Here is a 72,089-nt window from a genome sequence, read left to right as displayed (position 1 = left end):
CGGCGTTCCGGAACCTCTTGAAAATGGTCACATGGCCGGTGGCCCCGCCCCCTGATCTCCAGACAGAGGGGAGTTTAGATTGCTCTCCGTGCCGCTCCAGCGGCACAGAGGGCAATCTAAACTCCCCTCTGTCTGGAGATCAGGGGGCGGGGCCACCAGCCATGTGACCATTTTCACAGAGTGCGATTTAGACTTTTAAAAACTCCCCCCCTTGTTCCAGCTGACCCAAAGTGATGTCATTGGCCCTGGGAGCATGCATGCACTTTGTGCGCACATGTGGTACCAGGGGCACCACCTCCCGCCAAGAGTTGCCCCCTGTGCTGGCAACCCACTAAGTTCCACCACCTCTTTTCCCAGAAAAGAGCCCTGCCAATGGCATTACTCCAGTTTTGGGGAAGCCCAAAAGTGACATCATGCTTCTCTAGGAATTCCTGGAAACTATAGTTTTACCTTTGCGTTTTCAGCACTTCCTACAGATGCATGAGGTTACTTCCGGGTTTTTCTCCATGCCCCCTGACTCCTGCTGCTTGCCAGCAGTCCTACTACGCCAACAAACTAATCCCAGGATCAGAATTGCTCCCATCAATTATGATAAGTTCATTCGGCAAACTCTTTTGCAGTGAAGTTTGTCACATCACTAGTGTTTACTAGCGAAAGGTATGAGGTATTTACTTTCTCACTGATTACTACTGAGAGTTGAGGAAGTGCAACAGACAGATGAGGGGAAGGGGAACCAGGCGCCCATCCCAGCTCCCCTCATGAGTAAGAAGCCTGCAATGGGACCTCCTCCCTACAGAGGTCTCTTACCTACATGCACGTGCATTGTGGTGTTCCTGCATAAAGCTGCAGAGCTGGCCTGGCTCATACTCAGGTGTCACTCCACTCCTCCCCTCCCCTCACTTGTAGCAGTGCCTAGTGGCATCTTTGGAAGATAAAGCACATAGCAGTGGGAGGCAGACTTCCTGACCTCAACAAACAGTGAGGCTACTCCACCAGGCAGAAAATGTGCCAGCCAAGTTGCACATGTATAAATATCAGCACAGAAGTTCTTTAATGCAATCCGAAAGGATGGAATAATCCTGGGCCGTTTCCAGACGGCTTACCTGCCTCCGGAACGTCGCGCCATCTTGCGGGGAAAACGCGAAATATCGCGTTTTCTCGTGCGAGTTTTGTGCGATGTCGCGCAAAACTCGCGTGAGAAAATGCGATATTTCGCGTTTTCCCCGCAAGATGGCGCAACGTTCTGGAGGCAGGTAAGCCATCTGGAAACGGCTCTGGTCACAAGTGAGTGGAAGAGACTGCATGCATACCCTTATGGGCACATAGGGCTGCCGTAGACGTTTCCGTGCAATGTAAAGATGTTGGAGGCAGAGCTCATGCATATCCTGTGCATGTGCTTCTGGACATCCACACAGGGCTTCTGTTGTCCTCCAAAGGAAACTGATATTAAGACCAAAATAGTAAAGAGTCCAATAGCACCTTAAATACTAACCATGCATCGTGAGATGCATCTGACGAAGAGAGCTGTGGCTCTCGAAAGCTGACAATGCATCTGATGAAGAGAGCTGTGGTTCTCAAAAGCTGACAATGCATCTGACGAAGAGAGCTGTGGTTCTCGAAAGCTTATGCAACAATAAAGTTGGTTAATCTAACATGGCTCACTCCTCTGGATCTATGACGTTAAGACTGCCAGCACTTGTGGAAGAGAACAAAACCATGTGTTATCGGATAACCATTTCCTAAGGCTAAGTGAAAGTACAGTCTGTTTATTCAGTCTGCCTGTGCGCCGATTCGGTACTTCTACTCCTCCCCAACTCGCTTGTCTAAATATGTTGTCCTTATCAGATTTTCTTAAAGCCCTGTGTTATTGAATATGATTCATTCTTCAGATGGCTGCATCGCTCTAAGTGCATGATCCTTCCTAAGCCACGTGGCACAAAAAGCACGAATATTGACTTCCTGTATATCCTGTATCTTCCATCTGGCCCTGACTTTATCTCGGCAATCGGTGCCGGTTTCCATAAACACTTGAAGTGATTGCTTTGTAACAAGGACACCTTTGGCTTTTAGATTGGGGGCGGGGAAGGAGTGTCTGTGCCCTCTCTCTGGCTTGGCCTTCTGAGCCTCCTGAACGGTTGCGTAACAAGGATGCTGCGATCCCTGCGCCCTGCCCATCACCTGGACAGGCTCACAAAAGGGGCATTAAATAGACGGCACTGTAGAGACGGTTTCCTCTAAGGTGATAGATCTGGAGGAGTTAGCCGTGTTAGTCTGTAGTTAAAGCAAAAAAAAAAGGGTACAGAAAAGAAGGGGAGAAAAGGGGACAAGCAGATGTGAAACTGTGTACTACAAGGATTATTAAAATACAAAATACCAGAGTCATGACCTTTATAGATATTAAAATAGCTGTTGAATATTTTTCCAGAATAAGCATCACATGCAAAGTTCAAATCTATTTCTACTTGTTATTCTAGTAATAATAAAGAGAGGGGGGAAAATTGTTAACACGAACACTGCTTATGACTTAATATAACTAATTATCCCAACCTTTGAGAGCCTTAAAATAAAGCACTATTAAGAGTTCCAACCTATTTCTACTCCATATTTTCATTACCTTTTACTTATACTTTACGTAACTGCAACAATGTTTTGCTTTATTAAATATTTAAATATTTTGCTTTAATAAAAAAAAATCACGGTCTGACAAATCCGACTTCTATCCACCTGTCTTTTTAATTTTTATAATATCTAGCCCGATGAAGAGCTCTAGTGAGCTCAAAAGCTTGCACAGTGTTTGTGTACATTCAGTTGGCCCTGATAAAAGGTAATACACAGATTTTGTTCTTGTTTTTGGATTTTGCACAGGCTAATATGGCAGCACAACTTCTTCCAACAAATCAAAGATAAGGAATGATTAGAAACCACCTTGTTGAGAAAGCTGTCTGTCTTTTTTTAACTTCATGGAAATGTTTTACAATCTGGATATTGATTTATTCGGGACATTTTCAATTGTGTGGATATCAACCATGTATTTTTAATACTGTAGTTGTTTTACATTTTAATGATAAAATAAAATAAATAAACAGAATGGTTACCTTTTCTGAGCCGTGGAATAGGGTAGGCTGCAAGTCTAATGAAACAGATATTATGAACCAAAGTCAAATGTATTTGAAAGAATATTAAACATTTCTATGGTCACTTTGAACAATTTTATTTAAATTAATGCTCAAAGAAATGCCCACTTCCTAAATATTTATGAATCTTATTATACTTCCTGAATTATACAGCTCATGAAAATTTGATTGAGTTTTCTTAAAGAATTATAGATCAAGATGGTGTTCATGGAAATCCAGCCATTATTTTCATGCAGTAGAAACTTGCATTGATTAACTCAGTTGTATCTGGATTTCAGATAATGTTTGTATTTAGAATTGAATTCCAATAGAAAACAGGAAGAAAGCTAAATTTAAGAAAGACAGCGGGAGGGCTGTGCTTTCTCGGCGAGAGCAAATTTCCTTCAGCAATCCCTGTGATCCTGCCTACTAAAGAGTACCTCAGCCTCTGCTTGCATTCAATCATCTGTAGACCTTGTGCATGAATAAACAAATAAACTAATCATATATGCCACTGCAAGCTTCTTGGAGGAAGTGCGTGTGTGTGTTATGTGCCTTCAAGTTGCTTCCAACTTATGGCAACCCTGTGAAGTAATAGCTTCCAAAATGTCCAGTCAAGCCCCATCATTGACAGCTAGGGTTATCAGTTCCCCGCTGGCAGGGCCGGCGCGTCCATTGAGGCCGGGCCAGCCGCCGCCTTGAGTGCTAAAGTGCCGGAGGGGACACCAGGGGCAGGGGTGCGTGCCACAGAGCACACAGCTGCTTCCGCCACCAGCACACAGCTGCAGGCCAGGCATGGCAGACGGCTGGGGTGGAGAATGGAACAACTGAGCCAGAAAGCTGGGAGGACACATGCACGCTGCCCCAGCTGCTGCGCCCGGCCAGGAGTGCATGCTGTCAGCGGCAGCATGGGGCAACTGAGCGGGCAGCCTCTCAGCCCTGCCGCTCAGTTGCCCTGTGTGGCAGCAGCTGCCACCGTCGGCACACAGCTGTGGGCCAGGCCTGGCAGGCGGCCAGGGTGGTGCGCGGAGCAACTGAGCTGGAGGGCTGGGAGGACACACGTGCACCGTTCCCAGCGGCATACCCTGTCTGTGACGTCATCACACCGTCTGGGTGCACGCGCAGGGGAACAACAGCCCTGAAGCTGCCTCAGGCACCGGAAACCCTGGCACCGGCCCTGCCTGCTGGGAGCAGGGGATGCCCCGCTCCCAGCCCCATTCACCTTGCTGGTGAGGGGGAAAGCCTAGGAAATGGACTTGGGAGCTCCAGAGCATGCGTGGAAGTGCACATTAGAGCTGTTCATTGTTGTGCTGAGAATGACATCATTCGCAGTGCAACAAGGAAGGGAAATGGCCCTGTGCAGGGCTGATTTGATGAAAATCAGCCCCTTGGGGGTCAACTCAATTTTTCATCAAACCAGCCCTCCATGAGGGCCTTCCCTTCCTTGTTGCACCGGTCACTCCTGGAGCAACAAGGAAAAGCCCCAGAGCACGTGCTCGTGAGAGAGGCCGGTTACCTCCCCATGACCTCCTTGTCCCCTAGGTTGGGCTTCAGGGGACCTCTTGCACACTGAAGGTCGTGGCTTCCTTTATTGAGACCATCCATCTCTCATTGGGTCTTCATCTGTTCCTACTGCCTTCAACTTTTCATAGCATTATCATCTTTTCCAGAGAATCTTGTCTTCTCCTGATGTGACCAAAATGTACTAAATGAGTAATTCTGGGTTTGAGCCTGCTGATTCGTGCTGCTAATGGCAGGGTTGCCAGCCCGCCCCCCCCCCCCAGCAACTGGTGAGGGGGGAAGACCGCTGAGGGTAGTGGGGAGACTTACCGGCTGCTCTATGAGTTCCCTGGACACATAATAATGTCTCTTCAGGAAGTTACATCATCACATTGATGGATCACTGGAACTGCTCTTGTTTTTGGTCAAAGATTCTGTGGTTCTTGCCTCCAAACCCTGGCTTCACCATGACGTGCTGACATCACTTCTGAGTAAAAGAGAAGTGATTTCAGTGCATCTGCCAGTGATGTCATTACATCACTGGTAAGATCATATGCAGGCTGGTGACGAGTCACCTGTTTCCCCTGTTATTTCCCCCCTGCCGGGGAAGGCCCCTTGCTCCAGAGGAAAGGGCCTGTTAGCAGACTGGATCTCCAATAGATCTCTGAAGGCCTCCAAGTGCAATGTGCATGTGTGTGTGTAAAACACGAACAATTCCTATAGTTGTTCTGCCGTAAGCTAATTTATATTGAGACCTGGCATGGCATGGGTTTGAATCCCAACTTCTAGCACGGAAGGTCATTGGGTGGCCTTGGGCCCATCACAAACTCTCAGTCCAGCCTGTCTCGTGGGGTTTTGTTGTGGGAAAGTGGAAGAGGGGAGGACGATATTCTAAGCTGCTTTGAGTCCAAGCTGGGGATGTAAATAAATAAATGCAAACGCATACTAGCAAGGAAGTTCAGGCTGAGACTTGAGGAGGGAGGTTGGAAGTCATTGATATACCTGTTGAACACAATAAAAGTTGATTGTAGAGTCAACACAGGTGAACTCTGAGCAGGTGAGGAAGCTGACCACTAGACACTTTCTGGGAAGGAAGGTGCAAATTTTGCTAGCTGCCATATGTCTTCTTCCCAAGGATCCACTTCCCTTTTTCTGTGTCGCAGTTCAGGATGGAAATGGCTCTTTTAGTTCCAGCTCTCTGGGTTTCCCAGTGACGCCAGAGCACAACCTGTTCAGCCACCCTAAAGGCTCCGTCAATGATTCACTGGTACCTCTTGTACTGATGCAGGTGACTCAATTCAACTGTAATTGCTTTGGGATCTTTCTTGGAAAATTAAAAAAACAAATCAGAGGTCCAGCCTCCACAGTGCATGCTTGAGGATCAAAGAGGAAAAAGGAGGGGAAGGAAAGCCTAATTAAAAGTTGCAGCTCAAATTCAGCTGACGTGCAGAATCGCTGCCAGGGTCCCTCAGCCAGGTGGGAACTTGGAGTTTTCTGCAGTTACCAAAGAGGCAGGAATCAGCTGGTGCAGTTTCTCCCATTCCTGCATCTCTTTGTTTAGGCAGCTGTTCTTTTCTAAGGGCCAAACTTAGGGTTGCCAGTTCCCTGCTAGGGACAGGGAATCCCCTGCTCCCACCCCCACCCCCTGCCCCCACTTACCTGGCCAGCGGGGGGGACGCACCTCCCAGGTGTGCTCCTGGGTTGTGCAGTGCACTCCTGTGCACAGCAGCGGCCCGACCCGGGCCTGCATCAGGCCTGGATTGGGCCCCTGTGGAGTACGGGAGCGCTCCCAGGGTGGTCTGTGCCCTGCGTGATGATGTCGCTTCCTGGAAGTGACGTCATCACACAGCTCAGGACCAGGAGCATAACCACAAATAGCAGGTAGGTGCCAGGACTCCCACCTCCCGCTCAGGTGGTGGGGGGACCTGGCAACCCTAGCCAAACCACACAAGGAGTGGGAGTTAAGTGTTTGGAACGCCCAGCATTTTTTAAAAAGTAGTGATCGGGAATGGGATGCTTTTGATCAGGTACAGATTGGTACCTGTATATTGACTTCAATAGAGCAAATAGCAGAGTCCTGGAACTAGGATTGCCAACTTCCAGGTGAGGCCTGAACTTCTTCTGGGATTACTACTGATCTCCAGCAATTAGTTTCCCTGGAGAAAATGGCAGCCTTGGTGGACAAACTTGAAGGAACACTATAGATTCTAGGTGACTCCCCAGATTTTCTCGTCCACAGGCACTGCCCCCAAATCTCCCAGAATTTATCAGACCAGAGTTGGCAAGTCTACCCAGGGCTGTTTCAAGTTAGGAAAATGACGTGGTTTAACCCCTCTTCTGCTGTGCCAAACTACCTCATGGGGTTGTGGTGATAAAATGGAAGATGAGAGAACGGTGTATGCTGCCCTGAGCTGCTCTCTCCAAAGCAACAAATAAATCTATACAACTGTAACCTGAGAGCCAGACTCCATGCATAAGGAAGACAACAGCTTTCGCTTGGTGTCAGAGCTGGCCCATCTATTGGGCAGACCTAGGCTATTGCATAGGGTGCAAGAGAGCAGGGCACCAGGGGCATTAAAAGAGGCTTGCCAGTGACAAGTGGCAGCCTCAAATAGAGCCTCCGTCCACATTACTGCTGGTTGCACAGTGTGATCAATGGTGCACTGGCTACCAGGGCCTGCTTGATTTGCAACACCCCCCCCCCCAAAGGAGGGAGATGAAGGAGAAAGGGAGAGCAGGTGGGCCAGGCTCTGCACCCACCTGACTCACAGGGTGGCTGCAGCCCCTTCCTTATCTGGGTCTAAGCACATTGGGGGTCAGTAGTCCCGAACGCCTGGCTGCAGTGGGGGAGGGCTAGATCTCCAAAATCCCTTGGGCCGACCTGCTTAGTGTGATCTCCAGAGACTCCCTCTCTATGAGCAAAGAAAGCTGAAGTGGCTCAGTTGGTTACATGTTGCCTTTCCCTGTGATCAAGAGAGCCAAATTGCCAAAAGTGAAGAGCAACCGGAGGCACCTTCAAATCTCTCCCTGTTTGGTGTTCTCCCTCAAGCAGTTAATGTTTCCAAATGGTTACCAGTGGGAAAAGCAAGGAAAATTAGCTGCAAGCAAGAAATCTCTCTACACAAGTAGGATCAAGTGAAAGATCTTACACTTGTTCTCCCATTGTGGAAACACATGCACTGCTAGAGAGACACTTGACTATAAGACCACGTAGAAAGTAAGGGCCAAACTGCACGAGACGTCCTACACGTGTTGGGTTCTCACAAGTTTACCTGGGTAGTGTAGTTGGCAGCAGGATGGGAGGGAAAGAGTCAGTCAGAGGGGCCTGAAGCTGCCAGGCGGCTAGCAGTGGCAGAAAGAGCTGCCGCCACCAAACTCAACCAGGAATATAGGATAGCATTATTACCTCCATATTGCAAATGGAGGGCAGGAGTTAAACTAGGAAAGAATGGATTGCTTAAGACCATTTACAGAGTTCATAGAAGAGGTGAGATACAGACCAAGGACATTCTCGTTCTTCATTCAAACTCTTAGCCACTATTCTACACAATGTTCTTAAATAGCCACAAGTAAGGCAATCTCTAGCCAGGAGTAATGCTCTTATAAAGACTATTGTATTCTATAGAAACAACTTTTATCAAATATAAAGTGACCAAGTGTTAAAGTGCTTATTGCAGGAAATATAACAACTGAATTCATACAGTGAATATCTCCAGAGTATCATATACAAAATACATTATACACATCACATTGCACTCCCAACAATTCAAGTCCACAAATATCCGAAGAGTCACTCCGGGAGGAAAAATCCAACAGGTAAGTCTCTTAATGCTACAAGTATTCTTATAGTTTCTTCATGGTTTCTTTTTCTTTTTGCAGATGCTCTGATGGACGATGACCGAAGGATCCCAAGCCCAAACTGGGGCTGGCTTTTAGATAACGCAGATTTCGTCCAAAAGGACTTCTTCAGGGGCAGGGATATAGTCCACTGCATCCATTACCACATCTTTTACAGTTCCTTCACATAACCCGGAAAGCGGCGCTCGTCTTTTTCATTTATAGAGTTCATAGAAGAGGTGAGATACAGACGGAGGACTTCCTCATTCTTCATTCAGACTCTTAACCACTATGCTACACAATGTTCTTAGGCAGCTTGAAGAAATTTGTTCTGAGATTGTTGTCTTCCCAGACTCCTCTTGCCTGTTAAGCCAAGGCGGAGAACCTCCTGCTCTAAGAGTCATCTATCGGCTGTATTTTGTTTTTACATATGAATTAGGAGATGTTGTCGCGAATTGGGTTACATAGGAGGAAACTATGGTTTGGACTCCCCGCCTCTGGACAACAAACGAGCTGCATTTAAAGACACCTGAATCTAGATGTCACAAGAAACCAGGAAAATTACGGTGTAAGGGAGATAGAGATGGAGGGAAGGAGCAGGCGAGCCCAAAGATTTGCAGCTTGTTTGTGCAGTGGTTGTGTAGTTTGGTGTCGTGGTTAAGAGCGGTTGGACTCTAATCTGGAGAACTAGGGTTTGATTCCCCACTCCTCCACCTGAAGCCAGCTAAGTGGCCTTGGGTCAGTCACAGCTTCTAGCTCTCTCAGCCCCACCCACCTCACAGGGTGATTGTTGTGGGGATAATAATGACATGCTTTATGAACTGCACTGAGTTTATAAGTTGTCCTTAGGGGCAGTATATAAATCAAATGTTATTATAATAATATTGTCAGCTGGAACACAGTGGAATGGAGTTCCAGAACCTCTTGAAAATGGTCACATGGCTGGAGGCCCCGCCCCCTGATCGCCAGACAGAGCGTAGTTTAGATCGGCCTCTGTGCTGCCAAGCGGCCATCTCAACTCCCCTCTGTCTGGAGATCAGGGGGCGGGGCCACCAGCCATGTGACCATTTTCCCCGAGGGCAACCCGCTGAGTTCCACCACTTCTTTTCCCAGAAAAAAAGCTCTGAATATTATTATAAACTGTGGTTTGTAACACTTCAATGCAGCTCAGTTCACGAAATGGAACCCGGTGCATAAGATTCAGCTAGAAATGGGAAGAGGGGGAGAGCCTGTTTGTGGCTGGCTTACCTGCAGGCAGCTTCTCGTCAGAAATTACCAATAATTACTAGCTCTCACCCACCACCCATTTTCCCTTTCTGTCTTTTTAAAGTGGCAGACAAAAGCAAACAATTTTCCCCTCTATCTGATCTCTTCAATACAAATGGGATTTTGAGAGACTAATTTTTTCTGCTTCTTCCCTCATTATAATCTCGTTATTGAGAGTTGTTTTTTCAAGACATTAAAGAGCTCTGAGGAGAGTTTTTCTATGACAGCAGCTTTCTAACAGGGATCTTGGCTCCATTTATTACAATTTCATTTGAACTGGTCAGACGGGCTCTTCTTTTGTGCAAAGGCATATATTATCTATCTATAGCTATAGCTAATGTCTTTTACAAATTATTGAAACCATTTAAATACTCAGATAAGTTAGCCATCAAGGGTTTTTTTTGTCTGATATTAAATGTAAGTTCTGGTTGCAAAAGTATCATGGATTCAGTGGTATCTCATCCAAGCAGAATAAATAACCAATTTTCTTTTCTGCACATGGTGGTACGTTTTGATTATCCCTACTTAACTGGAGAATTTATTTATTCATTTTCTACCTTTCAATCAAGTCTTTCTCCCCAATGGGGACAGAAAGTGGCTTACATTGTTCTCCTCTTCTCCATTTTTCTTTACAACAACCCTTCGAGGTTGGGGAGGCTGACAGGGTGTGACCGGCCCAAGGTCACCCAGCAAGCTTCCATGGCAGAGAAGGATACAAATTCAGGACTGTAGGTTCTAGCCCTACACTCTAACCACAACAACACACTGGTTATCAACACACACCTTGTTGAAGCAGTCAAAGCGAAATGTATCTGAAATTCCATTGAATTGCAACCACAATTTTGGATCTTAGACCTCGATGCTACCGATTTCCCACCTCCAGCTGACGTTTCCTTGCAGCACTCCAGTGGTCAGCAAGAGGAAAAATAAAACACAGTTGGTGATGGTGTGATGTCCCCTCTGGGAAAAACCTAGAAGTGATGTTATACTCCTTTAGGAATAAAAGGGGGGGGGGAATCTATGGAAAATCATAGAGGTTTTGGTGATTCCTAGAGAGGATCTATGTCACTTCCAGGTTAAAAACGGTAAGTGATGTCATGACATCCTAGGAGTCTCTATGGTTTTACCATACAGATACTCAGGGCTTTTTTTGTGGGGAAAGAGGTGGTGGAACGGAGTTCCAGAACCTCTTGAAAATGGTCACATGGCTGGTGGCCCTGCCCCCTGATCTCCAGACAGAGGGGAGTTTAGATTGCCCTCCGCACCAGCGAAGTGCGGAGGGCAATCTAAACTCTCCTTTGTCTGGAGATCAGGGGGCGGGGCCACCAGCCATGTGACCATTTTCAAGAGGTTCCCGAACTCCGTTCCACCGTGTTCCTGCTGAAAAAAAGCCCTGCAGATACTGCAGTCTCTATGGTTTTACCATACAGATGATTCTTAGAGATACATGATGCTACAGCATTGCTGATGGTAGCTCCCATGTCCCTGTCCCTGGTCTTCTACTGGTTGCCAGGTCAGGCCTGGCAACTGTAGAGGGAAGGAAGATCAAAAGGTATTATTTCCATAGAGTCCACCCTCTGAAGCTGTCATTTCCTCCAGAGGACCTGATCTCTGTAGCCTGGAGATCAGTTATGATTCAGGGAGATCTCCAGGCCCCTCTGAGAGGCTGGCAACCCTCAGTTATAGCCGGTTCCTGTGGGCTTCTTGGTTATAGCTCCTCCGTGGTAGAATTACTTGCCAGAGGAAGTTAGAAAAGTCTCCATGTTTCTGTTGACTATGCAAGAGAACTTTTTAGGAGGGCCCTTTCGTATATTCGCTTGCAGTTTTTCATCAGTTATAGATGTTTTATTATTACTCATTAATTTGGATATCCTGGAATTTTCTCAAGCTGGCAACCTTAAAGGCTATAAATGTTTTAAGTAAGTAAATAAAAAATGGAGCAATTTCAGTGGAGTAAATCTAGATTAAAACAGAGACTATTATGGATAGAAACTGATTTGGGCTTGATTTGCTTGATCAAGATGCAAATAGAAACAGGGATTTTTGAGTCAGAATGCTAGGATTGCCGTATTTCATTGGTCTGATAATTTAGAATCCTTAACAAGAAAAAAATTAACCATGCAGTACAGAAAACATTAACTAGATTACCTTGGAGTTTAAAGATCTTAAGTGCCTGGAAATGTTCCAGGATCCTGTTCGGCAGGCTCTTAAAATACATGCGACTTGTCGTTTTAGACCTTTTGCTATGATAGGTAAAATGAAAAACAAAGAGGAAAATTGCTTCGGTCACATGGAATTACATCAGAAAGGTAATTTGGCTCTCTGTCTGGGTTTTCTTTCACTCCTTCCTCAAGTGCTGTTCTGGGGGAAAAAACTGTTCCTCTTTTGGAGCTGAAATCCTAAGTACACTTACTTAGGAGTGAGCCCCCATTGATCTTAGTGAGACTGAATTCAGGGTAAATATACTTTGGAAGGATGGCTACTATTTCTATAGGAATTTTTTAAAAAACAAAATAGGATGAAAAATTTCTTGTTACATGCAGGGGTCATTTCGTAGAAAAAGAGCTGGAGGAACTCATTAGCACTACTCATTAGCATAACTCATTAGCATATGCCACGCCTCTTGCCAGCACTGCAAGTGTGTCATGAGTATGACTGATTTGCATATGCCACACCCCCTGACATCACCTATTCTGACTGTTTTGGACCCAATCCTGGCCATTCAGGGCTGAAATTGGGCCCAAAATGGCAAAAAGGGGCTTAAAACGGCTGAAAAGGGGCCCAAAATGGTCAGGATCGGGCCACTGATGAGCAGGAGAGTGATCCACCACCCATCAGAGGCCCGATCTGGGCCATTTCGGCCCCAATCCAGGCAGAAATGGGCCCAAAATGGCCGAGAGTCAGGTGGGCGGGGCCACCAGACATGTGGCCTCTTTGGGGAACTGCCGGAACTGCGTTCCTGTGTGATACCCCTTGAAATGTATGTAATGGCATTTTAATACATTTAAACTCTTGAGGGTAGTTTGGAGTGTGGTGTCACCGGTATGTGATAAATAATGTGTGATAAATAAAGTGAAATATAATCCAGACAAGATCCACTGCCCATTGGGGGTTTAATGGATTCGAATTGTATTCAAACTAATTGGGGGAGGGGTTGGTTGGGAAATTTTTGGAGATTTTGGAGTGCAGCCTGGGGAGGGTGGTTTTTCAAGAGAGGAGGTATAATGTTTTGCCATGTAAATATTTGTCTGTGTTTTATTTCAGCTAATTAATGTAGGTATTTAAATGTATGTTTACTGTGGTTTATAATTCAGGCCTCTGGGAGTAGATAGAAGGGGGCAGGATGGGTGAGTGAAATGTGCCATGATTGGAGAGTAGCTGTACCCGAGAGGGCAGAGTGAACTGCAGTTTAACTAGAGTATTTCTGAGGAAAGAGTTCAGTGCATTGTTCTAGCATTGATCAGAGTTATTTTGAGGAAAGAGGGAGAAGGAATGAAGTGCTGTAATCTGACAGAAGTCTCTGTGTTCTTTTCTTTGTGGAGAGCCTATGGGCAACGGGGTTGGGGGTGGGGAATAAGTCTTTCTGACTGCATCCATTTAGAAACATTTGAAGATCTGTACCTATTTTGAGACCATTATGATTATGAAGTACTCTGAAACCATTACATCTATGTGCTTATAAATAAGCTCTGTTTCTGCTTAAGTAAAACATCTGTTTTTTCTAGAAGAAAGAATCTCCTTTTACCTCCCAGCCATCCCTACGCACTGACCATTCTGTTAATCTACTGAATATTAACTAAGAACTAAGCCACATGAGACAAATTACATGAGGATGCTCAAGTGAAGGGAGATGCAATGTTAGCAGGGAAGCATAGTTTGAATTTCACCACTCTCTATGGAGCCGACTAGATTGCTCCTCAGAGGGTTTTTTAATTTCACCTCTCTACACAGCTGGCAAAGATCACTCTTCAGAGGGTTTGTTAATAATTGACAGAGCCTTTGGAGAGGAAAAGAGGAAATTTCAGCAATTCCAACATAAGCCCCACCCATACACTGAGGCCTTCTAGGATCTGTGACAGTATTGCTGGGTGACATACAACAGGGACTTCTTGGTGGTAACACCATTTATGGAACTCCTCTTGTGATGACAATTATCTGTCTTCATTCCTATCTTCCTTCAAGACCTTGGCTAACACTTCTTTTTTTGCAGGGATTCTGATTTTAAGTAATCTGGAGTTGGGTTATATTAGGTTTTGCTGGTTTGGGATTTTTTTTTATTTTGGATTTTTGTTTGTGGCTATGTCCTATCCATTCAGCTTGTTTTGGTTTCTTTTGTCCTCTCTAGCAGGTTTCTAGAACTAAAACAGATGCATGCAGGTAGCCACAACCATGATTTAGAAGCCATGAAGGAAAAGGGGATTTCACCCTCCTTACTAACCCCTACTTAGTTTCTAACTTGAAACTAGGTTCACTGCACTGTTATCGCTGTTTTAAAGGAAGAAGAAAGGTCTTTACGGGACACATTTTTTTCCTTTAAGATGTTAAAAATGCAATTAGTCCAGCTTTGGTTAGTGAAGACAAATGGGGCTTGAAGGGTTAAATCCTTCAAAATTATGGCTGTGAGAATGCACAATTTTCTTTTGACAGACGGAACACCATAATTTTCCTCAAGACTGTGCATGCTCTTTCTTTGTTTTTAACTACATATTTGATTGTGTGTTACATTTTAAATTTTACTTGTTGGTCTTGATTCCACTGTAAGCCACTTTTCAAAGTATCTCCTCTCCCCACTTCTTTTTGTTCTGCAACAGTGTGATAGCGCAAGAGTGCAACAGCACAATAGTGAACTAACATACAAAAGCAAACCCTTTCAGTAATAAAAAGTGGTATGTATGTTATTGTGTACCAAAAATGGGATGAGGGGAGGGGGAGGTGTTACAGAAGAGTTTTTTAAAGCTAGTTTTTTTAAAAAAAAAGTTGAACAAGAATGCTTTTCTACTATTGTATGTGGCCCCAATTCAGATCTGGATTATGGAATGAGAAAAGAAGGGAAGTAATATGTGAGGCATCTACAGCTGCTATCTATAGTTTGGGAAATTCCTGGCAATCTGGGGGTGGAGCCTGCGGAGGGCAGTTCTGGCAAGGGGAGGGGCTTCAGCAGGGCATGATGCCATACAGTCCACCCTCCAATGCAGCCATTTTAGTGGAACAACTGACCTCTGTCTTCTGGAGATCAATTGTAATTCTGGGAAATCGCTAGGCTCCACCCGGAAGTCGGCAACCCAGATTCATCACATGCCATATGTGATGCTGGGAGATCTGTGAACAGATATATTTTTTAAACACACAGCATATTTTTAAAAACATTGATAGCAAGTAACCAAAAAACAACCAATTCAGGCTGCGCTGGAGGGAGGTCAAAGGATGTAATCCTTCCTCCCATGTAGAAGCAACACAAATTTTTTTAGAAATACCCCTTCTCCCCATCAATACAGAGGGCTCATGTAATTCAGTAATTGTATTTTCTAACAGAACAAAACAAATCCAGGCAATTCTAAAACCACCATCTTCGGTTCATAAATTTTTGATCTTTCTTTTGTCCTGTGCAAAGTAGGTTAAAACCTGTCTTTTTGTTTGTGATTTTTGGGACCTGAATCTGCTTGGCTCCTTATTTATAGATTGGTTTTGCTTTGGTCCTCTCTTTGCATCATAATAGTTTTATAATATTTTATAAGGTTTTATATTTGTTTGACAAAGCATGCTGCTTTGAAATTTCTGTTTGAAGAAAGTATTGAAATTTCATAAATGGAAAAAAAAAATATGGTGATATTTATCTTAGTTCTGGCTCATCTTGCGTCCGGTTTTGGCATTGGTAATCATAGTTAAAACTGGCACAGAGTCACCCTGGAATCAATTGGCTCTGGCTCTCTGCTCTCCCCCCCCCCCTTTGACATTTCCTCATGGCTGCTCCTGCAAAGTTCATTCCTCCAGCTCACGTTATAGCAGTGGGCTGTGTGCCACCCACACCTGGCAAAGAATCTAGTCCAGCCGGTCTGAGTTAGCCATGTGATGTAGAGTAAACTCTGGTTACAAGCTTATTGCCAGGTCAATATTTGCAAGCGCTCTAGGGAGGGAAGTTTTCTTTTTTTCTGATTTTGAGCAGCTGACGTAAAACTTCCTAAACTTCCTTAAAATCCACGTAAAAGCTGATGGGTGTGTTTCACCTGCCTCTTCTTCCACCGATGTTTCCAGTTTCAAGGGGAGCCGAATATGAAGGACAGACTGGAGGAGCTGAGGAACCGAGTTAACGAAGATGGGGACTCATTTGATCTGGATGAGACGTTCTCCTTTGATAACCCTGTTTTCAAAGAGGAAGAGAGCAATCCCATGATCAAAGTCTTCGAGGAGATCACCAGCCTCTCCGTGGCTTTGGATAAGCTGGAGGAATTATCCGAGAACATTGACAAGAAGCAGCAGCAGGTGCTCTGCTGTACCACCGAGGAAAGCATTTGCACAGAGAAAAAGGAGCTGAGCCAGATAAAAAACTCTTTCACCAAGGAGGCCAAAATCATCCAGCCCAAACTCAACAGCATCCAGGAGACCCTAGCCAAGGGCGGTGAACAGCGGTTGGCCATCAGCCGCATCCGTCACAACCAGCTCTCAGTCCTCATTGGCCGCTATCGCGACATCATCACGGGCCATTATGCTAAGGAGACCCAATATGTGGAGAAGCTGAAGGAGCAGATCAGGAGACAAACCGAGCTGGCAGGCTTGAGTCTGCGGGAAGAGGACATCAAGCAACTAGTGGAGAGCCCGATGGCGCCACGCATTGTCGGACAAGACCTCGATGTGCTCAAAGCCAAGCAACATCTGGCCATGGCTCAAGTGCGCCACCAACAGCTGCTTGACTTGGAAGCTCAGATTACCGAGCTTTATTCTCTTTTCCTACACATGGAGGTCTTGGTGGCGGAACAGCAGGAGACCATGAACAGCATTGAGTACAACGTCTTGCACACCCTCGACTACATCTCTCAGTCGAACGAGGAGGTCAAAAAAGCCCTCAAATATGAGCGGCAATCCCGGTTTTCTGCTGCATTGTCTGCGCTGCTGGGCGTCTGTGCCTGTTGCACTTGCTTATCATGCATGGCAACTCCAAGTGTGGTGCGGTGAGCAGAAGATGGGGACTTGGGCATTTGTTCAAGGGGAAACATCTATGACTGAGAACACTTTTGACTGTTTGATGAGCAGGAAAATATGGATTGGTCCAGGAGAGACATTTTGGGATGGATGGCTTTGCATATGTGTACTCCGTGTTGGAGAATGAACTTAAAACAAACAAACAACTTTGTATCTTCACCCTTGGGTTTCTACCAGCTCTCTTAACAATGATTCTGTGACAGTAATGACATGTTTGTTTCTTCAGTGGCATCTTTAGGATTAACCAGCAAAAGAAGTTTTTAAAAGACAATGGTGCTAAAGGACAAACTTGCTCGGAGGCCAAGATTTGTAATGAAGACTTTATTATCCCGGAAGTGTCTCAGATGGCCAACAACTACCCAGCTCTGAGGGAAAGACATTCTGCACAGGCTCTGAGACATTGTCTTTTCTATTTTGTCTTTGCATGTTCTAGACTTAGCACTGAAAACCCGAGAACTAGAGAAACCCGACACTCTGATACATCCTGGTAAAACTCTGGGGATTACTGTAAGGGAGTACCTGGCAATTGGGATCAAATTCTAACCTATGTTTTTGAAGTTCTGCTTTCTTTTTGTTACTGTTGACCTTTGTGGTTTGTCCTTGGCTATATTCCATTCCAAGAAACCAAGGTCCTTTTTTTCCAGTTGAGGATGAGGTCACGGGACCATTTTAAAATGATTGTTTGCTCAGTGCTAGCTTTTATTTCCTGGATGTATTAATACAAGATAGATAGTGGCTACGATGGCTCGGCTGCATTCTGTGCATCCAGGATTTCAAATGGGTCCCGATCTGATTAAAACCCGCAATACGAGTTATGGGTATTGTTTACATAAATGTTTTGTACCAAACCAAAAATTCTGTGTCCTGTTACAAATCAATCTTGGCTTCCACATTGCGTTTGCCTTTTTAGAATGCTTCCGTGGGAGACAAGAGGCAACGTCAGGGGTCCTGATCCGCAGATCCCTGCTGGCATAGCATTGAGTTTCATGCTCGTCACTTCTTGCAAGGGTCACCTCATTAATTACATTTTCTTGCTGTCAGTAGCCCTCTTTGGGTGTTACAGCCTCATGAACAAGGAGCCCACCACCAACTACATGTGGGTTCCCAGTTTATATGGATGTAACATCAAAAGAGTCCTTGTGCTAATTGTCTGCTGGTGGGACTGTAAGAAAACAGGATTGCTTGGAATTAGCATTTCTTTTCTGGGTGCAAGGGAGCAAACTTGACTTGGATGCTCTTATAATGGTCTTATTAAGGTCTCAGAGTCCTGAACAAGTCCGTGTTATCATTATCCCCACAACAGAGCCGGGGAGCTACGGTTGAGAGGAGTGGCTTACCCAAGGCCACTTGCAGAGCTCATGGCAGTAGTGGGATTCAAACCAGCAGAGTGCTGATTCGCAACCCAGCCACTTAACCACTGTGCTACAATATGACCTACTCGATCATACTGTTGTCAAGAATCCTTCTAGTTGGTCTGGTCGTAGTTTGTTCCTTTGGAGGCCATTATGTGGATTCATTTAGGGGCACCATTTCAGCAGGCTAAGGGAGTGTGACCCCACTATGGGGTAGGATGTCCAACTCTGGGTTGGAAAATTCCTGGAAATCTGGAGATGGAGCCTGGGGAAAGCAGGGACCATTTATTTATGTCATTTATAGTCCGCCTTTCTCACTGAAACCCAAGGCAAATTACACAGTGTGAGATTAGTACAGTCAATATCAAGGATATCAAGGATATTACCATAATTAATGCCATAGGGTAAATAAATACAAGTTTACAAAGTCATAGCATTAGCAAGAATCCATTACAGAGTCAAAGAGATGCTGAAACAGAACATAAGCAATTCTTGAGCTGATGTTAGACAACATGAAGCACAGGTAGCTCTTAAGTACATGTAATTAAAGCAACAGATAGTACGTAAGGCAACATAGTGGTGACATCTACGGTCCCTAACTCATTAGCGAAGCATCTGGGACTCTCTGCCTACAATACAGTTGTCTGATCTGAGTAAAAAACCATTTTGAATAATTCAGTTTTGCATCGTTTGCGGAAAGCCAGGAGAGTGGGGGCTTTCCTGACTTCCTCAGGCAGGCTGTTCCACAGGGTAAGGGCCATCACCGAGAAAACCCGTGCACAGGCTGCTGTTGATTTCGCCCATGTGCAGCGTGGCACCTGCACGAGACCCTGTTCAGATAAGCGAAGTTGCTGTGGAGGAACATAGGGAGGCAGTCCTGTAGGTATGCTGGACCAAGGCCATGATGATATAATGCCATAGGGCCTGCTCTTCAAAGCATCAATTATCTTCAGGGGAACTGATCTCTGTATACTGTTTAAGGAGCCAACTAGTAGTTAAACCAGTGTGTGCAGTAGTTTCTGTGTTGCATTAGGCTCTGGGAGAACCAAGTTTGAATCCTTGCTCTGCCATGGAAATTTGCTAGATGACTTTGGGCCAATGACACCTCTCAGCCTAACCTACCTCACAGGGTTGTTGAGAGGATAAAATGGAGGAGAGAATTATGTAAGCCACACTGCGGCTTACATAATTGGGGAGAAAGCTGGGGTAGAAATGAAGTAAATAAATACATTTCTGAAATACAACTGCTTAGCAGGCATTGTGCCAGTGCAGCACTCCAGCACCGCCAGATTGATCCCAGACACTAGCACTGCTATGCTATGGCCACCCGTTGGCAGGCTGCTGATGTAAATCCCTGAGTTGGCATGGCTCTGGGCAGGCCAGGGAGTGTATCTCGAGTTCACTGCTTCCCTAAGCTACCCCAGCCCAGGAATGCCTCCCAACAGCAATGGACAGTTATGAGAGCCAGTTTGGTGTAGTGGGAACCAGGTTTGATTCCCCACTCCTCCACTTGAAGCCAGCTGGGTGACCTTGGGTCAGTCAAAGCTTCTTGGAGCTCTCTCAGCCCCACCCACCTCACAGGGTGTTCGTTATTGTGGGGATAATAATAACACACGTTGTAAACCACTCTGAGTGGGCGTTCAGTTGCCCTGAAGGGCTGTATATAAATCAAATGTTGTTGTTGTTGTTGTTATGGCAGAAAAACCCATGATGTAGACGATAGGCACCCATGCAGCTGAAATGGTCAAGCACCCCCCACCCCCCATAGGCACAGCCTTGCCCAAAAGCCCGGGACAAGCACAAGATGCCACTATAGCTGCAACCAATTACCCCCCCCCATCAGTGGCCAACCCCCTCCCTTGCACCCAATCGCAGTCACTTCCAGCCCTACATAAAACCCAGCCAGGGCACCCCCTGGTTTAGTTGACAGGGTGCACAGCATGGGACTCTTTCTCCGAGATCTCTGCCATGCCCACTTGGACCTGGAAGTCCACCTCACTCAGATGCATGCTGTGCTAAGGATGGCTCAGCTTGTCTCCCCATGGCCCCTGGGAGCAGCTTTCAAAGACACAGGTGCCATACTGGGCATGGGTAGCTGGCAACCTAATTAATCAGGCCTCTTAATGATTTGCAGTTCAGTGAAGCCTGGGGTGTGCTACAGCTCTGTCGCTGTGTGTTCATTTGTGACTGGATGAGATTTGCTCCATGCCCCTCTCAGCCCCACCTCCTCGCCCATTTGTGATTTCCGCCAGGGCAGCCCCTTCTCACATTCAGCTCTGACTCAAGGATGCCCATGCTGGCACGGTTTTGGTTGGTTTTTCTGGTGCCTCTGGACTTCTGTTTTGTTCAGTTGCCACACATATCAGGGGTCCAGTAGCACCTTGGAGGCTGATCCCCCACTTAGCTCCCCCCCCCCATTCTGCTGGCTGCCAGGTGCAGGGAATGGGCTGGTGGGTGGTCAGTGGGATGTGTGGCTGCTCTGGGAAGGGAGGGGTCCCTGGGTCCCATGCTCTCCCATAGCACTCCTGGCGTCTGATAAGCCATGCAGCTTGTTGATGCAGCGCCTGGGAATCCACAGTGGATGCAAGGGGGGTGCTTCCATGGGTGCAGCTGGGGTGGGGGGTGGTGTTCTGGAGCATAATCAAGGCCAAAATAATGAGTCTTCATAGCGGCCCATCAGCTGGGCCATTCCATTCCCCTCCTTTAGCAGTTTGCAGGGGCAAAATGCCACCTCTGGGGGTTTTGCCTGTCTCTTGCTTCTGCACGAAGACTGGACTAGGAGTCCTGGCCACAGTATCCCAGTGCCTTCCCACTAAGCCATGGCTGTCCATACAATATTAGCTGCCTGGCCCCATGAGGCTGGTGGTGACTCTAGGGACTCATTGGGTTATCCAGTGCCTGCTGGCATGCCCCCTTTGACCCTTCTGTCTTGGCCCAGTGGTTAGGTTTGTGGTCTTTGGTGTGGGGGGCTGTGAGTTTGAGGCCACCCTCTGTCTTTTTTAAATTTTTACTTTTCTGGGGAGGAGGCCATGTGGATTAGAGCAGGGGTGGTTGAGGCTGGTCAGCACTTTTGCTGCCCATTAGGCCCTTGCCCGTGAAGGACCTCTTGTCTGCTGCATAGGTGTCTGTCCCCTATGGGCAGGAAGGTGGTTGGGTGACATGCCTCTGTTGGGGTTTTGCTGTTGCTGGGTCAGGTGTTGTTTGAAATTGCATCAAAGGCCAGATCAATGGCTGGTGATTGGCTGCAGCTGTGTGTGCCGCTCTTGTGTGCCACTGTGTGCATTGTCTTTGGCTGCCACTGTCTGATTGGTGGATGATGCCAGGGTTGCTACAGACTCTGATGCACATGCTATGCTGCCTGTGCCCTTCAGAGGGCTGTATTTTGCTGTTTTCCTCCATTGAATGTCCAGAAGGAATGTATAAGCGCTAGAGATGGGCATAAACCAAAATATGAACCAAAGTTCGACACGAACTGGGCTGGTTCGTGATTCGCGAACTGGCAGTTTGACAGAGTCCATTTCTGACGAACCACCACGAACTTTAGATTGGTTCATTTGGTTCATTTTTTGGTTCGTCACTGCAGACATCATGGTGCCAATCAATCAGTTTCCTAGACAATAGAGGGTGGGCTTTTTGCAGACCTTCTGCTGACCCAGAAGTGACCATCCGCTGACCCGGAAGTGACGATTTGCTGACCCAGAAGTGATGTGTTCACAAACCAAACAAACCGGTTTGTGAACCAGGGCAGGTCCATGAAAGTTCGTGGTTTGTGAAACACGATGAACCACAAACCACCCGGTTCGTTTTTTTCCCGGTTCGTGCCCATCTCTAATCAACACCATTGCAATTGCACTGGTAGTCTGTAGATCGGTTTTAATTCTAGGAAATTGATAGGCCTCACTGAAGGTTGGCAACTCTATTTGGGAATGTGTGGGTTTTGAATTCCTCCTCTCTGCTGTTTAGACCTGGAAATCTCTTCTTCAATTTTTCTTCAAAAGGTTGGCTGGGGAGAATCGTATTGTGAAGCGACCTTATGTGGAAAACATCTAACAATGAGAAATACTTGACTGTGGAATGAGTGAATCAGTCCACGTTATCAAATAGTGAACATTCCTCCACGCTGCAGGTCTGAGCATTTTGAGGACACAGCAGTTGTGCAATGAGTTAACAGAGGCCCCAGGTAACATTTCAGATTCCCCTTTTTGGAATTTCAGCATGATGAAGTGGTTTGTGTGGAAGATTCATGTTCAAAATCCCACTCTAGCTTGAAGCTCATGAGGTGTCTTTGGGCCAGTCATTCTCTCTTAGTCTAACCTCCCTCACAGGGCTGTTTGAGGATCAAATGTAGAAGAGAAAATCATGCACACCACCGAGGGTTGCCAGTGTCTTGGTGGGGTCTAGAGCTCTCCCAGAGTTACTATTATTCTCCAGACTACATGGATCAGTTCTCTGGAAGAAAATGGCTGCTTTGGAGGGTGGACTTTATGGCATTATAACCTGCTGAGGCCCCACCCCAGACTCCACTCCAAAATCTCTAGGAATTTCCTAAGCTGGAGCTGGCAATCCTAACACCACCTTGAGCCACTTGATAGAGAGCAGGATAAAAATGCCTTCAATAGATAAGATTTTTGAATGTGCCTATATGGGAAAATCTCCCTGCAAGTAGAAAACTAGTACAGCAGGGAACAAGATAGGCCAAAACCTTCCCTCACCATGTGATAATTTTTTTCTCATTTGTAGGAAGATTTTTTAACAGGGGAGCATTAATGTCAACTCTAATTTTACATGGTACAGCCCATTCTGTGACCTCCGGATTCTATCATTTGGCTGCTTTTTAAAGCCTAATTGAAATGCCATGTAAGCAGACAGACTTGTGTAAATGACATTACCCATGTGCATCATTTCATGTTCATTGTTCTCTTTTGTGTGCAATATTAACACAACAGCACAATGCTAGAATCGAAGGCATGCTCATGTGTGTTGCAGGTACAGCAGCTCTGGGCCCAGTTTAATGGGACAACAAGTACAAGCCATTTCACATGATTGTGTTCTTCTTGCTCCCCAATATCACGTTTCCATCAGGTCTTTGACTGATACTTTCTATTGCCATTTTTTTCTATTGTCATTTTGATTTATTTTGCTCATTTGTCATTTTCAGTAACTTTTGTCACATGCATGCTGCCTTGAATATTATAGACAATAAAAAGGCAGAATCCAATAAAAAAGTAACTGTAACTACTGCAGGCTTTGAACAACATGCAGTGACAGAATAGTGGTGCATGTAAATCCAACTGTGACCCAATCACATTTAAAGTAGAAGAGGGTCAATTTTAAGAGCAAAAGGGGGTATGGCGGTAGGTGAGAGGCACTGTGGTGCAGCAGTTATTGGCAGTGTGCATTGAAAAAGTTTTTCTTTCCATTTCAGATCTAGGGTTTCTGAAGGAACTAAGTACTGTTATTAGTTTTTTTCAGATGGGGCCATCTGGCTCAGATCAAATCCATTTGGTTTCTCACGTTGTCATGAATTTCAGCCCCGTTCTTTGCATTGGGGGCTTCCAGGCCCTTTGGGCAGCTGTTTTTGCACTTAACAGCACCAAAATGGCACAGAACAGAATCCTCCCTCTAAACCATCAGCCCACCAAGTTTTTCCTCAGTTACACTCACACAATCATCGACCCTGAAGAAGGCAAGTGTTGGCAGATGCACACTATGGTGGGAAACTAGCTGGGAAAGGGGTAGTGGGGATGGGGTGGCAGCATTAAAAACAATCCTGGTTTATGTTGACTTTTTTTCTTTTTCTATAGTGCCAGTAAATGATTACCTTTGCATCATGCTGTTTTCTGTTGGTGCCATGTTTCCTTGTGCTTTGCAGTATTGTTCCCATGATGAAGGGGAGATCTTACATTAATTGCCACCAGGGCTCATTTCGAGGGGGAACGCACAGGAATGTAGTTCCGGCAGTTCCCCAAAGAGGTCAGGTGGCCCTGCCCACCTGACTCTCGGCCATTTTGGGCCTATTTCAGCCTGTATTGGGCCTCTGACAGGTGGTGGATCACTCTCCCACTCATGAGTAGCCTGACCATGACCATTTTGGGCCACTTTTCAGCCATTTTCAGCCCCTTTTTGCCATTTTGGGTCCAATTTTGGCCCTGAATGGCCAGGATTGGATCCAAAACAGGCAGAACAGGTGATATCAGTTAGTGTGGCATATGCAGATCAGTTATACTAATGACACACTTCCAGCAATGGCAAGAGGCATGGCATATGCTATTGAGTTATGCTAATGAGTTCCTCCAGCTCTTTTTCTGCGAAATGACCCCTGATTGCCACCAATCTCCATTGCCCAAGTGCAGACAAGAAACGTAATCCTGCCTCTTGCCTAGAAAGACCTGTGTTTTTTCCATAAGTTTTCCTTTTGCTGTGGGCAGGCAGGATTGTTTTAGAAAGGGCAGAGTAGTCGAATGGCTTGCAGGATGGGGAAAGGAAGCAATCCTAGACAGGTCTACTAAGATGGGAGTCCCATGTCATTCAATACTGCTTACTCACAGGGAAGTGTTTTTAGAATAGCATCCTGTGATTGAACAATCCTCCTTCCAAATGTTTCCAAAGCCGATAGGCAGGGTAGGGTCTCCTTTTGCAAGGACCCAACTGGCAGGGAGACTATGCCATTGCCCGGGTGGTGACAGAAAAAAAAAAGAGGGACTCTTGCTCATTGCACACATCCCCCCTTCCTGCCAACAGAGTTCATTAATAGCATAAGGGCTCTTTCCCCTTGGGATCCAACCGGCGAATGCCGTTAAGCAAAACAAGATGCTGCCCTCACAGCAAGGTAAGACCCAAACTGAAACAAAAGACACAAACATTTAGTGGGAGAGTGTGGTTATAATTTCGTTTCCTGGATTTGGTTCACTGTTCTTGAAGCTGCTTTAATGAAATAAAACAGTGATTTTCAGATGTATTTCTATCTTGTTTGTTTTGTTTTGCACAACCCTAGTGATTGGTGTGTCAGACTTCGGTTTGAATCCATAACAAAAAGAAGGTCAAGGGGCACCTTAAAGACTAACATTTCCAGCATGAGCCTTTGAGAGTCAGAGCTCACTTGATGCTAGAATAAATGTTGTTAGTCTTTAAGGTACTACTGGACTTCTGGTTTGCAACAACAACAACAACAACATTCAATTTATATACTACCCTTCAGGACAATTTAACGCCCACTCAGAAGATTTTACAGTGTGTTATTAGCCTCACGACCATCACCCTGTGAGGTGGGTGGGATTGAGAGAGCTCTGAGAAGCTGTGACTGACCCAAGGTACCCAGCTGGCTTCAAGCAGAGGAGTGGCTAATCAAACCCTGTTCTCCAGATTAAAGTTCTGCTGCTTTTATCCACTACACCAAACTGGCTCTCAGCTACTGTTCTGGAATTCAAATCCACGCTGAGGTCTAAAGCTTATTTGCTGTCTTTGAGACAGTCAGCACCTTTCAACTTAACCTGCCAGGAGGGTATAGGGAACTGGCAACCCTAGTTGCTAGGTCCCGGATGCAGAGCTGTCAGCTCCAAGTTGTGAAATTCCTCGAGATTTGGGGGAGTGGAGCCTGGAGAGGGCACCACTTCCCGCCAAGAGTTGCCCCCTGTGCTGGCAACCCACTGAGTTCCACCACCTCTTTTCCCAGAAAAAAAGCCCTGTATAGAAATAAGCAAATTTTGCAACTTTGCAAGAAATAATATGGAGGTTGGGGTGGGGGGAACTGGCAAAAGGAAGCACATAGAGTAATCTAAAAATGTCTTAAATGTATCCTGAGCTTTTAAAGTGTGGTATGATACCATCTGGTCCTGACCTGGAGACCCCAGGATAGCCCAATCGCATCAGATCAAAAAGGCTATTGAGGGTTGCCCTTGGTCAGCACTTGGATGGGTGATGAGGAAGGAAGATCAGGGTTGCTATGCAGGGGCAGGCAATGGAAAATCACCTCTGTTAGGCCCTTGCCTTGAAAACTGCAGCAGAGCTTGCAATAAGTTGGCTGCAATGACAGCATCTCTCTCTCTCTCTCTCTCTCTCTCTCTCTCTCTCTCTCTCTCTCTCTCTCTCTCTCACACACACACACACACACACACACACACACACACGATACCATCTGCATGGACTTGGAAGCCTGGCAAATACACTTGACATGTCAGTATGCATGTGTGAATGCATCTTCTTCATCATACACATACACCACTGACATGAATATGGCAGTATGGCCCTTTTTTTGAATATAGTTTTCTTGGCTTTTATGCAATGAAATCATACTGGAGTGAAAAGTAAATTTTTCCATTCTTTTTTGCTCCCTTACTAGGTGTGACTCATTGTAAATGCCGCCCGTAAGGACCTTGTCAGGAAGAGAATAGTGTCCATGGAGTTGAAATATTCCATGCTTCCCCCTCCCCACTGCAAAAGTACTTTTATGTATAAATTAACTTGTTTACAAATTGGACACACACAAGTAAGTGCATTGGAGGGAGCCATATCGAAAAGTCAAAAGTCCCAGGAATTTACAACTGGCTTGGTAGTAGGGCTGCCAGACCCCCAGTGGGGGTGGATTGGGCCCGTTTTGGGCTGCTGCGAAGTGCATGAGCGTTCCTGCACTCTGCAGCAGCCCCCAATGGTGCAATCCAGGGCTGTGTGATGACGTCACTTCACAGAAGTCACTTCACAGAAGTGACGTCATCACTCTTGCAGGAGCGTGTGCGCACCCCCCCCCCCAGGTAAGAGCCAGGCCCCAATCTCCCGCTGGGAGATTGAGGGGGCCTGGCAACCCTACTTGGTAGCCTGGAGTATGTTTTATTAAGGCAGCCCTTTTAGTTGAAGAAATGCACCTGGAGATGTAGTTTTCTGTAGTTATAAAATCTTTCCTTGACATTTAGAGGAGCACATTGTGCCTCAGTAATGTAATCAATGGACTGAGCCACCTTTTAGAGAAAGAAATTTGCCTAACCTACTTAACCATGGCAGAATGGAGGCGATCAGTCTTCTTTGCTGGATCCTTTAGGAAAGTTCTGCCCTGAAATGGGCCAGCAAAGTCTATGTGGAGATGTGGCCAAGGCTTTTTGTCACTTGCAGGAACTCAGATGTTGCTCTTCCTCTAGCCTTGGACAAACAGTAGGCACCCCTTGAACACTGATTCCCAAGGGTGTGAGCCTGTTTCTCCCAGCTGACATTTATAACCCTCTTTTGTGACCCACAAGGGCAGGGCTTTTTTTCAGCTGGAACATGGTGGAATGGAGTTCCGGCACCTCTTGAAAATGGTCGCATGGCCGGTGGCCCCCGCCCCCTGATCTCGAGACAGAGGGGAGTTTAGATTGCCCTCCGCGCCCTGGGCACGGAGGAGGGCAATCTAAACTCCCCTCTGTCTGGAGATCAGGGGGCGGGGCCACTGGCCATGTGACCATTTTTGCCAAGGGCAATTAAACTTTAAAAAACTCCCCCCTTGTTCCAGCTGACCCAAAGTGATGTCATTGTGTGGTCCTGGGATCTCATTGTGCAGACCAGGGGCGCCACCTCCCGCCAGGAGTTGCCCTGTGCTGGCAACCCACTGAGTTCCACCACATCTTTTCCCAGAAAAAAAGCCCTGCACAAGGGTATTGTCCTCCTGACAGATCCATAGTGAACATCTACATTAATAATTTGCAAGAATCTGAGTAATCTGTCCATTGTAGTCACGGAGGCTGCAATGATCTCTGTCGTTTGGGAGAAAGGTCTTGGGATAGCTGTAAAAGAGTGTTGCAACTTGCTGTCTGTGATGGAGACTCTGTCCTCAGAGACGACTTCCATTTCACACATGTGACCTTTTATCTCTACAGCTGCAATAAATTCTGTGCATTGATCCTCCCCAGTATGAAGTTCTTGAATGGAGTTCGGTGTTTGTACCTCTTGCCTGGGAAAACCTCCAATTTATGGGCAGTTTGAGGCAGCATACTTCCCCCCGGTCTATTTCTCGGGCATCACATGACGTCGTTTCAATAGCTAATGCTTGTTGCTGGACAACAAATGCAACAAATGTCAGATTCTGTTCAGAGAGGAGGCACCACTAGATTGCCTCATCCTTAACTCCACAGAGGAGCCGATCCCCTAGCAAGTGTAACCCCCAAGAGCTAATTGGTTTCGCCCAGTAGGGCAGAGTCAGTATCTACAGCCAAGCAGCTGAGGAAGAGGATGGTTTCTGGGGAGCTTGATAACAATTAATGTGCTCTTATTGCCTTGAATAAGGTAATCAGAAACACGTGTATGTGAACAATAGTGACTAAAAGCGGTGTATGCAAGTTACATTTAGTTTGGTATTATTACTGGAATCATATTTTTATTTCAGGACTGTAATTCCCAAGAAGAGGACAGAAGCCTGGGTTCCAGTTGCTTTATAATTGGGAGAATTGTGGCAAAAGACTGTAGCACGTGATAGGATCCAAATAGTTGAACTTGCTTACCTTGAGTGGTTTCAAAGACAACCAGTTACTTTACTGAACATCGTTGGCTGCAAGTTTCTTTCTTTCTTTCTTTCTTTCTTTCTTTCTTTCTTTCTTTCTTTCTTTCTTTCTTTCTTTCTTTCTTTCTTTCTTTCTTTCTTTCTTTCTTTCTTTCTTTCTTTCTTTCTGTTACAGCTATGTTTGGTTAGAAAAAATAGTTGTATTGTTCTAATTGTTGAAAGGTTGGTATAAAGAAATTTTCTTAACTTACATTTCTGTTGAAAGGTTGCTTCCTAATTAGCTTCATAGAACCCATACGAAAGAGGTTACACAAGCCATTCCGGAGATCTTTAGATTCACAGTTTTCAGCTAAGTGACAGAGCCCTTCAACATAGTCTGCTATACCTTCACTGGCTTACTGATCATGCTTAGAAAATGAAATCTTTGTAGGGTAACAGATGGCGATTCCTAGGCAAAAATGTGTTTTCTGCAGAGCTACCGGTTCATCAAAGGTTTTAGTATTTGGTGTAGCAGGTGCTTGTAGAGAGCAGAAAATAGCAAAAGTTTTTGCTCCACAGTCTACAGAATTACATGTTTTTGTTCTGCCCCTTCAGTTTTATTAACTTGATATAGTAAGATGGTCTTTCTACAAAAGAGTCCCAAGAAGCTGGTTGACTTCGGGTTACCAGGCAGTCCCTGGCAACTGGTTGGAGAGTTGCGGGTGGGAATACATGGGGCCACAATGATCCATCACATCCAGTATAAATCATAGAGTTTCCAGCAATTCCTAGAGCTACTTTATGTCACTTCCAGATTTTTACCAGAAGTGATATATCAGATTTATTAATCGATATTAATTAATGAATCTATCCACCAATCATAATTCGTCTGCTGAATGGCGGGCAGGAGTGCCTGGGCAAAGTTCATATCCTGCCTCTTAGGTGGAATCAAGATCACTTCTTTCACTCTCAGGCCCCCAGCAGTTGGGTGCTTTGGAAACTTGGCTCAGCTGGATGTACAGGGAGGAGGGAGAGAGCGGTGACGTGGGCTGAGAAACTTGATCCAGAGTTTGGTTTGTTGATAGGCTTATCAGGTGGGTGGGTTGTGTGGATGGGCTGCTGCATTGCGAAGGTGCTGCAAGCCTTCTTTTTAAAATAACATCCAAGCATTCTCTGATGCAGGTCTCGGCCCTGCCAGTTGTCATCCGATGTGTGAAAAAGTAGCTCCCTACCAATAACTTTAACCAGATCAGAAGGCTCATTTTCATAAGCTCCACTCCACAGTCAGTAGGAGAAGCTGGGTATTTCCCCCCCACGCTTTCAAACGCTCGGATGTCATTAGCCTTTGTTGCATTATCTCCTCCGTCCAGCCTGCCTTGATGACTCATTCCGTACAGAATAGCAAAACTTTAATAATACAACTGGGTGGGAGGGGATGCAGCATCCAGCTGTCCTTTGGAATTGCCTTGAGGGTTTAAAAGGAAATGTAAGAAACCAAGTTATCCCAAAAGAAGCTATTATCTCCACTGTCCTTAATCTGATACCAACAGGAAAAGATGCTAGGCTGCACAGCAGAGTGGTGGCTTTCATTGAGAACTTAAAAGAGATGGAAGAACTTGTTCCTAAAGTGAATGAATGACAGTTCCTTCATTTATTTGATGAAACAAGGTTTCTGTAGCTCCTTGCTCCGGCAAGAAAACCTCCTTTGTGAAGCTGTCTAGCCCAGGCTGGGAATAGGGGGTTTGGGGTTTTTCATTGATTCTGACACCATACTGCTTCAGTTTATCCCTTGATTTCCACAGGTTTTTTTCCTATTCTTTTTCTGGAAGTTAATGTTGAGTCGATTGAGTGCATAATGTTTCCTTTGGATTTGTTTGTCCCACCCATTCCCATGTACCTCCAACCCACTTTTTGATGATCGGACATTCTTCATCATTGAGTCAGTCCTCCCCATGCTTCCCCCCCCAATTTTGTTTTTGATCTTAAAAAAATCAATTTCATATCACCATTCCAACCTTCCATTGTAATAATAGGTGCAGCTTTCATTTTTAAAAATAGTAAGTCCCTGGCCCCTTCCACTGTGAAGATATGCCTTTCCCCCTATATCTCCACAAGGAAAAGAGCTAGACACTCTTTTTTTAAAAAAAATGAAAATTGAGAATTCAGAGAACCTGTTACACTTATTATTACCGCAGTAAGTTATATAGTGATATGAATTAGATGATTTTTAAAACAAAATTGCAAAAGCCATGGTAACCCAGTGGTGGGTGGGTGTGGCCACTTCTGGTCCCAGAAAAAGCACATCACCACTGCTACACCTGGCTCCATCCCAGTAGAGGCCAGTTTGCCCCACTGGTGCTGGCCTCTACCTCCTGGCTCTATAACTAACAGTGTGTTCATTTGCGATCTTTTTTTCCCTTACACTCAGCCTTTATAGCTTCTAGGAGCTCTCTCAGCCCCACCCATCTCACAGAGTGATTGTCATGAGGATAATAATAACGTATTTTGTAAACCGCTCTGAGTGGGCATTAAGTTGTCCTGAAGGGCGGTATATAAATCGAATGTTGTTATTATTATTAATAGTCTCAGTATGATGGCTACCACTTGCAAGGTGGGTAAAGGTAAAGCACTGAGTCATTACTGACCCACGGGGGGACTTCGCATCACGACGTTTTCTTGGCAGACTTTTTACGGGGTGGTTTGCCGTTGCCTTCCCCAGTCATCTACACTTTACCCCCAGGAAACTACTCATTTTACTGACCTTGGAAGGATGGAAGGCTGAGTCAACCTTGAGCCAGTTACCTGAACCGGGCTTCCACCAGGATCGAACTCAGGTTGTGAGCAGAGCTTGGGCTGTAGTACTGCAGCTTACCACTCTGCGCCACGGGGCTCTTGGTGGGCAGTTCTAAATAATATGGTCATAGTAGTCATAGGATGCTTGCTGCCAATCCTCTGTGAACAGTATTAAGATCTCAGCTGGTTCTCAGTAGCAGGGGGCAGGGTGTTGCATACATTTTTCTCCATGATTATGGTAATATCAGTGGTCCTCAGCTGTTGCCTACAGATTGATGTTAGCTCATTCAATACCCTTGGGAATCAAGTTGTTTTTTAAGTGTAAGTAACATAAATGTCACAGAGCCCTGTGGCGTAGAGTGGTAAGCTGCAGTACTGCAGCCCAAGCTCTACTCAGTCACAACCTGAGTTCGATCCCGGCAGAAGCTGGGTTCAGGTAGCTGGCTCAAGGTTGACTCAGCCTTCCATCCTTCCGAGGTTGGTAAAATGAGTACCCAGTTTCCTGGGGGTAAAGTGTAGATGACTGGGGAAGGCAATGGCAAACCACCCCTTAACAAAAGTCTGCCAAGAAAATGTCATGATGTGACGTCCCCCCATGGGTCAGTAATGACTTGGTGCTTGCACAGGGGACTACCTTTACCTTTAATATGCATGTCAGTGTTCTTGGACATTCTCTGCTGGCCTTATTAGAACAGGCGATGTAGATCTCCCCCACTAAAGTTTTCTCTAAAGGATACTGAACAGTCATTAGCCCCTTTCAGTCACTGTTGTTTGGAGGTATCTAACTATGCAGACCAGCAGTGTCCGCTGCCTAGGTACGTCCACCCTTTTCTCTGAATAGATCAACACACACATTTTCTGCTACAGAACAGCAACACAATGTATACTAAAGGTGAAAATAAATGCAATGCCCTATGTAAATTGGAGGAAATGCAGATCAGGTATGCTGCTGGTACATGTGGTTGGATACCCCTTGGGTATATTGAATAAAAGGCCTCTTTATGGTCCAGAATGTACCACAGAATAAGGCGATGGATCCATTTGGCTGTGAATGGGACTGAGATGGCTTTACAGAAATGAGGCAGTGGCAGAAGAGCCTGACTGGCACATGAGCTGGCCCTCTTCTTGCCCTTTGGGATGTCTAGGGGTAACCAGTGGCAGTCCAAGTCTCTGCTTGGCATGTGCCACCCGTGTGGTGCTCCCTCAACCCTCAGAGGGGCTTTAGCTCCTTCTCTCTTGTGCTGCCACACAAGGCAAGGAAGTGGGGAGAGCCAAGACCCCACTCCTCTGGATGGCTTGCCACTCTGAGCCCTGCCTCGTGCCCAGTCTCCCACGACCTGGTTACTGCAGGGACTGTTTACTGCAATTGTACACCAATCGGGGATCAGCCAGTTGCCAACAGACCACCCCCTTCCTGTGGCACCTGTTTTAGATAGTGTGGTTGAGCAGTGGGCATCTGTGTGGTACAGAGAACAGCTACCAGCATTTAAGAATGTTTAAAAAGCGTTTTTTAAAAGAAAAGACAAAAAAGTTCACACTCACCCTTTTAAGCACAGCACCAAAGCTAGCAACGGAGCTCAAAAAGAAATGGGTAGAAACGCAATTCCTCTAACCCTCCCTTTGTACATGCCTAACTTAGATCTTCTGTTTCGGCAGGCTCACTGTTTTTGAAAGTTCCAGCTTATCCAGGAGCGAGCAAGAGCATGAACATCACCCCCATTCTGCAGTCACTCCATTCGCTGCCAATCATCTACCATGCTCAGTTCAAGGTATTGGTTATCGCATACAAAGCTCTTCATGGCCTTGGCCCTGGCCCAGCATACCTACGGGACCGCCTCCCTCCCTATGTTCCTCCATGGCAGCTTTGCTCATCTGAACAGGGTCTCCCGTAGATGCCACCGTGTACTTGGGTGAAATTAACAGCAGTCCACACACGAGTGTCAGTCCTTGGCAAGTAAATCCCCAAGTTCTCCACAGCAATCACACAGGTGGTTTGGTTGAAGTAACTTTCATTAGAGATCTATCAGGTTCAAGGTGCTCAGACAGTGGAATTGGCAGAAGTAACGTGTTGAGGGAAAGCATGGTTAGTTATAGGTTAAAGTCCCGCCCCAGGTTACTAACCTGTTGAGATTCTGGCACAAACACCAGAGACAAAAAGTATCAGAGTTTAGACTACGAAAGGCACCAATAGCAAGTTGGGGATGAAACCATCTCTGTTCTCAGGGAAGATACAATTCAGACTAGCTGCATCTGGCCTCAAGGCCGTTGGCTGCAGAAGTTAAAGTGTTTGACTTCAAAGGGGAGATAACACACTGAACTTCCAAATAACAGGCACTGAAAGGCACTCAGAACTCTCCATAGGGTCAGAGGATTAATAGGTTGCACATAACATACCCATGGCATGTACTGCAGGCAGGCATACATGACAAGCTTTCTCGGCGGTGGCCCCTACCCTGTGGAACGGCCTGCCTGAGGAGGTCAAGAGAGCCCCCACTCTCCTAGCTTTCCGCAAACGATGCAAAACCAAATTATTCCAAAAGGCTTTTTTATTGTAGGGAGGGGCTTTCAAATGTTTCACTAATGAGTTAAGGACCATAGACTTCACCACTGTGTTGCTTTACGTACTACCTGTTGTCTTAAATATGTGTTCCTATGAGCTACTTGTGCTTCACGGCGTCTAATGTCAGTCCCAGAATTGCTTATGTTCTGTTTCAGCATTTCTTCAACTCTGTATTGGATTCTTACTAATGCTCTGTCTTTGTAAACTTATTTACCTTATGGCATTGTTTATGGAAATATCCTTGAAGCTGACTGTACTAATCTCACACTGTAATCCACCTTGAGTCTCAGTGAGAAAGGTGGACTATAAAGGACATACATACATACATAAATATTGATACTGTGATATAAGAATGCATAAAAAAATTTAAAAGGGTGGTGGTGGTACTATGATGTCACCAATGATGGCATCGGTGACCACAACACCCTTGTTTGCAAATCCTGATTATTTTAGGGACACAGAAAAGAAAACAAACCCACAACCGTAAAAATGCAGAGGGAGGACAGGAGGTGGGTGGAGAACTGTGGCAGTTTGAAAATTACTGAAACACAATATGAGAAGAGGGAAGTGACTATACCGAGGGGGGGAGAGTAGACTGAATAATTCTAAGCAAATACCATATTGGATTATTATATAGAGTATTAGTAGTGCTATTATTATAAGAAATGTAAGGATAAAAGCTAAACTAAATATCTTTCTGACGTAAATAATAGTTGCAAAAGGGTGAATGGATACATATTAGCAGGTGAAATGTGGAAATAATAGATTGACTTATGTAAAACGAATATATGAATGGATTACTCTAGTTAAATAGCTCTATAACGGAGAAATTAGATAATTATATTGGATATGATATGTAAAAGGAAGTAAGGAGCAACATATATAGAATATAAGTCAAATTGATTGATTTATTATGAATATCTGCAAAGTTTATAGAAGTACTAGAAAATATGTATAAGGTGGGGCAAATTGCTTGTCCCATATTGAAGAGAGTAGAAAGAGTAAAATAGAGTATAGGTGATCAGAATGAATATTATTGAAAGGAATCAGAAATAGCACAAATATGATAGATAAGCTTAGAAGAATTTGAAAGTACATTATAATAAATATAGTAAAATTCATATGAGTAAAGGGAAAATAGATGAGGGGTTGGAAAATTGTTGGAAGTCAACAAAAGGGGGGGAATGGGAGGGGGTTAGAATTGGAAATTTAAAGGAATGTGAGTGTAAATGATATGATATGATATATTTCTAATCCAATAAAAAATTTTACAAAAAAAAAAAAATGCAGAGGGAGGACAGACGTGTGGAGGAACCATACCCAAACCGATTCCAGTGCTTGTTGATTGACTGCTAAGAAAATCAGGAGTAAGTCAAGGGTGGAGTGGCTATGTTTTAACTGATTCGTTTTGTTTCTTGGGGACCCTGAGCTGTGGGGGAGGGAAGGAAACTCAAGTTCTTAGTGCTTATAGCGGCAGGGTTGTTAGATCCCCAGCACCCCACACCCCTGGTCATGTCACAATGGTTAGTGGTATTAACAACTGTGCTTCCACACCCTACTAAGAACTGTATCACTTGGTTAACAGTGAATGTGTACCACAAGCAACCAACCAACCAACAAAAAACAAAATGAAATTAACGAGATGCTTAGTGTAAAATGAAGTTGAGTTCTTATTGCCAGTTTATTGCGTCTTGTCTCCAAGGCTGTTTTCACACTGCTTACCAGTCATGGAACTTCGCACCAAGCTCCCGGAACGACAGCATCTTCCTGGTGCGATTTTGCGCGAGAACTGCAGTTCTTGCGTGAAACCATACCAGGAAGACGCTGTCGTTCCGGGAGCTTGGTGCGAAGTTCCATGACTGGTAAGCAGTGTGAAAATGGCTCAGTTTATATGTGCAGTGGTTACCTTATGCATATCAACAACATACATTGTATTTGCTGTATAAATTGTTCATGGAACCATGCACACACATTAGAAACAAACAAGTGGAAAAATCAAAGAGAAAAAGCAGAGAACAGAATCCATTGGCAACAATGTAAACAACCCGAAAGAAATAAAAAGCATTTAATAAATTCTATCAAGAGACACAACAACCTTTGCTGTTTTGAGAGGGTCGGGGGCAAGTTAGCCCATGACCCAGTAGTTTCCAGGGCTTGGCAGCAAAACAGGCTTTATTCTACGCAACCAGCTCCTTTCAAATTAATTCTGTAGGAAGCCTACGGTTCTACAACAGAATAATAATTAAAAAATGTGAAGGGTATTACTGCCAATGTGCTTTCAGGGCAATGTGGAAAATCAATTTAATCTGTTCAACAGACTGTGTTATTGGATTAGTACTTCTTTTGCATTGGAGGGGGTGTGTCCATTGCCTTTTGCTGTTCTTTATATTCAGAATGCAACTGGTTGCTAGAATGCATCTGTGGACACTTTTCATTCAGAGCCATAGAGCAGGATAGAGGGCGGCAGGAGCCCACTGAAGATATTGCAGGATCCCTCCCTAGTTTTTCAACCTTCACTTCAAAAACCTTGGCCCTAACAAGGGCTTTTTTTCAGCTGGAACGCAGTGGAACGGAGTTCCGGAACCTCTTGAAAATGGTCACATGGCTGGTGGCCCCGCCCCCTGATCTCCAGACAGAGGGGGGTTTAGATTGTCCTCTGTGCCACTGGAGTTGGAGCGGCGCGGAGGGCAATCTCAACTCCCCTCTGTCGGGAGATCAGGGGGCGGGGCCACCAGCCATGTGACCATTTTCAAGGGGTTCCGGAACTCCGTTCCACTGTGTTCCAGCTGAAAAAAAGCCCTGACCCTAACCCAGTGATCTTCAACATGGAGCCTGTGGGTATCATGGTACCCATTTGGGGGCTTCCTGGTACCCACTTCCTTCTCCCCCCAAGCATCTCTTCTTCAAAGCAAAGAGCCAATCCTGGCTTTCCTCCACCTCATTGGAGCTGGAGAACTCAGAAACAACTGACTCCATAATTAAAGGATGCTTGGCTTGCAATGTCCCAACATTTTGTGATTGGCCCGAGCACCCCGTGGCAGGCATTTTCTGTCATTTTGTGGCAGCACCCATCCCCTGCTCTCAACATTCTCACAGGCTCAACAGGACTGGGGACTCCTGCTCCAAACTTTTTGCACAAAGACGTATAGAAGGAAAGACAATGGCAAGCAAGAGGGGTTCTATCCAACTTTTCAGCTATAAGTAATGCCTTGCAAACTTCTGGTGCTGTGGCCAAGGAAGGTGAAGACACTGGACACTGAAGTTGAAAACTTCACAGTCTTAGCCTAAACTATCTCAGAGTTGTTTGCAGAGGGACTGTGGTGTTGTGGTAGAACGTTTGTCTAGCTTACAGAGGGTCCTGCACCCATTGTCGGCACTGCCACAGAACAAGTGTGAGTCGAGTGGCTCTGAGAGTACCACCAACCCCACAGCGGTTTCTTGGCTTAGCTTGTTCCAGAGCTGTCTCGGTCTCCTTCTGTTAGAAGAGGAGGATTTAACGCTGTCCTTTTCCTCAGGGTATGGAGGGGGACAAGCCAGAGAGTTAGAAAGGTCAGAGCATCTGTTTATTCCTTATTGCCCTGAACTATCCTTTGATGTGTAGATTGCTGTTCTCAGGACTTCCTCCTTGTGACATCCTCCTCTTCCTCTCTTTGTCCCACAACTCTCTCTTCTCTCCATCTTGCACATGAATGCAGGACTTGTCCTGCAACCCATGTGCATCCTTAGACTAAATAGGTAGATTGATCTCTCCCTCTCCTCTTTCCTATCAGAGTATGGAGTTCCTATAATAAAGAATTCTTATTTCTTTTCTAAACCTAAGCTAAGTTTGTTATTTTTCTCTCTCACACCAGCCAGGAAGCTCCAAATGCCCATCATGTTTTCTCTGCAGTTGATGCTACTCTGCTACCCAGCTACTACTAGTGTATGGAGGCCCAGTTGTTTTATATTTTAAGAGGTTCTGGGCTCAGTTATTTTTTAATACCTCCTGCTTCAGGTAGACAATCTGGAACCACAAATGGATTATGGCCCAACAAAGAGCGGCTTGCATCAGTGTCACAGGGCAAAGCTACAAGTGACAAATGACACTTGAACGGCAAGTGTATTTCTCCCTGTTCACTTGCGCTCCACTCAATCCACTTGCCGTTCAAGTGTCATTTGTCACTTGTAGCTTGGCCCACAGTCAACCGTCTCTTCCCATTGATAAGTTGGTTAAAGACAAGGTGAAGTAGAAAGACTGGGGGTACGGAAAGAGACACGGAGAAATCTGATGGAGGGGAGGGAGGAAATACGCTGGAAAATGATGTTTAAAAATTGAGCCTCATGTTTCAAGCTGTAAGTTAAACTGAGGGCCAAGCTACACATGACGAATGACACTTGAACGGCAAGTGTATTTCTCCCTGTTCACTTGCCCTCCACTCAATCCACTTGCCGTTCAAGTGTCATTCGTCATGTGTAGCTTGGCCCTGGGTCCCATGCTGTTTAGCATTTGCATGAAGCCCGATATGTGTGTCATGATGGAAGCAAGAGCTCTATATGAGACTCTGAAGTGCGTGTCCATCAAGTGTTGAGAGATGCAATGTTAGGTGGGAAGCATAGTTTGAAAGACAGAGCTGGTGGAGATCTCTCCGGAGGGGCATGCTGGACTGTCTCCCCTTCCAGAGGCTTTACCCTGCTGTCCCTGATACTTAAAACTTTGAATTAACTGAGCCTTGGCAGGGGAAGGGAAGATGCCAGAGGTGGCGGAGGGCTGTGAGAGAATCTGTCCCCTTCAGAGTGATCTCTGCCAGCTCTGTCATTTAAAACTACACTGTCCGGCTAACGTTGCATCTCCTGGTACATGAAGAACCCGTGTCAAAAGTATTGTGTAGAGAGACTCTCAGTCCTGTAAGATTGAGATTTCAATGGTGGACGGTCTAGTTGATCCAGGAGTTGATCTTCCACATGTTCCAGATGCAATCCCCCTTCCCATTGGCCAGTTTTGCTACTGGATGTTCATGTGGTGGCGGCTTTAGCCAGAAGGACCCTTTTCCAGGGATGTCAGTTGCTCCAGTGCTGCTCTTTTCTGGGGAGCCGGTGTAGTGCATGCCTTAGTAACTTCTAAGTCAGAATATTCCAGTGGGGCTGAGAGAGAAGGTGGTCTAGTGTAGCTTGATCTTGTCAGATCTCTGAAGCGAAGCAGGGTCCATACTTCGATGGGGAGCTGCCAAGGAGGCCTCTGCAAAGAAAGGCAATGACAAACCATCTCTGCTTCCCACTTGCCTTGAAAGTTCCTTGCTGGGGTTGCCACAAACTGGTTGTGACTTGACGGCACGTAGGCAGGGCTTTTTTTCAGCAGGAACGCAGTGGAACGGAGTTCTGGAACCTCTTGAAAATGGTCGAGGGCCATCTCAACTCCCCTCTGCCTGGAGATCAGGGGGCGGGGCCACCGGCCATGTGACCATTTTCTCTGAGGGCAACCCACTGAGTTCCACCACCTCTTTTCCCAGGAAAAAAAGCCCTGCTTGTAGGTATGTATGTGGGGCTACCCTTGAAAAAGGTCTGCTGGTTCATGGAGGAGCAAACAAGGTTGGTGAAATCTCCTATCTTCTCTGGGGTGAACTCCCTTCTTAGGAAAACTCAGCTGGCCAAGTCTCTTGCAAACTTAGTTAAAACCATCCATTTTAGAAGGGTGCTTAATTTGCTGGATTCATTATTATTTTTGGCATTTTAAACCATGGCTGTTATCTACTATATTTTTAAAAGAACGTTGATGTTCTTAAATTATTCTTTTATGATGTTTGAATGCTGCCGCCTGCTCTGGCAGTAATTGGCGAAAGAATGTTTGTAGAATAATTGAAATCACAACGTGACATCCAGGAAGTCCAATACTTGGCTAGCAGCTCAAGACCCATTCTTTCTGACAGCTTGGGCAAGTGATGATGAGCAGCCTTTCTAGGCTTGACTGGCCTCTTTATCCCATGTTTCCTGCAAAGGGTTTGTCAAGCAGCAGACATGACACTTCTGGTGGGCCTCTCTGGCATGCTCTTGGGGCGGTGTGATGACATCACTTCCTGGGAGTGATGTCATCGTGCTGCCCCAAGAGCACTCCCATGCTTTGCAGGGGGCCATTTGGGCCTCAAATAGGCCAAATCGAATGATGATGTTGTTGTTATCGGACTGCTGAAAAGCTTGTGTGTGCCTCTGCACCCACACAATGATGTCACATCCCAGAAGTGACATCATCATGCAGGTACGGGGGCTTGCACGCACTTTGTGTGTACATGAGGAGGACTCCCAGGATGGTGTGAAAGGGAGTGCCAGGTCCCTCCCTCCTGCTGGAAGGGTAAGCAGACCGGGCAACCCTAGGCACTGAGCCAAGGTCACCTCATGGAAGAGCAGGAGTTTAAACCCAGCCCACATCCAGCACACCTAAGGCTGGTGTAGGTGTTCAGAAGTGCATTCACAGATAACAACAACACTTTATTAACCTACTGCTCTTCCGGACAGAGTGGCAACCCCTCAGAGCGGTGAACAAAGTCAGTGTTACTAACGCCACAATACAACTGAGGAGCTGGGGCTGAGTGGAGTAGCTTAACCAAGGATGCCTGGTGAGTTCATGGCAATAGTGACAGTCAACCCAGTGAAGTGCTGTAGTAATTCGAGTGTATTTTGTCTCATGTGGTGAGACCCTGAGATATTTTGTAATTTGAATGTATTTGAGTGTAATTCGAGTATAATTTGGGTGTATTTGGTCTCGTGCGGTTTGACCCTCAGCTCAGTTACTTAACTACTACACCACATCCGCTCTCACGCGGTAGTGTGACTGAGCCGGTGGGCATGTTCATTTCCTCCTTTCCCCAGAAGTGACATCATGCCAGTTTGGTATAGTGGTTAAGAATGTGGGACTCTTATCTGGAGAACAGGGTTTGATTCCCCACTCCTCCACTTGAAGCCAGCTGGGTGACCTTGGATCAGTCACAGCTCTCTCAGAGCTCTCTGACCCACCCACCTCACAGGGTGTTTTGTTGTGGGGATAATGACAACATACTTTGTAAACCGCTCTGAGTGGGCGTTGAGTTGTCCTGAAGGGCGGAATCTAAATTGAATGTTGTTGTTGTTGTTATGCCTCTGCAGATAGCCACCCCCCAATCCCCTCCCGATCTCCCACTGGTTGCCTGGAAACTCTAATGGGACCTTCTGAGTTTGCATTGCAAACATGTGACAGAAAGTTAACATGACATCACAGTCTTCTGACAGTAAGAGGAACCTTGCCTTTGCTGAAAAAGGAATCCGCTCCACCTCTGAGAGATCTCGCTTTGCCGCCCTCTTGCTCCTTTTCAGTGTGTGAGTATGTGCGGGGAAAGAGGCAGGAGCTGTGGCTCCTTTGCTTGCTATGCATACTCACTGGCTGCAAATCCTTCCAAAACCAGCACTCCCCCCCAACAAATGGGGGGTGGCTGTATAGGGTCTTGTAACCCAGCTAGGAGGTGGCCCTCCATGACCTACCTGAGAGTCCTGAAGACCACTGCCGTACGTAATTCTCTAGTTTCCCCTCACAATAACCCTGTGAGGTAGGTTAGCCTGAGAAGTAGCCCAACGTTAACCGCTGAGCTTCATGGGATAAGGGGGAATTTGAACCCAGGTCTTCCAGGCCAACATTCTGACCACTAGACCACATGACTTAGTGGGTAACCCAGCCAGTTTCATTGAGAGACCAAAACAATTTTCTCCTTGTAATTTTGTTCCCCCCCCATATGTTATTGGTACAAAATTTTCAGGCATTTTATCACTCTGAAGAAACCAGGCTTGCTAAATTTCACAGACAGGTTAAAGGACATCCATTTTAGCCATCACTTTTCATGCCCTGCTTATATGAGGCAACAACTCCGTGCCTAAGTCTATCAATTAAATTCACGACTGCCGTGAGATTCGAACCAGGGACCGTTTCAATTATACTGCACTCTTTCCCCACATGAAATATTGCTGTCTCTCAGAGAGACAGAAAGATTAAAGACCTTCCAAGGCGTACTTGGATGTGCTACTATATTTATCCAGCCTTTCTTCCAGGAAAGAGCTTTTAACTCTGATGTAGTAACTTGACTGGGATTCATAAATATGTTTAAAGAGAGAAAAAAAACCCCTTCCTTTGGCCTTCAGCAAGATCTTACTCAGCACAGGATCGAGTAGCCTTCGATTAAATCCTTGCCGTCACAAATGTGACATTTTTGGAGTGGGCGAAGCTGACGCTGTCCCAGTATTAAATGTCACTTAGTGAACTGTGCTACCTACATCCAGGTGGCCCGTCAGCAATGCTGCTAATAGCATTTTCCTCCCTCCCCGCTTTTGGAAACAGGGAAGCTCTTATCCCCAAAAGGTAATTGTAACAAATAGGCATTTAATACATATCATCTCTGCTCCGGTGACTAGCCGACACCACCACTTACACTCTCTGAGCCACCATTAGAGATGAGGTTGTATCAGAGGACAGGAGAATTCCTCTTCTTTTAAAAAAAATAAAAAAACAGGCTTTCCTGGTATAGTTAAGTGCTTCTCCTGGTACACAGGAAATGTTTTGTAGCTAAGGTTACCAGTCCATTATATAGTGTACCCAGAGCTAAATTTTTGGCTAGAATCCTATCAGTGACAAACACATACTCTGAAATCGAGAAGATTGTGTTTTTGTTATCTGACACTGATAATCATGTGACCTATAGAGTCTCCCAGTTTGCACTCGCAGCCAAAAAGATAAGGTGGTACTGAATGAGGCTGTTTCGTGACTCCTGGAATAGTTTAATCAAAAAGAGTCCCGTAGCACCTTTAAGACTAACCAATTTTATTGTAGCATAAGCTTTCGAGAATCAAGTTCTCTTCGTCAGATGTATGGTGCAGAAACTGGTCAAATATAGAAGGGGAGGAGGGGAGGAGAGAGAAGATGCAATTTGGCATACTGTATTGTTTTAATTAATTTTAGTAACCTATACAAACTCTGACAAGGGATTTAATTGTTTATTAGTCAATGTTTGGTGAATTGTGACGGCCTATGGCTATAGACAATAACTCTTTTGACAGTCCCCAAATGGGGCAGGGGATCCCCCACTCCCAGCCTCTGACCCCAGCGCCACTCACTTGACCAGCAGGGGGAAAAGGCCCCATGGAATGGCCCGGGAGGAAAGAAACCTCCCTGGCTAGTGCACAGTGGGCATGCTCTGCTGACGATGTCACTTCCAGAAATGATGTCATCATGCACACATGAGAAGAGCACCCAGGTAAGTTCCAGGTCTTCCCCCCTCCTCTCAGGAGGTTAAGGGGACCTCGGCAACCCTAGTTGTAGCCTCCCCTTGGGCCAAGTTTTGTGTTCCTTTTAAGGAGAGTCCCCCTTTTAAGGAGTGTCATACATGAATTTAGAGGAGTTAGCCGTGTTAGTCTGTAGTAGCAAAATCAAAAAGAGTCCAGTAGCACCTTTAAGACTAACCAATTTTATTATAGCATAAGCTTTCGAGAATCAAGTTCTCTTCGTCAGATGCCTGATCAAAACTGGGCAGATACAGAAGAGGAGGGGGAAAGAGAGAGAAAAAAGGGAGGGGGCATAAATCACAAGAAGGCAGAATGCAATTAGCATGGAGGCTATCAAAACATTCCTTTGCTTGGAAATGTAAACAGTGAAGGTATCCAATTCCTATGTAGTATAAGCCTTCGATGACCACAGCTCTCCCTGCCAGCTGCATCTGACAAAGAGAACTGTGGTCCCCGAAAGCCCACACCAGGCGTCACTGGGCTCCCCCAGATCACGCCTCTGTAAAGAGAATCTGTTACCTGTGGTAATGTGATAACCATTCATAGTCTCTATTCAGTCCCCGCTTGACAGAGTCAAATTTGCATATGAATTCCAATTCAGCAGCCTCCCGTTGGATTTTGTTTTTGAAAGGTTTCTGTTGAACCACAGCGACCTTTAAGTCTTTGGTGGAATGTCCTGGTAGATTGAAGTGTTCTCCCACTGGTTTCTGGACGTTTCCATTTCTAATGTCAGATTTGTGTCCATTTATTCTTTTGCGTAGAGGTTGGCTGGTTTGTCCAATGTACAGAGCAGAGGGACATTGTTGGCACATGAGGGCATATATCAGGTTGGAGGATGAGCAGCTGTAAGAGCCAGAGACAGTGTAGTTGATGCCATTGGGTCCTGTAATTGTATTCCCTGGGTAGATATAGGGGCAGAGCTGGCATCTGGGTCTGTTGCAGGGCTTGGTACCTGTGCTGGTGACTCTGCTGGCCGATTCATGATGTAGTACCCAGAAACAGTCTGCTCCAGGACAAACCTAAAGGAACTAACAACAGAACACCACTGGTTGTCACCTATAGCTCCCAGCTCAAACCGATCCAACGTATCATCAGTGAGCTACAACCCATCCTGGAAAATGATACCTCTCTCTCAGAAGCCCTGGGTGGAAGACCTTTCCTTGCCTACAGACAGCCCCCCAATCTTAAACGACTTCTCACTTACAATCATGAATCGGCCAGCAGAGTCACCAGCACAGGTACCAAGCCCTGCAACAGACCCAGATGCCAGCTCTGCCCCTATATCTACCCAGGGAATACAATTACAGGACCCAATGGCATCAACTACACTGTCTCTGGCTCTTACAGCTGCTCATCCTCCAACCTGATATATGCCCTCATGTGCCAACAATGTCCCTCTGCTCTGTACATTGGACAAACCAGCCAACCTCTACGCAAAAGAATAAATGGACACAAATCTGACATTAGAAATGGAAACGTCCAGAAACCAGTGGGAGAACACTTCAATCTACCAGGACATTCCACCAAAGACTTAAAGGTCGCTGTGGTTCAACAGAAACCTTTCAAAAACAAAATCCAACGGGAGGCTGCTGAATTGGAATTCATATGCAAATTTGACTCTGTCAAGCGGGGACTGAATAGAGACTATGAATGGTTATCACATTACCACAGGTAACAGATTCTCTTTACAGAGGCGTGATCTGGGGGAGCCCAGTGACGCCTGGTGTGGGCTTTCGGGGACCACAGTTCTCTTTGTCAGATGCAGCTGGCAGGGAGAGCTGTGGTCATCGAAGGCTTATACTACATAGGAATTGGATACCTTCACTGCTACAAACTGACTGCACACCAAAAGGAAATGTTTACATTTCCAAGCAAAGGAATGTTTTGATAGCCTCCATGCTAATTGCATTCTGCCTTCTTGTGATTTATGCCCCCTCCCTTTTTTCTCTCTCTTTCCCCCTCCTCTTCTGTATCTGCCCAGTTTTGATCAGGCATCTGACGAAGAGAACTTGATTCTCGAAAGCTTATGCTATAATAAAATTGGTTAGTCTTAAAGGTGCTACTGGACTCTTTTTGATTATACATGAATTTGATTGCCTTCTCAGTCTCATCAGATCTTGGAAGCTAAATGGGGTCGGTCGGCCCTGATTAGTACTTGGATGGGAGACCACCAAGGAAGTCCAGTGTCACTACACAGAGGCAGGCGATGGCAAACCACCTCTGTTATTCTCTTGCCTTGAAAACCCCAGCGGAGGGGCGGGGGCTAAAAGCCAGCTAGGACTTGATGGCGCTTTGTACCACCCGTCTGCATGGGCCAGACTGCCTCCATTTGTAAGTGACCGAACTGGTTCCAGTTTCGTGGAGGATCCCTGACTATGCCGTCTAATGAACGCCCTTCTTTTGTGTGGCTGTGACACAGAAAACAAGCCCGCAAGCAAATTGTTGCTGTTGCTTAAAGTCACATTTTTTTTGTCACTCACCTGCTGCTGAGAGGAGGACGAGGAGGAGCTGCTGCTTCCTAAGCAGGCACTCCCTTTGCTTGATGCTTTGCAGCATCCACAGCTGTCTCGTCTCTGTCTGTTTTAGGATTGCCAGCTCCTGATTGGGAAATTGTTGAAGATTTTGGGGGATCAATGGGAGGTAGCAAGACCCCCCGGAGGTTGCCTGCCACATGCAGGCAGGCACCCAGGGAGCACGCGCCATGCGCACACTCCATGGTGGTGCTGCAATATGACTTCCAGAAGTGACATCATCGCGCCAGCCACGGAAGCATTCCAGCACTTTTTGGGGGGCTGATTTGGGCCCCAAATGGGCTGAATTGGCCCCGTGAGGAGGGCAGAGCACTTCCGTGTCTGGCACAGTGATGTCACTTCCGCAAGTGACTTCACTGCCTCAGCCCTGGATCACACATGCAAAGAACAACCTTGTGCCTGACATGAGGCAAGTGCCAGGTACCCTCCCAACCTGACAACCTTAGTGAAGCCTAGGGAGGGTGGGGTTTGGGGAGGGGAGAGACCTCGGCTCAGTTAAATACCATGGAATCCACCTGCCAAGGCAGCCATTTTCTCCAGGAAGCCTGAAGATCAATTCTAATTCCAGGAGAGCTTCAGCCACCACCTGGAGGCTACGAACATAAAGGAGCAACCCTCAAGAGAGTGAAAACAAAAACAAATAAGAGAGCTAAACCAATGAAAAAATAGAAGTATATTTCAATTCAGAGTAAGTGAGCAATAAAGTGCAATAGGCTACAAAAACACTTCCAAATATACATAAATACAGGAACAGCGACAATCATAGTACACTCTGGCCATTTCCACACACGTTGAATAATGCACTTTCAATGTACTTTCGTAATCCTTTAGAAGTGGATTTTTTGTTCCACCCATGGAAAATCACTTTCAAATCTTCACTAAAGAGTATTGAAAGTGGATTATTCAACGTGTGTGGAAGCAGCCAATAAATGAAGAATACAATAAGAATAAAACCACACAAGGGCTCAAAGAACTTGACCCAAGAGAGGTACAAAGTCTAGTGTTTCATGTACAAAAATATCTTTTCAACCAATTGTCTTCTCTATTTCCTATGGTAACAGGTGTGAACAACCAAGAAAGGGGGCACAGAGCCCCCCCCCCCCGACTCAACAAGAAGCTAGCAATTGGCTTGTTTCGATCTTTCTTCCTCAGGAGTCGTGATAACAGTTACACCTGAACTGTAAAATATAACAAAATAAATATATCATACAACTGGTCAATTCTTCTCTGTGTACAAAACCACAGTCTGATAACCCTTTACACTCAGGAAATACAACGTCTGAATATACTTCTATTTTTTCATTGGTTTAGCCCTCTTATTAGTTTTTGTTTTCACCACCTTCAGGCTGACAATCCTAGTCTGGACCGAGAGGTGAGGAAAAGCCATTCTGCGCAGTGCTGGCACTTAGGGATGTTCTCCTGAAAAAAAGAGAGGTGTTTTTCAGATTCAGATTTCAGGAAGGCCATAAATACCAGTATTCGAGGTTATTTAGGTCCCCCAATACCATTTCAGGATTCAGGTTCGGGTTTTTCCAGGATTCTGGAATGATTCAGGGTGCATCGTTCCCTATGGGGCCTTTTTCATGGTGGCTGGAGTGGCTGTTTTCAAGCAAATGACACCAATATTTGTACATTTAACAGCGCAATCCTATGGCCAGCCACAATGCCGGCATGGCTGCACAGGCAGAGCGGCGGCGCCGCCAGGCCGGATCCTGTGCCAGCAAAGTGCGGCGGTGGCGGTGGCGGCGGTGGCGCAGAGATGCAAATCGGGAGAACCAGAAAGTGTTGTGGATGGGTTGGATGTGCAGGCGCCACCAGGCGCATCCAAAGGGTGCTGTTCCTGACAAGCGGCAGGGGGAGGGGCCATGGAAAGGCGCAGCCAATGGGCAGCGCGCGATCCCGGACAGGCCCCAGAGCAACAGGCAGACCGCGCCCATGCCGGCAGACTGCCTCAGCCTGTGCGTTGGGTGGGGCTCGCAGCTGGGAAGGAGAGGGCTGGGCATGGTCCAGGGAACCACTCCCCTGTTTGCCCAATGCAGCGTCAAGTCCGTGGTGGCCGCGTCCAGAGATGTTGGCATGGGACGGTCAGGCACCCTGCCGTGAGGAATCCAGGGCAGCAGTCGGTCCCGACGGCAGGGAACAGCCACCAAGTGGCTCCCACGCCCCGGCTGGGCAATGCAAGCGGCCCCAGATGCTGACTGCAATAGACAGCGCTGGGCCAGGATGGAGCCACTCGCAGCCTCGGACACACCCCACCCCTCCCAACAACCACACCTTGTTGGCCCTGGTGCCTGGCTAGTGCCCCGCAGGATTGGATGCTAGGCGGGGCTCCACAGGGCGGTGGGTGTGGGAATGACCAATGGGGTGGCCGCAGGTACCCGGGGGCGGGGGGGCGGGCTCACCCTGGGAGGCATCTGCTCATGGGACTGTGTTGCCGCGGCTCCGGCTGCAAGGGGAGTGACCCTCCCCGGGCTCGCAGAACCTCCCGCCTGGGATGTGGCATCCGTCTGGCGCCACCCTCGTTTCTTCGCTGATGGGGCCAGAGTTCATGTGAGCAGACCGTTTCCCCTGCTGTCTCCCGTCCCCTGGCAGCGGCCTTCCCCCTCCCCCCTGCGGCAACCCTCTTCCTGGCTTATCAGATGCCAGCTGCTCGGCCTACCAGGGATTGAATGCAGACATTCCTGGGCCATGGTTCAAGTCCCACCCCTCTGCCTGACGTCACATTGAGGGGAGGAAGGGGGCGAGGAGGCTGAACGGGGTCTGCTTGATACATCTGTAGGGATGTGCGAGTGGAAACATGTGATGGGGGTGTTGAGGGAGGGGCTAAGGACAAAGTCAGGCACGCAGACACAGAAGTTAGTTGTTTTTCAACTCGTTTTATTAAACTGGGAAAAGCGGCATTGTTTCTAGGCTGGAAAGCGAGCCAGAGCATTTCACACAGCCCTCCTTCTCGCTCCCAGGGGTAGGGCTGAGATGCAGGCCGCTGCACGATATTGCTTCCTAGACTGGATCCAAATGCCACTCGCGGAGGTTTGGGGAGGGCGGGGTGGGGAAGAGCAGACATGCCCTCGACGTGCCTGCGGGAGAAAGACACACATGTGGGCTTTGCCTCGTTCCACTGCCGAGGCAAACCTCACACTCCACCAACTGAGAGGGTGCACATAGTTGAGGGCGGCAGCGGCAGTGACCAGCTGATGCACGACCGTCTGGAGAGGATGCACTCGGCCTTGGGGAGCCTTTACCTTTAAGGGAGGAAATGAGCTGGTAGTTACAAACGCCTGGTCAAGAGTAGCTTTCGGGGCAACTGCCTCTGGGGTGGGCAGGGGTGGCCACTATCGCCCCCTCCCCTGCTGAGCCGCACCTGAAGTGGCTAGTGAGCAGGTGGGTTCAGGTGATGGGGCAGTTAGAACTAATCAGCGGGACGGGTCCACCATCGCCCCACCTCCTCCGCACCTGTCAGCGCTCTCTCACTCATTACCGAGCAGGAACTCCGGAGTCAGGACACCTACAAGGAAACAGGAGTGGCTGCTGTTAGTTAGCCAGACATTCTGGACTTTGCACTTCTTCCCTTTGACGGGAAGTTCCCCCACTTTGCTTGCAAACTTCCAAAAGTGCATTCCGTGCCTGCCACCATGAGTGCCCTCTCCCCCGCTCGGTGTTCAAAGAGGCCACAGCACGCAGCACATGGGCAGAGCCTCCAGCCATGTGCTCACTTACCTGAGGGGTGTGGGCGGCGCTTCCCGGATGTTTTACAGAGCGTGTTCGTGGGTGATTGGGTGCGTGGAGGAGGGCTCGTCCACGCCGGGCGCGCACGCTGATTGGGCCCCGGGCTAGTTCTCATCCTATGCTCCTTCAAGCCTCAGGGGCGGAGCTGGGCGCTCAGAGAGGGGGCCGAGTTTTCGCCGTTCCATGGGCGCCTTCTTCTTCCGTGGCGTAGCTCTTTTGCACCGCTGTGGGTGTTCTCGCTTCTGGACGGGCTTAGGGAGTGAACTAACCCGGCCCCGCCCTCCTCCCCACCCCCCACCCCGTGCTGGCACAGGACTCTATGCCACTCCTCTGCTTCCGCCCGGCTGCCTGTTGCTTGCGCCGGCGCCAGCCCGCCAGCGGTGCAGCGCCTCGTCCCACTGCTGGCGGAAGACCATTTACACGCACGTAAGAGCCAGATCCGCCATTGCAAGCCTTAGTTCGGTTCCTATTCACTTTCCCCGCCCGTTAGGATTGCGCTGCAAGTCATTTATACCAGCCTTTCTGCTTAGTTAGGCTGAGAGTTTGCGACTGGCCCGAAATCACCCAGCAGGCTTCCATGGCAGAGTGGGGATTCCAACTTGGCTCTTCCAGATCCTAGTCTGACATACGAGCCGCTACATCACATTGGCAGCGATATTGCAGAGGGATCCAGTTTTGCCTGTCCACTAAAGATCCCCCAAGTTTCAAGTGAATCGGACCATGGCATCCAATTGTATGGGCCCCTGGACAAGGGGCCCCCAGCCATCCCTCTTGCAGGGGTGCAGATCGGCAGGGAAAAAAGGCCCTGGAAAAGGACCCACCGAGGGAGAAGGAGCCAGACTAACTGCAGCTCTGCCAGGCCCTGCCCTTGGCTTGCCCAGGTTGGGAGTAGCCTTCCCCGGGCCAGACAAGACCTGAGCTATCTGAGAGCTGGGAAAGATGCCTCTCATGGTTCAGGAAACATGTTAAAGAGGGGGGTGGGGGTGGAAAACAGGCGAAGGATGCTTAAAATGCCAGTACCAGATATTCCTGAATATTTCTGGAAATATATGGGACCTGCATACCGGTATTGCTGAGAATCCTGAATACTACTCCAGATATTCTAAAGCATACCCAGAAAATACTGATAAGGGTATACATTTTGACCAGAAATATTACACATGTTCCTAGTGGTGATGCTGGCCAAGGACATAAAGTACAGTAGAAGCCCCAGTTGTTCTGCTGGACCCTGATGCCACCACCCAGAGAAAGAGGGCAGGTGGCAATGCTGAATAGCTGATGCACAGTGGCAGAGACTCCCCAGCGTCTAGGGCCACAGCAGCAGCCTATGGATGCCTGCCCGGGTACCTGCCATGGAAGATGTCAACCTGAGTTTGCCCTCTTTTCCCTGTTTCAGGAAATGGTTCCTTGTTTCCCACTCTCCACCCCCAGAAATACTCGTGTACAATAAAAGATGCACGGAATTTGCAAAAAACAACATCCATTTAATACAGTAATACATAACAATAAATAATAATAAATTAAATAATTTTATTTATTTATGTCATATACTCTGCCTATTTTGCTGAGACTTAAGGCAGATTACACAGTATAAGTCAATCAACAGTAGAGGCAATCAACAGCTGGGACATTCAATAAACAATTCAGCCAGTTAGTCAGTCCCTTTATTGGCATAAAATGAAATTAAACAATCCCGTATTTAAATATACAAAATATGATCAGAATTTATATCCTATAGTCCCTAATTCTCATAGCAATTAAAAGAAATCTTGCTAAGGGTAAAATGGGGACACTGATCCAATAAAAGAAAAGAAACAAGCCTCACGATACAATAGGGTAAGGACTGGAGAAATTTAAAAACAAGCAGAGATCTGATACAGAGCTGAATTAAAACATAAGCAGATTTATATGACACATTACATGATACGAAACTATCCAGCAGGAACATACTTACAACAACAGACAGTACACAGTAGCAGGGCTTTTTTTCAGCTGGAACGCGGCGGAACAGAGTTCCGGAACCTCTTGAAAATGGTCACATGGCTGGTGGCCCCGCCCCCTGATCTCCAGACAGAGGGGAGTTGAGATTGCCCTCCGCGGTGCCGAGCGGCATGGAGGGCAATCTCAACTCCCCTCTGTCTGGAGATCAGGGGGCGGGGCCACCAGCCATGTGACCATTTTCTCCAAGGGCAACCCACTGAGTTCCACCACCTCTTTTCCCAGAAAAAAAGCCCTGCACAGTAGTATAGTCTACAGTCCCTATTCCTTTCCAATGCATCTCTCTGAACCATTTCCTTACGACACAGTCCTATTACCGGTGTAAAAAAGCCCCTTTTGAATCTTTCAGTTTTGCATATTGCAGAAATCCAGGAAAGAGAACTTTCCTGACCTCCTCAGGTAGGCCATTCAATAAGGTCAGGGCTACCACAGAGAATACGCATGAACGGGCAGCTGCAGAAGGCCCTGTTCAGATGACTGAAGCTATTGTGACAGGCCACAGGGAGAGGGGCAGTTCTGTAAATACGAGGGACTAAGGCAATAATTAACAATATTTAAATAATACACGTTTGCTTTTTCCTGGTACATCATCAGGCCAGGTTACAGATGTGTTCTGAAAGTTTCCTGTTTCTCTGAGCCAAGCTACAAGTGATGAATGACACTTCCCTGGCAAGTGAACAGACTCACGTGAATTCCTCCCTGTTCACTTGCCATTCACTTGATCAAGTGGCGCACAAGTGAATGGCAAGTAAACAGGGAGGAATTCACGTGAGTCTGTTCACTTGCCAGGCAAGTGTCATTCATTACTTGTAGCTTGGCTCTCAGAGCCAAGCTACGCCTGACACAGGTTGGACATTTGTCAGCTTCCCTCAAGTTTTGATGGGAAATGTAGGCATCCTGGTCTTGCAGCTGTAATGGAGAGCCAAGCTGTAAAGCCAGGACGCCTACATTTCCCATCAAAACTTGAGGGAAGCTGACAAGTGTCCAACCTGCGTCAGGCGTCACTTGTAGCTTGGCTCTCAGTCACACGGGAGCTCAATTCAGACTGGAACAATGTTGAAAGGGTGCTCAGTCTTTCTCCTACACGCCATTTCCTCAAGGAGCCACCTTTGCCCTTCGCCACCTTTGCCCTTTCGGCCGAGTTCTTAAGAATATATTTACCCTTTAGAGGGGCTGGAAAGCTTACAGAAATATAACATAGATAGTTGTCTAGAGAAAACAGACTACTCTTTATAGGGTATACAAGCCTCTATTGGTCTTGTGGATAATTGCAGTATGTGATACATGAATACTGTTTTAGAGCATATAGCAAGCCCGATCTCGTCAGAAACTAAGCAGTGTTGGCTTTTGTTAGTAATTGGAAATTTATTTATTTATTTATTTATTTCATTGGATTTCTGTTCTGCCATCCCCACAAATGGGCTCAGGGCGGATTACATCATTAAAAACATAATAAACAACAATAAATATATAATGATCCATGAAGTTTCATAAAATTCATAAAACATTTTTTAAAATTTTGGTCAATTATAATATAGTAAAAAATAAATACCAAGATGGCAGCAACTACAATGCAGCTATTCGCTTAGCTTCACTTGGATAAAACCCATTGGCAATACTGATATCGTTTCCGGGTGCAATTAAACTATTAAAACAGGGTGGTGGTAGACATCTGATGGGGATGGATTAAATAATTCATCCGCTCCCTCCCCTACATGGCTGGCAGAGGCCTAGTCCAGCCTCAGCCATATGCCTGGCGGAACATCTCTGGCTTACAGGCCTGGTGGAAGGACAACAAATCCTGCTGGGTTCTAGTTTCGATGGACAGAGAGTTCCGCCAGGTTGGGGCCAGGACCTAAAAGGCCCCAGCTCTGGTCTAGGCCAGATGGTCTTCCCTGGGGTCAGGGACCACCAATATCTGTTTTTCTGCTGGTTGAAGAGTTCTCTGGGGCAAATATAGAGAGAGGTGGTCCCGCAGATTGGATAGGGAGAGGCGGTCCTGTGGATAGATCAGGGTTGCTATACAGAGACAAGCAATGGCAAACCACATCTGTTTGTCTCTTGCCTTGAAAACTCCAGCAGTGGTTTACCATAAGCTGGCTAAAACTTGATGGAACTTTCAACCACCAGATTGCTGCTGGAGCATAGCAGTTAAGTGGCTGGGCTCTGAGTCAGCACTTTGCTGGTTTGACTCCCACAATGCCTTGAGCTCAGCAGGTGGCCTTGGGTAAGACTCTACTCTCAGCCCCAGCTGTACTGTGGGGATAATAATACACTGACTTTGTTCACTGATCTGAGTGTGGCACTAATCTGTCCAGAAGTGTGGTATATATGCACACCGTTGTCGTCGTCGTCATTATTAAATTTAGTCCTAACAGAGTAAATAAACTCTCTCCCCATTTAGTCAAGGTTTACCAGGTGTACCTTCTTACTAAGCAGAGTGACTCATTGTCTAAACTGAAAGTTCCTCTGACTCCCCCTTCTCCTCCTATCCTCCCCTTCTCCTCATGGCCTTCCAAGAGGCAAGACCTCTTGGAACTCTTCTGGGATCTCCTGGAGTTCCAACTGATCTCCAGCCTACAGAGATCAGTTCACCTTGAGAAAATGGCTGCTTCGGAGGATGGATTCTATGGCTTTATACATGACGGGTAAGTCCAGACTTGCATGAGCAAACCAGACTTGCATTCACCTAATGCTAGCCACGGTTGTTTTAGGGGAAAGTAGATTAGCCTTTTATCTACTTCTCTTTCAATGGATGTGAACCTACTTCAGTATTATCTTTTTCAATATATTTGAGTTTGCTGTGCAAGATCCCATGTCTTTCCTAACTGTGTAGTTCTGCTGTATATAAGCCGAAATAAATTCACAACACAACAAGGCTTGAAACTCAGACAGTGGAGACTAGAGTTGATAACCTCCAGGGGGAGCCAGGAGATCTCCTGGGATAACAACAGTTCGCCAGATGTCAGCAATCAGTTCCCATGGAGGAAGTGGCTGTTTTGGAGGGCGGCATCTATGGCATTATACCTAGGGTTGCCAGCTCCTGGTTGGGAAATTCCTGGAGATTATGGGGTTGGAGCTGGGTTTGGAGAGACCTCCACGGGGTACAATGTCATAGACTCTACCCTCCAAAGCAGCCATTTTCTCCCGGTGAACTGAGGTCTATGACCTGGAGATCAGTTGTAATTCTGGGAGCTCTCCAGTCTGGCAACCCTGAATACCCCACTGAGGTCCCTCCCCTGCCCAAGCCACATCTTCCTCAGGCTCCCCCCCCCCACAAATCTCCAGGAATTTTCCAAACTGGAGTTGGCAACCCCAGCAGAGAATTTTAATGGTTCTGATTCTGTAAATGAATGCATCTACAGCGCTCTCTGTCCTGCTAATCCGGTACAAGAGCCAGAATGGAACAATAACACTTAATAAAAACAACAAATCAGCAGGAGTTTTAAAAAAAGACCCATAAGAGGCACTTGATAAAAACCACAGTAGCCTCTACCAAAACCAATCGGTCATTGAATGAAAACTATAAAATGGACAACAGCACCAAAAACCTAGCAACAGGTTTTTAAAACACACACACACGTGAGAGAAACCCATCGGGGGGGGGGGGGAATCTTGAGCATCGTGCCTTCTCACTTTAGAAGTTCCTGGGGCTGTGGATCCCACAGCCAGTCTGTGGGGCCCTAGAGGATCCCACAGCTGTGCGCACATTTTCCTGATCCCTTATTTCCCAAGCCCTCTGTAAAAGGAAGAAATGGGAGAGAGCTATTTTAGTATTAGCAATTCTCTCTTGTTGCTTAAATGTGCTCTGTGCAGCTGTCAGTGATGACGATGGCGCATGCAATTATGACAAGTCAATCTCTTTAGTTCCCCCGTATTTTCAAAACGATTCTGCTCCAGCAGCTTCTGTTCCATTTATAGTCAGTAAGAAGTTGCCATTCATTGCTACAAAGCCCTGATTCGTTCTGACTCATTGCTTTTGCTGTTTTGTGGGTGTGTGCATGTGAATGTCCAGTCCTTGTCGGAGGCAGCAAGTGTGCTCTTTGCAAGGGGACAGGCTCTGTGTTTTGAACGAGAAGCTTAACAGACTAGCTTCTAAGTATAATTCCAGGAATTTCCAGTTTGGATAAATCTGAGATCCTTGACTGGGTTTTCCATTCAAAGGCTGTCAAAAGGAGAAGCCTATATGTTCTTTTAGTTGGGTTGCCAGCCTCCAGGTAGTGGCTGGAGATCTCCCGGAATTACAACTGGTCTCCAGGCCACAGAGATCAGGGCCATTTCCACACGGCTCCCTGCTGCTCGTAACAACCTGGAATATCGCGAAAAAACCGCGGAAGATCACGTTTTCTCGCGCGAGATTTGCGCGACGGGTTATTCCAGGTTGTTATGAGCAGCGGGGAGCCGTGTGGAAATGGCCCAGTTCACCTGGAGAAAATGGCTACTTTTGGGGGTGGACTCTATGGAATTTTGCCACACCAAGGTTCTTTCCCTCCCCAAACCCTGCCATCTCCAGGTTTCTCCAGGTTTCACCCCCCAGATCTCCAGGAATTTCCCAACTTGGAGCTGGCAACCCTATCTTTTAGAAATGTTAGAAACTTCTTCCTTAGGTAAGACTTGATGCTTGGGAGGTGGGGATGCATGAGGGTTTTTTTTTTAAAGAAAAGTGTTTAGCGGGCAGGTGGTTTTATCCTGACCTCAAACTTTTAAAGGCCAAAAACTTCTCCCATATCATTCATCCCACCTCCAAAGCCCTGCTTTCCGTGTCTCTACCTGGAGAAGTGAAATAGGGGGTGACCAGAGCAGGATTGGTTCCAGATTTTGAGGGGCCTAGGCAGAGAGTGCTTGGGGCACTCCAAGCTCACTATTGCTACTGTTCTACTTGCCTTCCCCCCACATGCCTTCACCTGCCTGTTTGTCCTTCCTGTGCCCTTGATGTCCCTGCCACCTGCAGTCACAGCTTACCACACTGCCTGCACACCCTTTCCTCAATGGACATGGGTGCTACAGGGAGTACCACTGCCATGGCCACCAGGAATAATAATAACAACATAATAATAACAGTGTGCTTATATACTACCCTCACCACTGGCGCCAGGGTTTCTGGCACCTGCGGCCATCCTCCTGTGCGCGTGTATGCAGCGTGTGTGCATGCTCCCAGACTGCATGATGATGTCATCACGTCATCACACAGCAAAGCTGGGCCCATTGGCCGGCAGGTGGCTGGGGCGGTGCGAGGAAGCTGCCCGCGCTCCACACACCACCCTGGCCACCTGCTGTGCCTGGCCTGTGGCTGCTGCGCCCGGCCGGGGGCATGTGGCGGCGGTGGTACCATGGGGCTGGCCGGCTGGAGCAGCAGCTGCGGGCCAGACATGCCAGCTCCATGGTGTGTGCCTCTGCCTTGGCACCCCCTCTGGCCGCGCAGCGCCCGCAGCACCCGGCTCAGTGGTGGCACTGGCCCTGACTACCCTTCTGGACAGATTAATGTCCACTCAGAGCAGAGAACAAAGACAGTGTTGGTTGTTGGGGGTTTTCCGGGCTGTATTGCCGTGGTCTTGGCATTGTAGTTCCTGACGTTTCGCCAGCAGCTGTGGCTGGCATCTTCAGAGGTGTAGCACCAAAAGCCAGAGATCTCTCAGTGTCACAGTGTGGAAAAGATGTAGGTCATTTGTATCTACTCAGGAGGGGTGGGGTTGAGCTGAGTCATTCTGTAAGAGTTTCCCAGGGTGTGGAATGCTAATGGCGGGAGGCTTCACTGTCTCCTGAGGAGGTTCTTTTGCATATGGATTGGTGCTTGATGTGCTAATCTTCTCTGCAGGGCTATTGTCGGGTGTGGAGTGTTTTGTTGGCCTGGTGTTTTTCAGAACCGGAGCCCATGCTCTGTTCATTCTTAAGGTTTCTTCTTTCCTGTTGAAGTTTTGCTTATGCTTGTGAATTTCAATGGCTTCCCTGTGCAGTCTGACAAAGTAGTTGGAAGTGTTGTCCAGTATTTTGGTGTCCTGGAATAAGATACTGTGCCCTGTTTGAGTTTGGCTATGTTCAGCCACAGCTGATTTTTCAGGCTGTCCAAGTCTGCAGTGTCTTTCATGTTCTTTTATTCTTGTCTGGATGCTACGCTTTGTGGTCCCGATGTAAACTTGTCCACAGCTGCAGGGTATACGGTATACTCCTGCAGAGGTGAGGGGATCTCTGCTGTCTTTTGCTGATCGTAGCATCTGTTGTATTTTTCGGGTGGGTCTGAATACTGCTTGAAGGTTATGCTTTTCCATAAGCTTTCCCATCTGATCAGTAATTCCTTTGATATATGGCAAAAACACTTTTCCTGTAGGTGACTGTTTTTCCTTGGTTGTTTGATTCATCCTGGGTTTGATTGCTCTTCGGATTTCATTTCTGGAGTAGCCATTTGCCTGAAGTGCGTGGTTTAGATGATTAATTTCCTCATTGAGAAAGCGCGGCTCACATATCCGTCTTGCACGATCCACTAATGTTTTCATTATGCCTCTTTTCTGTCGGGGGTGGTGATTGGAGTTTTTGTGTAAGTACCGATCAGTGTGAGTTGGTTTCCTGTAGACCTTGTGACCTAACTGAAAGTTTGCTTTGCGGATGACCAAGGTATCCAGGAATGAGAGTTTTCCCTCACTTTCTTTCTCCATTGTGAATTGTATGTTCAGGTGGATGTTGTTGAGATGATTCAAAAACTCCCTCAATTCTTCCTCCCCATGGCTCCAAATGATGAATGTATCATCCACAAACCGGAACCATACACTGGGTTTGTGGGGTGCTGATTCTAGAGCTGTTTTTTCAAAATGTTCCATGTAGAAGTTTGCTATAACTGGGCTGAGTGGGCTCCCCATGGCCACCCCATCCATCTGTTCATAGAATTCGTTGTCCCATTGGAAGTAACTGGTTGTCAGACAATGATGGAATAAGGCTGTTACATCCTCTGGGAAAATCTGATTAATCAGTGCAATAGTGTCTTTTACTGGAACCTTGGTAAACAGGGATACAACATCAAAACTGACAAGTATGTCTTGTGGATTGAGTTTCAGAGAGCTGATTTTGTTGATGAAATCTGCTGAATCTTTGATGTAAGACGAGGTTTTCCCGATGTGGTCCTGCAGGAGATCTGCCAGATGTCTAGCTAGTTCATATGTCGGTGAACCAATGGCACTCACAATGGGTCGGAGTGGGACTGAATCTTTATGTATTTTGGGGAGTCCATATAGTCTAGGTGGCTGTGCTTCAGTCTTGCATAGTTTTCTGTGCGTGTCGGGATGTAGTGAGGAATTCTTGATCAGCGCATTTGTTAGCCTGGTGATTTTGCAAGTGGGATCTCGTTTTAGGTTTTTTTTTTTTTTTTTTTTGTAGGTGGAGGGGTCCAGGAGTTCCTTAATCTTCTTTTTGTATTCCTCCGTTTTCATGATCACTGTAGCATTGCCTTTATCAGCTGGTAGAATGATGATGTCTGGATCTGCATTGAGGGTCTTGATGGCATTTCAAGTTTACATCGGGACCACAAAGCGTAGCATCCAGACAAGAATAAAAGAACATGAAAGACACTGCAGACTTGGACAGCCTGAAAAATCAGCTGTGGCTGAACATAGCCTAACTCAAACAGGGCACAGTATCTTATTCCAGGACACCAAAATACTGGACAACACTTCCAACTACTTTGTCAGACTGCACAGGGAAGCCATTGAAATTCACAAGCATAAGCAAAACTTCAACAGGAAAGAAGAAACCTTAAGAATGAACAGAGCATGGGCTCCGGTTCTGAAAAACACCAGGCCAACAAAACACTCCACACCCGACAATAGCCCTGCAGAGAAGATTAGCACATCAAGCACCAATCCATATGCAAAAGAACCTCCTCAGGAGACAGTGAAGCCTCCCGCCATTAGCATTCCACACCCTGGGAAACTCTTACAGAATGACTCAGCTCAACCCCACCCCTCCTGAGTAGATACAAATGACCTACATCTTTTCCACACTGTGACACTGAGAGATCTCTGGCTTTTGGTGCTACACCTCTGAAGATGCCAGCCACAGCTGCTGGCGAAACGTCAGGAACTACAATGCCAAGACCACGGCAATACAGCCCGGAAAACCCCTAACAACCATCGTTCTCCGGCCGTGAAAGCCTTCGACAATACAAAGACAGTGTTATTATCCCCACAATACAACTGGGGAGCTGAAGCTGAGAGGAGTGGCTTACCCAAGGCCACTTGAAGAGCTCATGGCAGTAGTGTAGGGTTGTCAGATCCCCCAACTCCCCCGGCGGGAGATCTGGGGCCCGGCTTCTACCTTGAGCCTTTTCTTTTCGTGCGGGCCCTCCCAGCTTGTGCGATGAAGTCACTTCCACCTGCAGCACAGTGGGGGTTATTTATACTATTCAATGCCCTTGTCATGCTCTGTATGTAGGAAGTACCATCCGACCAGTCCGGGTTAGGATACAAGAACATTTATTTTTTGCCTAGGGGCCCATGGGTGGATGACAACGGCAACGGCAACGACAACAATGACAACAACAAGATTCAATGTATATACTGCCCTACAAGACAATTCAACACCCACTCAGAGCAGTTTACAAGGAATGTTATTACTATCCCCACAACAGTCACCCTGTGAGGCGGGTGGGGCTGAGAGAGCTCTGGAAGAACTGTGACTGACCCAAGTTCACCCAGCTGGCTTCAAGCGGAGGAGTGGGGAATCAAACCTGGTTCTCCCCATTACAGTCCCATCACTCTTGACCACTACACCAAACTGGCTCCTAACAACCCTGCATCTTTGCCTTCCCAAAATGGCCTCAGTTCAGCAACTATTTCCCACATGGAGCAAGCCTAACACCGCACCACTCCACATCACCCTTCTTTGTTTGCCTGTACATAGAGTGGGCATCCTCCAGCTGGGACCAGGAGTTCTCCCAGAATTACAACTGATCTCCAGACTACAGAGGTCAGTTTCCCCAAAAGAAATGGTATGGAATCAGATCCTGTTGAGCTCCTTCCCCACGCTCTGCCTCCAAATCACCAGGAATATCCCAAGCCAGAGATGGAAACCCTACCAGTAGGGCAGGCGGGTTCTTCTCATCTTTACCCCTGACTGGCCATCTTGACCCTAAGCATTCTTCAGCAAGTGATATCCGTGTGATTCCTGTTCTCCCGCCCTAATTTCATTCTTGTCAATGCACATTTTTTGTCAGGTTCATGGCAGAAAGGGAAAGAAATACCGAAGAGTGATATGGTATCAGCTCTTTCTTGATCTTAGATAAATTTAAGTTCCGACCTTCAGAAGAAGCAATATGAAAATAAGCGGGAGGCCAGTCAGAGTTTATTTTCTATAGCCATAGGCCATGACAATTTTTCCAAACATTAGGGCCGTTTTCACACTGCTTTCCTTCCCTCAGAACAATCTGGAACATCGCGCAAAAACCGCGGAATATCGCGTTTTCTCACGCAAGATTTGCGCAACGTCGCGCGAGAAAACGCGATCTTCCATGCTTTTTGTGCGATGTTCCGGGTCGTTCCGAGGGAAGGTAAGCAGTGTTAAAATGGCCCATGTCAATATAAGTGGGAGGCTGGCCAGCTGCCTTTTGACAGGGACGGTAATATCTAAACCGATGGCTTTGAGGGCTGCTTCTCTCTCCAAATTTATAGTAAGAGAAATGCCATCGGGCTGTTCCTTTGACTCATTGACAATGGTGGAACAAGGTTTTGGGGTGCCAGTGTCTGCTCGCCAACACCTAGGAATTGAACCTAAAGCCTTAGCATTGGCTTGGATCCTGGCTAGAGGCTTCTGTGGACACAAAGACTTTGATCCACGGAGCATGATTTTTTCCGTCCTCACGCTTGCAGCAGCTCAAAATGTTCCCCTCTTCAGTCCTATTCTTCGGCAACAATTCCAACAAAAGCACTAAAACGTGGTAAAAACTGTCACTTGGACTCCCAAGTCTGTGTCCAAATTAATCTGGGTGGATGTAATGTTGCAGATGTTCTGTTCTGGTACCAAGTTTGGCAGTATGTGAGAATGCTGCTGCGGTGGGGTTTTGCAGCATGCAGGAGGTACCAAACATTTGGCAGGAGCTGAAGTTCGGCTGTGCGAAGACTTCTGCAGACCATCTGCCATGGGGAAAATGCAGAAACTGTTTCTTTTCACGACATGAGCAGCAACTAGGAAGGACGCACTAAGTTGTGTCCTTCCAGAACAGCCACAACAGATGGAAAGGTCAGTACTCAAATATAATCATGTGTTTAATTATTATATTTATTCAGGGCTTTTTTCTGGGAAAAGAGGTGGTGGAACTCAGTGGTGGAACTCAAGACTGCTCAATGACGTCACTTTGGGTCAGCTGGAACAAAGGGGGAGTTTTTTAAAGTTTAAATTGCCCTCGGCGAAAATGGTCACATGGCCGGTGGCCCCACTCCCTGATCTCCAGACAGAGGGGAGTTTAGATTGCCCTCCGTGCCACTCCAGTGGCGCGGAGGGCAAGCTAAACTCTCCTCTGTCTGGAGATCAGGGGGCGGGGCCACCAGCCATGTGACCATTTTTAAGAGATGCTGGAACTCCATTCCACCGTGTTCCTGCTGAAAAAAAGCCTTGTATTTATTTATTTACTAGCAACAAAGCCCATTGTGTGAAAAAATACAATGGGCTCTAGAAAACTGTTGTTGGACATTTATGGCCTGGGCACTCCACCCGGCGACAAATGGGTGCTTCAGAGCAGGCCGGAGGCCAGAGCAGGAGGGCGGGCGCTGAGAAGAAAACTCTGCCTTCTCTCAAAGTACACCCAAGCTGAGATGGAGCCATGTTCAAAATTAAATACATTGATGTGGGAACTGGCTTCACCTAGCCTTAAGAATTTATTTTATTCTAGAGCAGGTGAGTTGGCTTGAAGGAAATTTTTTTCCCCTTTATGATTCCTTGCAGGTCTCCAACTTCTTAATATTTATTACAAATAAATAACACGAAGCATATCATCCTATTTGTGTAGATGAGCTGGCTGTCTTCCTGTATAGATTTCCTCTACCTTTAAGTCCCCTTGTCACAAAACTTCTGACTTTGGGTCTGTGAGAATTGGGAATTAAGGACCAACTTGCCAATCATTCCTGTGGTGACAGTCACCTGGTATACAAACCTTTGGTCTGCTGCTTCTACAATCCGTGTGTGGGTTTAAAAAACTACCACTTCCCATATGTCACTCTAAAGTGAAGGCCTGGGTGATTTTCTTCCAACTGACAATAGAAAGCCTACAGAAGCTTTTGTACTTTATACAGTCATGTCTTTTGTGCCCCTCAAAAACGGGACAGAAGATTGAGAAATTTGGAGCTGTAGAAGGAAGATGTAAGAACAGAGGTGGCTTCCTAAAAGCAAACCTCTGTGGTTTGCAAAGATAAAGGGGCTGATTGTAGATCCTTTCAAGCAGAATAGGAAGTCTGAGACCTTGCTGTGGAGTCACACTGTTTGTTGTTGCTGCTATTTTAGTTGTTGCTGTTGTTATGTAGTTGCCAGCCAGGCTCTTCGCTCACCTGGGAGCAAAAATGAGGGGGGAGGGGATTGACATGGTGAGAAGTCAGGTCACTTCTGATTGTATCCAGAAGTGACATAATGCTCTAGGAATCCCCCAATCTCTGTGATATAAACCATACAGTGCTGTGATATCTCTTCCAGAGAAAACCCCAAAGTGATGTCAATCCTCTCTAGGAATAGCTCTATGGTTTTTGCCATAGAGTTCAGCTAATTCCTAGAGAGGTGTGATGTCACTTCTTGGTTCTTCCCCATATCTCCATCCTCCTGATGGAGTGGCTGCCAGGCTGGGCAACTCTGATTTGAATCTCGATCTCCCCACCCCTCGTCCAACATTTAACCACTCAGCCACACTTACCATAATAATCTCATAAAGCTGCATTGTTTCCTTTCCTCTAGAAGCAAACAGTTGATCCCATAGCTTCCCTTTCATATTTCACAGGTCACAGAAAAACCTGTATCCCTCAGTAACATCAGAGAGGGTGGTACTATTACTTCCCCTTCTAATAGAAGACATGGACTTCTCACAAGCCTAAGTGTATATGATATTTTAATGTCACTATTGGCCCCAATTACTTTGCTCCATATCCCAGCGATAACTTCAAATGTATTTCTGTGGGAAGCAATTTTCAATTTGTACAAAACGAAATTGATTCTTGTGCAGTCAGTGCTGAGACAAATGTGAGGTTGTCGGTGTTCCAGTGGTACGCAGATAACAAACAAAGTGAGCGAATCAGCTGGTCTGTTTCTGAGCTGCATGTAGCTATATTTAAAAAAAATTAAAATATACTAAATTAATCCTAAAATGAAAACAATAACATTGCAACTGATTGCTTTTAAAAAAAACCCCTCAGATGTCATATTATTGAATTTCAATAGAAACGGGGGAAGAGAACCTAATCCTTTCTCTCTTTCTGATTCCAGAAGTAAATAAGCGTCCTGCTGCATCAAGCAAAGCATCCATCAAGTCGAACATCCAATTTTCCACAGGGGCAGGCCAAGAATCTAGCAAGTAGGGTATGAAGGCAAATTCCCTGGTCTATGTGCTGCAGAAATTGGCATTCAGTGGTATCCTGCTTCGGAATATGGAGGTTCCATTTCAGCAACATGGCTAATTGTCATTGATAGACTTGCCCTCTGTGAATTTGTCTACTCTCCTTTTAAAGCTATCATATTTGTCGGCTATCATCTCATCTAGAGATACTGAATTTAAATTATGTGTTGTGTGAAGATAAGAGTACTTTTGGGAGGGAGACTGTCTTGAATCAACTGCTTTTCAATTTCATTGAGTGAGTATTAAGTATGATTGAGTGAGTATGATTGAGTATTAAGCAGGAAGGACAAAAAAATCTTTCTGGGCAGAGAAAGTGTTTGGGGCTTTACAAGAATTACTGAGGGGCAGGGCTCATTTCGAGGGGGAATGCGCAGGAACGCAGTTCCGGCAGTTCCCCAAAGAGGTCACATGTTAGGTGGCCCCTCCCACCTGACTCTCGGCCTTTTTGGGCCTGTTTCAACCTGGATTAGGGCCAAAATGGCCCGGATCGGGCCTCGGACAGGTGGTGGATCACTCTCCTACTCAGCAGCAGCCCGATCCTGACCATTTTGGACCCCTTTTTGCCGTTTTGGGCCCAATTTCGGCCATGAATGGCCAGAATTGGGTCTAAAACAGCCAGGATAGGTGATGTCAGGGGTGTGGCATATGCAAATCAGAGCGGAACCACAAGTGACAAAAGGCACAGGTTGGACACTTGTCAGCTTCCCTCAAGTTTTGATGGGAAATGTAGGCAGCTGGGCGGAATGTTGGACAAGTGACAGTTGAAAAGTCCATTGGACAGCAGTCAGAGAGCCAAGCTGCAAGACTAGGATGCCTAGGTTTTATGTACCTTCAAGCCCAGGGTGTCCATGGGCACCATAACAGCTCCCCCACCCCCACAAATAACTAGCTGTTCCCTCAGACTTGGCTCCCTTCTCTCCTACCCCATTGAAGATCTACCAGAGAGAGTAGATTTGTGACTTTCCCACATCCCCTTTTAGTCCCATAGGTACCAGCAGATATAAAGAGGAAAAAAACCTGTAATATTTCCAGGGCCTTTGGGCAAATTGCATGGAGTGCCTGAAGGGGGCAGCAGAGGGTGATTCTTTTGCACGCTGCTTAATTCTTTTTCTCCAGCCTTGGGAAACAGAGGTGCCTGAGGCTGCATTTCCAGTTAGGGTCAGGCCCTCTGCCAAGCTGTGGGTCTTGACAATTGCCCATCCTCGCTGAGCCCTATAGCTGGCCCTGCTACCACTGATGTGAGCTGGGGATATGGCATCTCACCATGACATGGAGCTTCAAGGTGGGATTTGCAGCAGGCTCGCCTGCTTCTCTGCTTTGCACAACAAGAGTAGAAAGAGATGAAGTTCCTTCCAAGCCAAGCCTGCTCCCATTAAAGTAAGTGGGCTGTTCTTGCCTGGGATTTTTCCTTGTTACTGCAATTACTCTAGTCTGAGATTTATGCCGTCCTTGTGGTTTTATGCCTGATCCATTTGCCACAGCATGGTAAACACTGTAAATATAATACCTGCTTTTAGAACATTACTGTAATGCCTTTGTTTGTTGCACAACATTGCTATTTTCCCCTGTCTGTTCATTTTTTAAAATTATTGTTTTTTTGCTTACTTGGTCATATAGCTCTCAGATTGTGGCAATCCGTTACAATTTGCAAAGAAGCAGCATGCAGAAAGAGGCTGGAGAGACCGGCCGATGGAGCATTCGTGTCAGAAATAATGGTGCGTGTGTCACTTTTAAACGACAAAAGGTGGAGTAAACGGGAAGAAGAACAGGGCCGTAAACAGCACCGAGGCCTTTTTCTCTTCTGCAAGGATCTGTCTGTACAGGGCAGTGGCTGGGATGGAGTGGACTTCGCAGGAGGAGAGCAGGATTGCCCTGGAGAGACCAAAGAGTTCTCTAGTCCAGCCTACTATCTTTCACAGTGTTAAGGCTATGCAGAGAACAGAGTCTTCCGACTTAAATTTGCTTGCCAGCTTTGGAGAGCCTTGCCTGAAAGACCAAAGCCCTGATCCAGCTCTAGTGGCATGTGGCTGGCTATGACCCAGGGGCTTAGAGGAAGAACGTATCAACACGCCCATCTACAGATCAAATCCCCACTTTGCCATGAAGTTTGTTGGGTGATCCTGGGACAGTCTGTGGATCTGATGTAGCCAGTCTTTTGCCTGATCCCCCTTCTTCCTACAGCCCCCATTCCACACGGGTTTTCTCCATGCAGGTCACAGAGTCCCCAGCATAGCCCTTTGGGTGTTCAATGGTGCCCCTCTCCTCCCTTTTCACTTGTGCAAAAGTTGGTGGCATCCAACCCGGTAGTCTCTCTGCACGAGACATCTGACTTGTAAAGAACACGTGTCGGGAGATGCCATGGTAGCCGGGAAGCGTAGTTTAAAATGATAGAGCTGTCGCCATGGCAAAGGTTTTGCTATACACTGGGGTTGTGTGAAGGGGCTGTGAAATGCCAGAAGGGAAACTTCAGCCCATTATAACCTCTTCAGGTCCAAGCGTGGCTCTGGAAGGCAGCTCCAGACCATTTCCATTCTTCGCTGCCCTCTGGTTGTGATCCCACACAGTTTTAGACTGGAGAGGTGAAATTGACAGAGCCTTCAGGGAGGCAAAAATGAAATTAACAAACCCTCTGAGGAGCGATCTCCGGCTCTGTCTTTTAAAACTATGTTTCCCCACTAATATTGTGTCTCCCTACATTTGACGAATATGCGCTGAGGTGTAGAGAAACTATTAGCCAAACCTACATCCTAGGGTCAAGGATTAAATATTTTTTAATGAATTGTATAGGGCTTCTCTTGACTCAACTTTCATTGCCCTCAGTCAGACCTTGAGCTCCTTAGAGGAAAAGGATGTGGTAAAGGTCAAATAGATAACTAAAAGATTTGCTGTGATGTGAAACTTCAAAAGTTGCACCCTATTTAGCTCACAGTCCCAGGTTCCCTTATTTGGAAGTCAGCCTCCTTGAAATATATTGAACTGGGTTCTCAGTAAACACGGGCAAATAATATCTGATATTGTAGGACTCCTGATTGTTTTTCCAGCAGCAGACAAGCACTACTACCTTTCTGGAATTTGCACAAATATTATTATTTGTGATACTATAAATTGTATTTTGTTTTGCCTAGTTTTCAATTTATTACTGCCCCTGGAAACCTCAGAGCCAAGCTACAAGTGACGAATTACACTTGCCTGGCAAGTGAACAGACTCACGTGTATTCCTCTCTGTTCGCTTGCCCGCCACTTGCACTCCACTTGATCACGTCGTGATGAAGAGCGCAAGTGGAGGGCAAGTGAACAGAGAGGAATACACGTGAGTCTGTTCACTTGCCAGGCAAGTGTAATTCGTCACTTGTAGCTTGGCTCTCAGATTTTCCCCAATCTTCTTATATTTCCAATAAATTAGTAATGTTTCTATGCTCTGTGCTCCCATTCATTTATTTGACTGATTAATTTGCTAACTTGCATAGTATTTATGCATTAATGAAGAAGAAAAGCACAGCGTAAAAATCAATGAAACGAATGAACCGAAGAGCAGATTTAAAAGTAGTAGATAAACAGAAGTCTCCCTCTCAAAAGCCCGGCCAATTTCCTAAAAGAATGATGGGGCCAAATATATCCAGTCATCATGCCAACTACTGAAGGTGCCCTGCTACTGGTAAATGCCAACCTTGCAACTGTGAAAGATGGTAGCCCTGGCTGTTAGAACTTAAAGCCCAGGGAGTATTTTTTTTTTTTGCATAGGGAAAACATGTTCCCTGAGAGAGTCACAAACTAGACCTTTGGGATTAAAGCCAGAAGTTCAACCAACACCTTCAGCTGGGCCTGGTATTGGCAGTCAATGGAATTGTAAAATGGGCGTATTATGTCCCCCTCAGATAATACCAGCCAAAAGGTGAACACCAGAATTTTGAAGTTTCTGGACAATCTTCAACGGAAATCCCATGTACAGCATATTACATTTGTCCATCTTGGAAGTCACTAAGGCATGAATGAACGAGATTAAGTCTGCACATTGTAGTAAACTTACATTCTTTTTTCAAAGGTCTCACTTTGTTCTGTCATACCTCTCCTTCACTGCCCTATCACTACTGATAGAGGTTCACTCATCTTTGCTGTTATTGCTTCCGATGCTGGAAAGATGGAGAATTTGTGTTCAGTTTTACTATTAGTTAATTTTTCCAGTTATCTGAGATCTAAACTAAATGAGATGCCTGACACGTGGAGGACATGTGTCAGTTTCCTGCAAGTTTTCATGGGAAGTGTAGTGAGAAAGAACCTCTGCCAGGGAGAAAAGGGAGAGAATCCCTCTTCTCTCCGGCAGAGGTTCTTTCTCTAGGTGTCTTGTCTAGTCTGCTCGGCTCCCTCTCACTGCCGCTGGTGCACCTGGTTCTCTCTCTAGCTGCCAAGTGCATTTAGGAGAGCAAGGGGAGTGCGTTCCTCTCACTGCTGCCAACATGCTCAGCTCCCTCTGACTGCCACTGGTGTACTCAGCTCCCTTTTGCTGCCAGCTCCCTTTTGTTTTGTACTTGATTATTACTGCATTAATAACTGCCAGGATCAGGGCTTTTTTTCAGCTGGAACACGGGGGAACGGAGTTCCGGAACCTCTTGAAAATGGTCACATGGCTGGTTGGCCCCACCCCCTGACCTCCAGACAGAGGGGGGTTTAGATTGCCCTCTGCGCCGCTCGGCAGCACAGAGGGCAATCTAAACTCCCCTGTGTCTGGAGATCAGGGGGTGGGGCCAACCAGCCACGTGACCATTTTTACCGAGGGCAACCCACAGAGTTCCACCACCTCTTTTTCCACAAAAAAAGCCCTGGCCAGGATGAAGATTTGAAACGGGTGAATTTGCTGGCTTCCCATCGCAGTCATTACTCTTTACATAGAATTTTACTTGTTGGATCAAATTCCATGAAGAATTTTAAACTTTGGTATACGTTGTGCCATTCAGAAAGATAGTATTTGAATTATAAAATTGGTTACTTGTTTAGACATTTTTTTGTCATTTATAGGCACAAGCACTTTATATTTATATAAGAAAATTGTTATATACTTAGCACTTGGCACTTTGTTCGCCTATTGCAAAAGTGTTTTTGATGTGTTGCCTTTCGCACATGTAACCATAACGGAATATATGCTTTTAAACATTACATATAAAGAGACTTTTTGTAAATTGTATAAAATTACTTTTATTGTGGCATAAAATATTCTATATAGTAAGCATATCACGGCAACGTTTGTTTTTTGTATTTTAGCTCCTTTATGCTGCCGGCACACTTGGCTTCCTCTGAATGCTGCCGGCGCACTCCCCTTGCTCCCCTAAATGCACTCTGCAGCCCGAGGGAGCCAAGCGTGTTAGCGGCAGCCAGAGGGAGCCGAGCAGACTACATGAGACTCGTGGAGAAAGAACCTCTACCAGGGAGAAGAGGTTATTTCTTGTTACAATTTTTGTGGAAACTTGCGGGAAACCGACACTCGTCCTCCACGTGTCAGGTGTCTCATCTAGTTTAACTCTAATTCTGTAATTTAACATGAGTTTTGGTACAACAGGAAGTCGCACATGGAAAACGATAGGAAGGTACAGACAAGGGTTTGTCCTCTGTCGTGCTAGTAAATTTTCCAGTCCACATCATTCAAGGTAGCATTAGGTCAGATTGTTATTATCTGAGCAGAATGGAGCCTAGGCCTGTTTCCTCCGATGTTCATAGCATTTCAGTTGCACTGGACTGCAGTTTGTCACATAAGGGTTATCCAAGGTAACAGGTACGACATAAACATGAAAAAACTCTTGTGAAGCAACTGAAAGTGTACCTAATAAAACCAAGAGCCTCTAGTTGGTACGCTTCCAAATCCATCATCGATCTATTTAATAATGAATAATACATCAGAGAAGTGATTGTATAGGCCTGCTGTTTTATGAGGCTACACAGCATAGAATTTGTTTAGATAAATCACTAGGAAATAGGAGCACAGCGCGAAACATTTCCAGCTCACCTGATTCTGTGATGGCTCTAAGCACGTCGTGTCCTGCAGGAGGCAAACAGTATCTCTCCTGGTTTTGATGATGTAAACAGAAATGCTTTGATTTATTGGCTTCTCTAGTCATAGAGTTGGCATTCTTAATTGGGCCACCCACAAGAGAGGCAGGGATCAGTTTGAGGAAGCAGGCGGCTGCATCAGCTGCATTCAGACGACTCGATAAGATGGAGCCAAGATCTGCTGGCTTGTTGTCATCTGTTTCTTCTTTCCCCTTTGCAGCATGCAACACCTTTATCTATGCGGCACCATTATATTTAAAGTCTGGGCACCTCCATAGTTGCTTCTAGTAGGGGAGGAATTGGGGAAGAGCCTGCTGCTTGGCTAGCAGCAGCTGAAAACGATCTAGTTGAGTCCATTTCTTCTCTGGTTCCCACAGGTATTTAAGGCCTGGGCATGCCAAGAGGTGCACAAGGCTTGGGTGTGATTTGAAGGGTTCTTGTCCGTTGGCTTTTGTTTGTGAATCATTGCTTAGAGTTGAGTGAGAATATTTTTGTATTCTTCACTCAGAAGCCTTTTCCCTTTCTCCTGGTATTATTTTATTTGAATTGTAAGTCACCTTCAGTGCAATCCTATGGAGAGTTACTCCAGTCTAAGGCCATTGACTTCAATTGACTTAGACTGGAGTAACTCATCATAGGATAGCACTTTTTGAGTCCTGAGTGAGAAGAAGAGCAAAATATGAATGAATGAATGAATAAATGAAGGAATGAAGGAATGAAGTTTCTGTGTCTGAGAATCTTTGAAACTAGTTCAGGCCTGATGATATCCAAATGCAGGTGCTTTTTTGGCTTATACTACCTCACAGGGTTGTTGAGAGCATAGCATGGAGAAGTGGAGAGAATTCTGTATGTCTTCCTAGGCTCTTTGGAGGAAGGGTGGAGTAAAAACTAAGTACACTAAATAAACAAACAAATAAAAAACATGGAGCTGCCTTATCCTATGTCAGAACCAGCCAACCAAGAAGAGAGAGTATCGTAGTAATGATACCAGCAGGGCTTTTTTTCAGCTGGAACGCGGTGGAACGGAGTTCCGGCACCTCTTGAAAATGGTCACATGGCTGGTGCCCTGCCCCCTGATCTCCAGACAGAGGGGAGTTGAGATTGCCCTCCGTGCCGCGGCGCGGAGGGCAATCTAAACTCCCCTCTGTCTGGAGATCAGGGGGCGTGGGCACCAGCCATGTGACCATTTTCTCCGAGGGCAACCCACTGAGTTCTACCACCTCTTTTCCCAGAAAAAAGCCCTGGATACCAGCAATAAGTTTACCCTGTGAAATCTTACTAAGCATTCTTTTAGATGTTCACAATAAATAACAATGTAAAAAACAGTTAAATCAGTGTTTGATATTTACTTGTAACAATAAAGTGTATACTTCCCGATTGGCATATATATTCAAATTCAGTTATAAGATTTATACTCTGTACCAACAAGGAGAAAGCCTCTTAAAGTGTGTATCCTAATTCAGAGCATTAGTAATAATAATAACAACATTCAGTTTATAAACCACCCTTCAGGACAACTTAACGCCCTCTCAGAGTCGTTTACAAAGTGTGTTATTATTATCCTCACAACAATAATCACCCGGTGAGGTGGGTGGGGCTGAGAGAGCTCCTAGAAGCTGTGACTGATCCAAGGTCACCCAGCTGGCTTCAAGCGGAGAAGTGGGGAATCAAACCCGGCTCTCCAGATTAGAGTCCTGCCGCTCTTAACCACTACACCAAACTGTCTCTCTCAAAGGCAATATTGCCTGCTCTGACTGGCAGAAGCTCTCCAGAGTCCCAGGTCTTTCCCATTGCCAATTACCTGATCTTTTTAACTAGAGGTGCTGCAGATTGAGCCTGGGACCTTCTGCCTGTAAAACTAATGCTATACCAAGGCTCCACTCCCAAAG

At 46.3% G+C, this 72,089-nt stretch overlaps 1 protein-coding gene and 1 long non-coding RNA gene across 3 annotated transcripts; both read left to right on the top strand.

The window, feature by feature from the left end:
* Positions 1–11,960: 11,960 nt before the first annotated feature.
* Positions 11,961–64,254, top strand: LOC129341037 (uncharacterized). 2 transcript variants are annotated; one of them, XR_008598085.1, is made up of 4 exons: positions 11,961–12,025; positions 33,156–33,268; positions 35,350–35,426; positions 64,032–64,254. It is a non-coding gene; the product is annotated as an uncharacterized LOC129341037 (long non-coding RNA). The 2 variants fall into 2 exon arrangements; XR_008598084.1 differs by lacking the exon at positions 11,961–12,025 and adding an exon at positions 22,371–22,445.
* Positions 15,921–17,719, top strand: LOC129341036 (syntaxin-1A-like). Its single transcript, XM_054995925.1, has one exon. It carries the CDS (start codon positions 15,987–15,989, stop codon positions 16,884–16,886), a length of 900 nt encoding a protein of 299 aa, XP_054851900.1. The 5' UTR covers positions 15,921–15,986; the 3' UTR covers positions 16,887–17,719.
* Positions 64,255–72,089: the final 7,835 nt, after the last annotated feature.

This window comes from Eublepharis macularius, chromosome 13, assembly GCF_028583425.1.
Source record: "Eublepharis macularius isolate TG4126 chromosome 13, MPM_Emac_v1.0, whole genome shotgun sequence".
Lineage (NCBI taxonomy): Eukaryota > Metazoa > Chordata > Lepidosauria > Squamata > Eublepharidae > Eublepharis > Eublepharis macularius.
The sequence above is the reverse complement of the archived record's forward strand: the minus strand, read 5'-3'. Positions and strand labels throughout refer to the sequence as shown.

What these genes read in the sequence shown, in the direction of transcription:
- LOC129341036 (XM_054995925.1), top strand. Translation starts at nt 15,987, where the DNA reads ATGAAGGACAGACTGGAGGAGCTGAGGAACCGAGTTAACGAAGATGGG.